General features: G+C 39.0%; 1 protein-coding gene across 1 annotated transcript; it reads right to left on the reverse strand.

The window, feature by feature from the left end:
* Nucleotides 1-19758: 19758 nt before the first annotated feature.
* Nucleotides 19759-45527, reverse strand: ITGB1 (integrin subunit beta 1; the record flags this gene model as incomplete). Its single annotated transcript, XM_079700866.1, has 15 exons — nucleotides 19759-19824; nucleotides 25969-26135; nucleotides 28203-28435; nucleotides 29103-29325; nucleotides 29548-29786; nucleotides 31715-31914; nucleotides 32087-32227; nucleotides 33885-33974; nucleotides 34280-34375; nucleotides 35151-35306; nucleotides 37417-37655; nucleotides 38191-38361; nucleotides 40118-40340; nucleotides 43216-43301; nucleotides 45461-45527. 15 exons carry the CDS (start codon nucleotides 45525-45527, stop codon nucleotides 19759-19761), a joined length of 2397 nt encoding a protein of 798 aa, XP_079556992.1.
* Between the last annotated feature and the right edge of the window lie 26562 nt (nucleotides 45528-72089).

Consider the following 72089-nt stretch of genomic DNA (forward strand, 5'->3'; position numbering starts at 1 on the left):
AGAGAAAGGACCTGAGAAAATATTTGAAGAGATAATAGCTGAAAACCTCCCTAATATAGGAAAGGAAGCAGTCACCCAAGTGCAGGAAGTGCAGAGTCCCGAGGAGGAACACGCCAAGACACACAGTAATCAAGTTGACAAAAATTAAAGACAAAGAAAAATATTAAAGGCAATAAGGGAAAAGCAACAAATAACATACAAGGAACTCCCATAAGGTTATCAGCTGATTTCTCAGCAGAAACTCCACAGGGCAAAAGGGAGTGGCACAATATATTTAAAGTAATTAAAGGGAAGAACCTACAACCAAGAATACTCTACCCAGCAGTTTCTCATTCAGATTCGAAGGAAAAATCAAAAAGCTCTACAGACAAGCAAAAGCTAAGAGAATTCAGCACCACCAGACCAGCTTTGCAACAAATGCTAAAGGAAATTCTCTAAGCAGAAAAGGCCACAACTAGAAACAAGAAAATTATGATTGGAAAAGCTCACAGCTAAAGGCAAATATATAGTAAAGGTAGGAAATCAGCTGCACACAAATATGATATCAAAACCAGCGATTGTGAGGAGAGCACAAATGCAGGATATTGAAAATGCATCTAAAATTAAAAGACCAGCAACTTAAAACAGTCTTGATTATATATAGATGGCTATATCCAAACCTCATGGTAACTGCAAACCAAAAATCTACAATAGATAAACACACACACACAAAAGAAAAAGGAATCCAAACATAACACTAAAATTAGTCATCCAAATCACAAGAGAACGAAAGAGGAAGGGAAGAAAGACCTACAAGAACAAATCCAAAACAATTAACAAAATGGCAATAAGAACATACACATTGATAAATACCTTAAATGTAAATGGATTAAATGCTCTGAGCAAAAGACATAAACTGGCTGAATGGATACAAAAACAAGACCCATATACATTATGTCTACAAGACACCCACTTCTGATCTAGGGACACATACAGACTGAAAGTGACGGGATGGAAAAAGGTATTCCATGCAAATAGAAATCAAACGAAAGCTGGAGTAGCAATACTCCTATTAGACAAAATAGGCTTTAAAATAAAGACTTATAAGAGACAAAGAAGGACACTACATAATGATCAAGGCATCAATCCAAGAAGAAGATGTAACAATTGTAAATATATATGCACCAAACATAGGAGCACCTCAATATGTAAGGCAAATATTGAGTTGGCCAAAAAGGTCGTTCGCATTTTTCTGTAATATGGAAAAACCTGAACGAACTTTTTAGCCGACCCAATACTAACATCCATAAAGGGAGAAATTGACAGTAACACAATAACAGTGGGGGACTTTAACACCCCACTTTCATCAATGGACAGATCATCCAGACAGAAAATCAAAAAGGAAACACAGGCCTAGATGACACATTAGGCCAGATGGACTTAACTGATATTTATAGAGCATTCCATCCAAAAGCAGCAGAATATACATTCTTCTCATGTGCACATAGAACATTCTCCAGGAGTGATCACATGCCGGGCCACAAATCGAGTAAATTTAAGAAAATTTAAATCATACCAAGCATCTTTTCATATCACAATGCCATGAGATTAGAAGTCAACTACAAGAAAAAGAAAAAAACTGTAAAAAACACAGACACATGGAGGCTAAACAATGTGCTACTAAACAACCAATGGCTCACTGAAGAAATCAAAGAGGAAACCAAAAAATACCTAGAGACAATCAAAATGAAAGCATGACAATCCAAAACCTATGGGACACAGTAAAAAGTTCTAAGAGGGAAGTTTAAAGCAATATAATCTTACTTCCAGAAACAAGAAAAATCACAGAAAACCTAATGTCACACCTAAAGCAACTAGTGAAAGAACAAACAAAACCCAAAATTAGTAGAAGGAAAGAAATCATAAAGGTCAGAGCAGAAATAAATGAAACAGAAATGAAGAAAATATCAATGAAACTAAAAGCTGGTTCTTTGAAAAGATAAATGAAATTGATAAACCTTTAGCAAGACTCATCAAGAAAAAAAAAGGAGAGGGCCCCAATCAATAAAATTAGAAATGAAAAAGAAGTTACAGTGGACACCACAGAAATAGAAAGGATCATAAGAGGCTATTATAAGCAAGTATAAGCCAATCAAATGGACAACCTGGAAGAAATGGACAAGTTCTTAGAAAGGTACAGTCTCCCACGGCTGAACTAGAAGAAATAAAAAATATGAACAGACCAATCGCAAGTACTGAAATTGAAACTGTGATTTCAACAAACAAAAGTCCAGGATCAGATGGCTTCACAGTCAAATTCTATGAAACATTTAGAGAAGAGTTACACCTATCCTTCTGAAACTATTCCAAAAAATCAGAGGAAGGAATACTCCCAAACTCATTTTATGAGGCCACCATCACCCTAATACCAAAACAAGTTAAAGACATCATAAAAAAAGAAAGTTACAGGCCAGTTATCACTGATGAACACAGACGCAAAAATCCTCAACAAAATACTAGCAATCTGAATCCAACAATACATTAAAAGGATCATACACCATGATCAAGTGGGATTTATCCCAGGGATTCAAGGATTTTTCAATATCCACAAATCAATTGGTATGATACACCACATCAACAAATCAAAGAACCACATGACCATCTCAATATATACAGAGAAAGCTTCTGAAGAAGTTCAACACCCATTTATGATAAAAACTCTCCAGCAAGTGGGCATACAGGGAACATAGCTCAACATAATTAAGACCATGTATGACAAAACCTACAGCTAACATCATACTCAGCAGTGAAAAAGCTGAAAGCATTTCCTCTAAGATCAGGAACAAGACAAGGATGTCCTCTCTCACCACTTTTATTGAACACAGGTTTGGAAGTCCTAGTCAAGGAAATCAGAGAAGAAAAATAAAAGGAATCCAAATTGGAAAAGAAGAAGTAAAACTGTCACTGTTTGCAGATGACATGAAACTATACATAGAAAATCCTAAAGATGCTACCAGAAAACTACTAGAGCTCATCAATAAATTCAGTAAAGTTGCAGGATAAAAAATTAATAAGCAGAAATCTGTTGCACTAACAATGAAAGATCAAAACAAGAAGTTAAAGAAACAATCCCATTTACCATTTCATCAAAAAGAATAAAATATCTATGAATAACCTACCTAAGGAAACAAAAGACCTGTACTCTGAAAACTGTAAGAGCACTGATGAAAGAAATCGAAGATGGCACAAAAAGATGGAAAGATATACCATGTTCTTGGATTGGAGAAATCAATATTGTCAAAATGACTATACTACCTGAGGCAATCTACAGATTCAATGCAATCACTATCAAATTACCAGTGACATTTTTCACAGAACTAGAACAAAAAAATCTAAGACTTTGGAGACACAAAAGACACCGCATAGCCAAAGCAATTGTGAGAAAGAAAAACGGTGCTGGAACAACCAGCAGATTAGACTAACCAGATTAGTCTCCAAAGTTTACAAACAGCAGTGTCAAAAAAACAAACAACCCAATCAAAAAATGGGCAGACCTAAATAGACATTTCTGCAAAGAAGACTTACAGGTGGTCAAGAGGCACATGAAAAGATGCTCAACACCCCTAATTATTAGAGACATGCAAATCAAAACTACAATGAGATATCACCTCACACCAGTCAGAATGGCCATCATCAAAAAATCTACAAACAATAAATGCCAGAGAGGGTGTGGAGAAAAGGGAACTCTCCTGCACTGTTGGTGGGAATGTAAATTGATACAGCCACTATGGAGAACAGTATGGAGGTTCCTTAAAAAACTAAAAATAGAGCTACCATAGGATCCAGCAATCCCACTCCTGGGCATATATCTGGAGAAAAAACATAGTTCAAAAGGATAGATGCTCCCCAGTGTTCATTGCAGCACTGTTTACAATAGCCAGGAAATGGAAGCAACCTGAATGTCCATCGACAGCTGAATGGATAAAGATGATGTGGTACAAATTACTCAGACATTAAAAAGAATGAAATAATGCCATTTGCAGCAAGAGGGATGGACGTGGAGATTACCATACTAAGTGAAGTAAGTCAGACAGAGAAAGACAATAGCACTTACATGTGGAATCTTAAAAAAGAAAAAAAAGATACAAATGAACTTATTTACAAAACAGAAATAGACTCACAGACTTAGAGAACAAACTTATGGTTACCAGAGAGTGGAAGGGTGGAGGGGAGGGACAGATTGGGAGTTTGGGATTGACATGTACACGCTGCTATATTTCAAATAGATCACCAACAAGGACCTACGGTATAGCACAGGGAACTCTGCCCAGTATTCTGTAATAACCTAAATGGGAAAAGAATCTGAAAAAGAATAAATACATGTATATGTATAACTGAGTCACTTCGCTGTACACCTGAAATTAACACATTGTTAATCAACTATACTCCAATGTAAAATAAAAAATTTTAAATCTTAAAGTTAAAATAATCTATTTTAAATGAACTTAAATTCAACTGCAAACAAAAACTGTTTCATGTCTCCACTCTTCCAGTTATTGATGTCACAAGTTACATATTTTTATATTGTGTGCCCATAACATAGATTTGCTATAATACATTCATCTTTTGAACCCTATACCATAATTACAAGTGATTTATGTACCAACACTACAATAATACCACAGTGTCCTCTATTTGTCTACATACTCACCTTTACCAGAGAGCTTTATATTTTCATATGGTCCCATGCTGTTGTCAGGCATCCTTTCATTTCAACTCAAAGCACTTCCTTTAGCATTTCTTACAGGGAAAGTCCAGTGGTGAGGAAATCCTTCAGCTTTATGTCTATCTAGGAAAGCTCTGTTTTCTCCTTCCCATTTGAACAACAGCTTTGCAATATGATATAATATTCTTGGTGTTTTTTCATTCAATGCTTTGAAAATCTCATCACACTCCCTTCTGACCACTAAGGTTTCTGCTGAGAAATCTGCTGATCATCTTACAGCAGCTCCCTTTTGCAAGTCACTTTTCTCATGCTGTTTTCAAGATCCACTCTTTGTCTCTGAGTTTGATTATATGTCTCAATGTGACTCTCTTTGGTTTTGTCCTATTTGGAATTTGTTAAATTTCTTGCATTTCTATGTCCATTTCTTTCCTCAAATTGGTGATTTTTTCAGCCATAATTTCTTCAGATAGGCTTATCAGTCTGCTATTTCTGCCATAACAAAATACCAGAGTAGGTGTCTTAACAACAAATTTATTTTCTCACAGTTCTAGAGGCACTAAGTCCAAGATTAAGGTGTTGTCAAGGTTGATTTCTAGTGAACCCTCTCTTCTTGGCTTGTAGACAGCTGCTTTCGTACTGTGTCCTCACATGGCCTTTCCTCAGGGCTCATACAAAGAGAGAGGAAACTCTGTTTCTTCTTCTTATAAGAACAATCAGTTCTAAAAGATTAGTGCTCTATCCTCATGACCTCATTTAATCATAATTACCTTCTTAAAGGCCCCACCTTCAAATACAGTCACATTGGGGGTTAGGGCTTCAAACAGGAATTTGCGGAGGCCAGGGATAGGGGGCATAGTTCAGTCCATGACAGATCCTCTGCCTTCTTCTCTCTTATCATTTCAGGACTCCTACAAAGCATATGTCCACTTGATGGTGCCCCATAAATCCCTTCATTTTTCTTCATTCTTTTTCCTTTTTGTCCCCGAGTTGGTTACTTGAAATGGCCTATCTTCCAGTTCACTGATCCATTCGTTCTTCTTCCTGGTCCCAGTGTGCTGTTGAACCATCTAGTGAATTTTTAATTCAGTTAAAGTATTCTTCAGCTCCAGAATCTGTTTGATTCCTTTTTATAGTTTGTCTCTTTGTGATTGTCTCATTTTGTTTATACACTGATTACCTTATTGCATTTACTTTTCTATTTGAGCATCTATAAGACTTTTATTTTGAATTATACGTCACAGATCTGTTTCTGTTTTCTGGAGATTATTTCTTTTCCTTTGTACGTTTCCCTGTTAGTTTTTATGCCTTCTGTTGAAATGCAGGCATTTGAAAGAACATCCAGCTCTTCCAATCTTTGCAGACTAGCTACATACAAGGGGACACCTTCAACCTTAGTGTACTGTTGGTGGAAATGTAAATTGGTACATACACTATGGAAAACAGTATGGAGGTTCCTCAAAAAATTAAAAATATAATTACTATATGACCCAGCAATCCCACTTCTGGGTATATATCCAAAGGAAATAAAAACAGGATATCCAAGAGATAGAACAGTACCATGTTCATTGCAGCATTATTCACAATAAACAAAATACGGAAACAACCTAAGTCTCCATCAACAGATGAATGGATAAAGAAGATGTGGGGTGTGTATACACACACACACAAAATATTATTCAGCCATGAGAAAGAATGAAGTCCTGCTATTTGTGATAACACGGACAAACCGTAAGGGCATTATGCTAAGTAAGCCAAGTCAGACAGAGAAAGACAAATACCATATGATCTCACTTATATTTGGAACTTAAAAAGCCTAACTCATAGAAATAGAAAGTAAATGGTGTTTACCAGGGACTGAGGGTAGGGGAATTGGGGAGATGTTGTTTAAGGGTATAAACTTGCAACTAGTAGATGAATAAATTTTGGAGATCTAATGCACTATAGTGATTATACTCAATAATACTATATTATAAAGTTCTAAGTTGCTAAGAGACCAGATCTTAATTGTCCTCACTTCAAAAAGAAATGATAATTATGTGGTGTGACAGTGGTGTTAGCTAACACTGCAGTGGTAATCATATTGCAATATATAAATCAACACATTGTATACCTTAAACTTATACAATGTATGTCAATTATATTTCACTTTTTAAAGGAGATATCACAAGGAAAATTAGAAAATATCTAGAGACAAATGAAAACACAACATTGCAAAAATTATGGAATGCAGTTAAAATAGTGTTAAGAGGGAAATTTACAGCTGCAAATTCTTACGTTGAAGATTACAAAATCAACAACCTAACTTTATATATTAAGAAACTAGTAAAAGAAGAACAAATTAACCCAAAGCTAGCAGAAGGAAAAAAATAATATAGATTAGGGCAGAGATACACAGAGAATAGTAAAACAGTAGAGAAAATCAATAAAATGAAGATTGGTTGTTGGAGATCAACAAAATTGACAAAACTTTATTAGCTAGATAGGCTAAGAAGAAAACAGAGAAGACCCAAATTACTAAAATTAAACATGAAGAGGGGACACTACAACTGATGCCACAGAAATAAAAAGGAATGTGAGAGAATACTATGAACAATTATATGGCAACAAATTGGGTAATCTAGAAAATGGAAAAAGTCCTAGAAACATACAACCTGTCCACATTGAATCTGGAAAAAAATTTAAAAATCTAAACAAAACTGTAACTAATAAGGGAATTGAAGCAGTAATCAAAAACTTCCCAACAAAGAAAACTCCAGGACCAGACAGCTTCACTGGTGAATTCTACCAAACATTTAATGAAGAATTAACACAAATCCTCCTCAAATTCTTCAAAAAAAGTAAAGAGGTAATGCATCTTAATTAATTATATGACTAAAAAGACCAGTATCCCTGATGAATACTGATGTAAAAGTACTCAACAAAATGCTAGCAAAATGAATTCAATAACATATTAAAACAATTATATATTAGGACCAATTAAAACTTATTCCTGGGATGCAAGGATGTTTCGGCACATGAACATCAATCAATGTAATATACCATATTAACAAAATGAAGGACAAAAACCACATGATCATCTCAATAGATGCAGAAAAAGCATCTGACAAAATTCAACATCCTTTCATGATAAAGATACTAAACAAACTGCATTTATAAGGAATATATCTTGACATTACTAAGGCCATATGTGACAAACCCACAGCTAACATATAGTCAGTGGTGAAAAGTTTAAAGCTTTATCTGAGATCAAGAAATTCAAGACAAGAATGTCCACTCTCACCACTCTTATTTAACACAGTACTAAAAGACCTAGCCAGAGGAATCAGGCAAGAAATTAAAATAGATGGCACGCAAATCAGAAAGGAAGAAGTAAAACTGTCTACTTAGAGATGACATGATCTTATATATAGAAAATCCTAAACTAGTAAGTTAGGATTCACCAAACTAGTAAGTGAATTCAGGAAAGTTACAGGATAAAAAATCAACATAAAAAAATCAGTGGCATTTCTATTCATTAACAACAAATTATCCAAAAATTAAATAAAGGAAACAAACTCATTTATAATAACATTGAAAATAATAAAATACTTTGGAATAAATTTAACCAAGGAGGTGAAAGGTCTGTACACTGCAAATGGTAATACGTTGGTGAAAGAAATTAAAAACAACACAAATAAATGAAAAGATATACTCTTTTCATGAACTGGAAGAATTAATATTGTTAAAATATCCAGACAACCCAAAGCAATCTACAGGTTCAATGCAGTCTCTATCAAGATTCCAATGGTATTTTCTACAGAAAAGAAAAAAAAAATCTCAAATTCTTATGGAACCACAGAAGACTCTGAATAGCCAAAGCAATCCTGAGAAAGAAGAATAAAGCTGGAAGCATCACACTTCCTGATTTCAAAGTACACTACAAATACTATAGTATTCCAAGTGGAATGGTACTGACATAAAAAGACCAATGGAGCAGAATCAAGAGCCCAGAAATAAGTCATCTCATATATTGTCAAGTAATATTTAACAAAAGCGCCAAGAATACTCAATGGAGAAAAGACAGTCTCTCCGATAAATGGTGGTGGAAATACTGGATATTCACAGGCAAAAGAATGAAACTGGACTCCTACCTTCCACCACTCAAAAATGAACTTGAAGTGGATTAACAACTTAAATGTAAGACCTTAAACCATAAAACTCCTAGAAGAAAACAAAGGGGAAAAGTTCCTTGACACTGGTCTTGGCAATAATTTTATGGATTATACTTTATGACAACTACAGTATAAGCAACAAAAGCAAAAAAATAATAAGTGGGACTACAACAAACCGTAAAGCTTCTGCACAGTGAAAGAAACAATCAACGATATGAAAAGGCAACCAACAGAATGGGAGAAAATATCTGCAAGCCACATATCTTATAAGCAGTTAATATCCAGAATACATAAAGAACTCATGTAACTCAATGGCAAAAAATGTATAGGTAAAAATAATCCATTTAAAAATGGGAAGACCTGAATAGACATTTATTCAAAAAGAGATTCAAATTGCCAAAGGTACATGAAATGTGGTCATCATCACTAATCATCAGGGAAATGCAAATCAAAGCCACAGTGAGATAGAGATCAAGATAGCAGAGCAGGACATCAAGCCTACCTCCCCTTCATAAACAAATCAAAAATAAAACTACATGTGGAGCAACTCTTGCTGAAAATGACCTGGAGACTGGCAGAACAGCTCTTCTACAACCAGGGACGTAAAGAAAGATCTACACAGAGTCTGGTTCCAGACTGGGGGGTGGGGGTGAGAAGTGATCTGGTCAGGACCCGTACCCTTGGCAGGGGACCCAGAAGAGGAGAGGGCTATCACCAGCACTGGGATCCTCCCTGGGGAGGGTTTTGAGCCACATATTAGGAACCCCAACCCTGGGGTACAGTTCTGGGAAGAGGAACCCCCTAAGCTGGTTTGAAAATCAGTGGCACTTACAAGGGTGTAAGAAACCGAGGCTCTGCTTTTGAAGAGTCCATGCACAGACCCACTTACTCTCAATCACAGCACAAAGGCAGCAGACTGAAGACTGCCTGGGGCCCTGGCCAGCTTGCAAGGACCCCTCCAGCATGGCCCCCAGCCTGTACCAGGCTCCTGTTCCAGCCCCTCTTTCCCCAGCGCTGCTCCCCACTAATGTGGAGGCTGCCATTGCCAACAAGAGTGTGCACACTTGAAGAGATGCCAGCCCTGCCTCTGAACAGGTTAGAGACGGCCACTGCCAGCCTGTGCTTTGGTGCATACACTCAGGAGGAAGTGAGGCTAACTCCAGGGCACCAGTCCCTATGCACACTTGGGAGGGGGTAGGGCCAGCTCAGAGGTGGGCACCAACCCAGCCTCTAACCAAGGCATGCATACTGGGTGAAAAAGTGAAACCAGCAAAGAAGTGAAGCCCCAAGCCCTCAGGCCCTGGCCACAACCCTAACCAAGGAGGAGACTGCCATCACACCAGGAGAAACCCAGCTCCGTGAGGGGTTCTGCTCCAGCCTCTTGGGCCCCCATCCCATAGGGCTGTAACAGCCACTGAGCAGAGAAGCCCGGCTTGCACCTGGCTCTAGCTCTAGCCCCTCCAACTCCAGCCCCACCTCCCACCAGGGTGGTGGCTGCCAGCACACCCCTAGGGAAGACGCAGCCCGTGTTCACTTTAGATCCAGTTCGCACCAAATCTGCTGGGTACATGCAGACTACATAGGGACATTCACAGAAGGACACACCTTCAAGACCAGGATAGGTAATGGTTTCACTTAATTTCATAGAGACAGAAAAATTAAACAAAATGAAAAGACAGAGGAATATGTTTCAAATAACGAAAAACAGCCCTTGAAAAAAAACCCTAATGAAACAGAGATAAATAATTTACCTGAAAGAGTTCAAAGCAATAGTAAAAGAATGCTAACTGAACTTGGGAAAAGAATAGATGAACACAGTGAGAATTTTAACAAAGAACTAGAAAATAAAAACCTATAAGAGCTGAAGAGTATACTAGTAGGAATTAACAGCAGATTAGGTGATACAGAAGAATGCATAAGCAATCTGGAACATAGACTAATGGAAATCACCCAATCAGAAAAGCAAAAAGAAAAACAAAAAAAAATAAGGATAGTTTAAGGGGCCTCTGAGACAGCTTCAAGTGTACTAACATTCACATTATAGAGGTCCCAGAAGGAAAAGAGAGAAAGGGGTTGAAAATGTATTGGATATTATAAGCTGAAAACTTCCCAAACCTGAAGGAGGAAACAGATTTCCAAGTACAGGAAGCACAGAGAATCTCAAACAAGGTGAACCCAAAGAGACCCACACCAAGACATATCATAATTAAAATGGCAAATGTTAGAGATAATTTTAAAGGCAGCAAGAAAAGGGAATGACATAAAACTATCACATTTTTCTGCAGAAACGTTTCAAGTGCTGAAAGAGAAAAACCACAACCTAGGATACTCTACCCATCAAGGTTATCATTCAGAATTGAAGGAGATAAAGAGCTTCTCAGACAAGCAAAAACTAAGAGAGTTCATCAATACTAAACTTATCTGACAAGAAGTATTAAAGGGTCTTCTTTAAGTGAAAAAGAAAAGGCTACAAGACAAGAAATTATAGGAAAGGAAAAATTCCAATAGAGGCAAATATACAGTAAAGGCTGTGGATCAATCACTTAAATAAACTAGTATAAAGGTTAAAAGACAAATTATAAAACAAACATAACTACAATAAACAGTAGACATGAAGATGTAAAGTATGATGTCAAAAACAAAAAGTGGGGAGGGGAGTAAAAAACATATCTTTTAGAATGTGTTTGAACTTAAGTTATTGGTTTAAAACAAGTATAGTTATAGGTCAACATATATGAACCCCATGTTAACCACAAATCAAAAACGTACAACAGGGACTTCCCTGGTGGCACAGTGGTTAAGAATCTGCCTGCCAATGCAGGGAACACGGGTTTGAGCCCTCGTCTAGGAAGACCCCACATGCCGCAGAGCAACTAAGCCCATGTGCCACAGCTACTGAGCCCGAGTGTCACAACTACCGAAGCCCACATGCCTAGAGCCCATGCTCTGCAACAAGAGAAGCCACCGCAATGAGAAGCCCACACCCAAGGAACGGTAGCCCCCGCTCGCCCCAACTAGAGAAAGACCACCTGCAGCAACGAAGACCCAACGCAGCTAAAAATAAAAAAAAATTTTTAAAAGCCTACAACGCATTTACAAAAACTAGAGAAAGAAACACAAACATGATACTAAAGAAAATTGTCTAACCATAAAGGACGAGAATAAAAGAACGAAGAACTACAAAAACAACCAGAAAACACGTAACGAAGTAGCAATTAGTGCATACTTATCAATAATCACTTCAAATGTTAATGGACTAAATGCTCCATTAAAAGACATAGGATGGCTGATTGGATAAAAAAACAAGACCCACCCATATGCTGCGTATAAGAGATTCACTTCAGAGCTAAAGACACACAGAGACTGAAAGTGAGGGCATGGAAAAAGATATTTCATGCAAATGGAAACAATACACATTCAGACATAATGGACTTCCAAACAAAGTTTATAACTAAAAACAAAGAAGGGTACTATATAATGATAAAGGGGTCAATCCAAGAAGAGGATATAACATTCTTAAACATATATACACCTAATACAGGACTACCTAAATATATAAAGCAAATATTAACAGACATAAAGGTAGAAACTGACAACAATACAGTTATAGTAGGGAACTTTAACACCCCAATTACATCAATGGACAGGTCATCCAGACAAAAAATCAATAAGGAAACGGGCCTTTAATGACACATCAGACCATTGGAATAGGTATCTCCAAAAATAGGGGGGAAAAAAGTGAAAAAATAGAAAAAGAATGTGTACATTCTTTTCAAATGTACATGGAATGTTCCCCAGGATAGATCACATGCTAAGCCACAAAATAGGTCCAGGTCCATCTGTGTTGCTAGGCAGAAATAGAGGGTATTATGTTTAGTGAAGTCAGTCTGATAGAGAAAGACAAATACTGTATGGTTTCACTTACATGTGGAATCTAAAAAGTAAAACAAATGGAAGAATATAACAAAACAAACAGGCTCACAGATACAGTGAACAAACCAGTGGTTACCACTGGGGAAAGGGGTCCGGGGAGTGGCAACATAGGGGAAGGGGATTAAGAGGTATAAACTACTATGTATAAAATAAGTAAACTACAGAATGTAATGTACAGCACAGGGAATATAGCCAACATTTTATAGTAACTTTAAATGAAGTATAATCTATAAAAATACTGAATCACTGTGCAGTACACCTAAAACTAACATAATATTATAAATCAACTACACTTCGATAAGAAGAGAAAAAACAAAAACCAAAACCAAAAATCACAATGAGGGACTTCCCTGGTGGTAGAGTGGTTAAGAATCCGTCTACCAGTACAGGGGACACAGGTTCGATCCCTGGTCCAGGAAGATCCCACATGCCACGGAGCAACTAAGCCCCTGCACCACAACTACTGAGCCTGCTCTCTAGAGCCCATGAGCCACAACTACTGAAGCCCACGCACCCTAGAGCCCGCGTGCCACAACAACTGAGCCCGTATGCCACACCTACTGAAGCCTGCACGCTCTAGGGCCTGCATGCTGCAACTACGGAAGCCCACACACCTACAGCCTGTGCTCGCAATGAGAGAAGCCACCACAATGAGAAGCCCACACACTGCAACGAAGGGTAGCCCCCGCTCGCCAAAACTAGAGGAAGCCTGAACACAGCAACAAAGACCCAACACAGCCAAAAATAAAATTAAATTTTTAAAAAGTCACAATACCTTTCACCTGTTAAGAATGACTATTATGAAAAAGGCAAAAGATAAGTGTCAGAAAGGATGTGCAGAAAAGGGAGTCCTTGCACACCGCTAGTGGCAATGTAAATTGGTTCAGCTACTATGGAAAACAGTATGGAGGTTCCTCAAAAAATTAATAGAACTATCATATGATTCAGCAATTTCACTTCTGGTTATGCATCCAAAGGATACTAAAATATTAATCTGAAAAGATACGTGCACCCCTATTTTCATTGCAGCATTATTTACCAATAGCTAAGACACTGAAATAACCTAAGCATCCACCAACAGATGAATGGATAAAGAAAATGTGGCATATATATATGAAGGGATATTATTCAGCCATGAAAAAAGAAATCTTGCCACAAAATAAATCAACTTGGAGGGCATTATACTAAGTTAAATAAGTCAAAGAAAGACAAATACTGTATGATCTCACTCATGTGGAATCTAAGAAAACTGAACCCATAGCAACAGAACAGACTGTGGTTGCCATAGGCTGGGGGTGGGGTAAATGGGTGAAGATGGTGAAAGGGCACAAACTTTACAGTTTTAAGATGAAGTTCTAGTGATGTACAGCCTGTTGACTGTGGTTAACAATACTGTATTGTATATTTCAAAGTTGCTAAGAGAGTAGGTTTAGAAGTTCTCATCAAATTACATAAGAAATTTTAACTATGTGAGGTGATGGATGTGTTAAATACCCTTATTCTGGCGGTCATTTTACAGCATATGAATGGATAAAATCATTGTTGTACACCTTAAACTTACACAATATCATATCAATTATATCTCAATAAAGTTAGGAAAAAAAGTTTTTAAAAAGTTAAAAAGAAAAAACTTACATTTGCAATGTTGTGCAACCATCACCACTATTTCCAAAATTTTTCATCACCCCAAATAGAAACTCTGTAACCATTAGCAATAGCTCCCCCTTTCCAATCCCTTCCAGCCCCAGGCAACTTCTCACCTATTTTGTCTGTATGAATTTTGCCTAGTCAGGATATTTCCTATAATTAGTCATACAGTATTTGTCCTTTTATGTCTGATTTATTTCACTTAACATAATGTTTTCAAGGTTCATCCCTGTCACAGCATGTATTAGAGCTTCCTTCCTTTCTATGGCTAAATAATATTCCATTGGTTGTATATGCCACATTTGGGGTACCCATTTATCTGTTGATGGACACTTGGGTTGTTTCTACCTTTTGGCTATTGTGAATAATGCTGCAGTAAGTATTGGTGTATAAGTATCTGTTCCACCAGCAATGTACAAGACTTCTAAATTTTCTACATTCTCACCAGCACTTCTTACTTTCCACTCTTTTTAAATTACTGCCATCCTAGTAGGTGTGAAGTGGTATTTCACTGTGGTTTTCATTTGCATTTCCCTGATGGCTAAATTATGTAGAGTATCTTTTCATGTGCTTGTTGGGCATTTGTGTATCTTCTTTGGAGAAATGTCTACGCAAGTCCTTTGCCCATTTATAATTTAGTTTGTCTTTTTGTTGTTGAGTTGTAGTTCTTTATATATTCTATATATTTTCTTGTCAGATATTTAATTTACAAATATTTGCTCCCATTCTGTACATTTTATCACTTTCTTAATAAAGTGTCCTTTAATGCACAAGTTTTAAATTTTGATGAAGCCCAATTCATACATTTTTTTCTTTTGTTGCTCATGCTTGCGGTATCACATTTAAGAATCTGTGGCCAAACCCAAGGTCATGAAGATTTACCATGTTTCCTTCTAAGAATCTTACGGTATTAGCTCTTGGGTCATCAATCCATTTTGAGCTAATTTTTGTATGTGGTGTGAGATGGGGTGGTCCAATTTCATTCTTCTGCATGTGAAAATCCAGTTAGCCAGAATCATCTGTTGAAGACACTTTTTTCTTCATTGAATAGGCTTGGCACCCTTGTTTAAAATCAACTGCCCATGCGTGTATGCATTAGACAACTCTTTTGAGATGTAAAACGGAATAGAGAACAGATGATAACTCGCATGTTTGTTAGTGATGGGAATGATCTAGAAGAGAGAGGAAAATCAATAATGCAGGAAAGGGGAAGCACACTGCTTGTTTTAATAGTCAAGAAGGGATGGTACTGAAGATATAAGTGGAAGGACTGACCTTGGAGTACAGAGTTTATAAGAACTGGCAGGAAGGCAGAGTGTATCACTGCAAATGCTGCTAGGTAGGCAGTAGCGGTAACTCAGGGAAATGAATCCCACCTATTCAACAAATACTTACGGTCACCTACTTACTTCATGACAGACGTTGTTCTAGGGGTTCAATGATGAATCAAAACACACAGGGTCCTATATTCTTGGAGCTATCAAATCTAGGGATAAGACAGAAACATCAACTACAAAGGACGTGTGGTAGGATTGAGGATGTGAAAGTGGAGATGGAAATGGGAGCATTGGGACAATATAATCAAATCCATGTTTTAAAATGGTTGCCGAGGGGCCAGTTACTTAGCTACTGAAGGAGACCTGAATGTTGGTCTATCACCCAGGACTAATTCTGATCAGTAAGCAACATTAACATGACATTGTTATCAATAAGTAACATCAACAACATATCACCTACTACACATTAAATTGAAGACAATGCTGTCTTCTAACAGTTCTATAAACTATTACAGTAATGAATAAAATTATGGGATTTAAATATTCAGAATAGTGTTTCCTCTCACAAAGTGATCCTTAATTAACTCTTGTTTAATACACCAGTCTCTTTTAGAATTAGTCCTGAGACCAAAAACCCAAAGTAGGTAGAATACAAGTAAAATTAAATGAAATACCACTAAATACCTTTCGTGGTCCTTGAAAAATTCATGTAAGATCTTAACATAGTTAAAATCCAGTGAAGACTTAAGACTGTAGAAGGAAATTAAATAAAAAGATAGTTACTACCTGTGGATTTAACTAATATTTGTCTTGTGATTCACCCTAGCATTTTGTACATTTTGATATGTATGACAACTTAACCACCCTCACAGTGGTGGAGGCTTAATGGGCTATCTAATCTAATCCAGCCTCAAAATCTGCTCCCATGGATCACTCACTCAGAAGCCACTTCCACATCTGCCTAAATTCTCAGGAGAATCCTGGGACATGAGAGCTGTCCAGAGAGCCAGTGAACTGTCTCTATAGGCTCCAGAAGAGTCCTGGAGATACTTGCTGTTTCTGAACTCCTATGAACTTATTAGGTCAGAAATAACTTAAGTTTTCAAGGACACAGGCAAAAAAACAAAGACAAATGGCCTCTATTCAATAAGGTTACCTCTCAAACTCTAGTAAGCAACAGAAGAGCAGGAAAAAGACAATTCCAAAATCAAAAGTTGACCACAGTGCTTTTTTTTTTTTTTTTTTTTTTTGAGGTACGCGGGCCTCTCACTGTTGTGGCCTCTCCTGTTGCAGAGCACAGGCTCCGGACCTGCAGGCTCAGTGGCCATGGCTCACGGGACCAGCCGCTCCGCGGCATGTGGGATCTTCCCAGACCAGGGCATGAACCCGTGTCCCCTGCATCGGCAGGCGGACTCTCAACCACTGCGCCACCAGGGAAGCCCGACCACAGTGCTTTTTAACTAGTATGATGAACTGTTCTTGTGGCTCAAGGTCTTATCTGGGTGTGTTTATCAAAGAATTTATAAAGTTATCCTCTGCAAAAGAGTAAGAAAACTTTGTAAAATGTCAGAGAATCACTGCAAAATATGCCACTGTTGACACTTAGGCATGATACCTAACATTTCATAAATTTTCAAAATAAAGAGTTTGAATGAAAAATGTTATTTTCTTTCAGGACTCATTAACTTTTGGAAAGCACTTCACTGGAGGTCAAAATGTACTATTTGCTAGGAAAATAAAAAATATTTTAGTGACAAAGTTCTATGTGGTTTCAAAGCTAATGATCAATCTCTTAGACTGTGTTTTGAAACTGCCAGTTTTAAGCCTAAAATTATTCAAATGCCAATGCTGTTATGGTCAGCATGAGAAATAAATTCTATACAATTCCTCCAGCTTCCAAATAAAAGGATTTCTATAGTCAGAAAATCTGTTCATAAATTATAATATAAAATTAAAAATTCACCATATTTCAGCATCAAAAACATATGCCAGGAAAAAGAATCACGTATTGAATATAACAGAAAATAGGCTCTGTACCTATTTATTAAAAAATCTCATTATAAAAGCAAACTTGTGGAGCAGGAATGTGGTATATTCAGTTCATCTGGTTATGCCTCGGGTGTAAGGAAATGCATTGAACCAAGCGGCAGTGTGGGTGGTGGGAACGGAAAATGAAACACGTGAAATGGATAGTTGATGAAAGAGGTAATTTTCCTCATAAGGATGTGTAATTCTCAACTGAAAGATGATTTAGTCTAAGCTAGGAAATACATTTAAGTGGAACAGGTAAAAAATATACCAATTTTTAAAAATGGGAGGGGCACTGCAAATGTGAGAGGCTGGTAAAGTTGAAACTTTTACCACAATCCTCTCCCCAAATCTCTGACACTTATTGTATTGCTCCAGGAAGGGATATATTTCTTTCAGTAAGCTTCACACAAGTATTTTTTATGGATACATATACTTTCTAACATAAACCAAAGCCAAATGAAAATAAAAACTCATCAGAAACGTAACAATTCCCTGTCTATATATTAAATAAAATGATATAATTTCCAGCTTCTAGTTAATAGCTCTAAGAGGATGTTCATAAAGAGTTAATTCTGCTTAATATAGGGATGAAACCTGTCTCCTAGGGAGGGAAGAGAAGGCGGGGGAGAGAAGGGGTTTACCCAGTATTATACAGAGAGCCCAGAGACAGTCTGAACTTTTATTTTACCACCTCTCTCCTCCCTCCTTCCCTTCCTTCTTTCCTTCTCTCTTTTAGCCTAAGTAAAATACCCAATGACCAGGAATTTTCTGTCAGTCTCTTTAAGCTATAAAAATTTCAGGCACACAAACTGACAAAATATATAAAACCCAAACATCCAATTTAAATATTTTAGGCATTTTTATTTAATAAATAACTTCAGTAAATAGCATTGTAAAAAGTGAACTGTTAAAATTAAAAGGCACTTAAAATAAGAATGTGACTAGTATGAAACCAAACAGGAAATTCAAACAGTGAGAAGTAAATATACAGTGGTCTGTTACAGCACTAATTGAAATTAAGAATTGCTTAACTGATGGCTGTTGCATAAGCCATAGTACAATTTCACATGGTCATTAAAAAGGCAAATGTACAGCTAAAACATCAATGAAAAAGTACTGATAAAAAAAGTTTTACCCAAAATTGCAAACAAATACATTAAATGATTAGAAGAGGTGATAAAAAGCACCAGGATTTAAACAAAATAAAATGAATAAAATAAAATAAATTCACCCAGAGGTCCCCAATTCAGCAAATACTATGTAAATTAAGGCCTTTATATAAATCAAGGACTTTCTTTTTTTTGCAGAAAATTCCCCAATACTTTTATCCAAGGCTTGAATTTAAAAAAAGAAGGCATAAAAGTTACCAAGATTAAGTAACTCTTAAAATGGCACACAGGTTTTAAAGCTATGTTTTCCCTTCCTAACTCTCTGGCTTTTCCCATGGCCTTTATAGATCAAATATTTCATTATTTTACACAAGTAACTCCCAACATACTCATCTTTCAGATATATCATGTCATCAGTCATGTCTAATAAGGAAAATAACAAAATAATAAATTTAAAACAATTCTAAACTAGCTAGAAGGACATTCACTTTGGATTCTGTATAACTGAAAAGTGACGTATCTGCAAAACGAGAAATCAGTTTTAATACTTGATCAACAGAAACTCTCATCATATTCATTACTTTAACTACTGCCCTTTCAATCACTCTAGAAATATCTCTTAATCCACTAAGAGCTGGATTTCAACAGTCCAGGAGGAAAAGGTCAAAAAGGCACAATGCAACCTTAGATAAGGATAACCATCCTGTCTCAAGTCTTCTGTCAGTCCCTGGCATTGATTATAACATTATTTTCAAAATAATAAAAAAATTTTCAAATTATACATATTGTACATTTTCAGAACCTGCCCATGAGAGAACCACAGGAACACTGCCCTGAAACTACCTTTACTGTGGCTGTGGAATCACTACTTTGCACTCAGTGTTATGGATACGCACTGGCAGCGCTCATTTTCCCTCATACTTCGGATTGACAACAGTTGTCACAGCACTCTTATAAATAGGATTTTCACCCTAAAAAAAAAAGAGAAAAGTTATCAGTCACTCTACTGAAGTCATGTAACATTATTTACAAGACAATATTAAAAGTAAAGATCGTTTTCAGAAGTCATTTCCATTTTATCTGTCCAGGTATCACACTGAATTTTTTAAAAGGCATTAAAAAGTTTACACAAAACTTGAAAATGAAAGCTTTGCCCTACAGGTCTAAAGGCACCCCTGTCATCTGGCATTATTTCCTTTCTGAGCCACTCCTCCACTGGAGGACGTACTGTTAACGGCTTCGCTCTTTTAAACTGGTTTTGAATGCCTGTCCTGAAACTAATTTTGAACTTAAGGAATTCTTCTGCCATCAACTGCCCGATTCTTAACCCTTACTGTGCACAAAGGTGCTTGATAATGAACAGACTCCTTGGCTTTCATCTCTGTGAGGGAGATATTCTTCTGAGGCTCTGCCACAAAAGTTGTGGAGAGTTCTGGGGTAAGACTGTCACAGTGTCACTGCGGGCACAGTACCTCCACCAAGGCATCACACTGCCGCATTTGCTTAGACAAAAATAATTTCCATTCTTCATGAAATAATTGCTATTCTTCAATATCGTACTGATGAAATGTTTTATTTTATTGTTAATACTGTATTTTACTAAAGAGTACTGAAATCAAGCCCAGTAAATGACTCCAAGCCATAAACACAAGAGATTTTTCAATATCCAAAACTTTACTGACACTGATGTTTTAAAACAGGAAAATAACATACATCCCCATGCTATCATTTTCTTTAAAAATTCTCTTATGCTAAGTGATACATTTAAATATCTGCTACAGCATTCTTTCTCCTGCTTGAAAGTCAAGTGAGAAATATGGCTAAATATTCCTATCTCGGAGGAAATATCATTGAGCACAAATGAAACAAATATTAAAGAAAAACTTAAAACATTTAAATTTTAGGAAAAAATTAAGATTTTGAAATGCTGTTTAGTTTTATATCTTACTATAGAACCATCTGAGGTGATTTCAAAAAATATAGAAGGCATCTAAACAGTAATTTTTGCTTTTAAATTTTATTCACACTTCACTGCAGGTTATGTTTGGATAGTTTTCATTGCCACAATTTCTGCCTCCTAGGAGGGTACAGTTTGGTGGATGACAAACATGAAGATAAATTAAGGCGCTCTGAAATAGTACAAAATAGAATTATGTACATAAAAAGGGAACAGTATAAGAAAAAAGGGATTGACTCTGAGAAGATCAGGGATATTGTCAAAATGAAACTGACTGTAGATAAAACACTGAAAGGTATACAGACACACATACACATGCAGTCAAGGTGTTGGGAAAAGAATGGCTCAGTTAGGTAGAAATATACATAGTTCAGAAGTTTTTAAGGGTGAATGTGTATGTTCTGAGGAGTGGGGAAGGGAAAGGAGACAAGAAAGAAGGCAGTGCCAGATCACGCAAGGTCCTGTGTGCCATGCTAAGAAGACTGAATTTATCTTGCAGACAGGAAATCACTGAGGGAAAATGAAACATATTAAGGGCTGGGTCTTGAGAGACACCAAATAAACCACTATGACTTCAGCTTAGCAGTGAGCCTGGATACCGACTGAAACGTGACAATGTGCCTTAGCCCCACCCCACAAAACACAATTTGACCAGTCATTTCTGAAACATGGAGGAACTCAGGATCCCTCAGAGACAAACATCATATAATCTGGATGATAAAAAATCATATAGGATATCAAACTCTGAGCTCTAATCCCAACTGGAGCTAAAATATGATTATACAGACATTGTAGCAGACATTTCATAATGAAGACCGGAGTCTGGATCCCGGCAACTACGTTGCTAATGAGTGATCAGTACAAGTAAGTTACATTCTTTATTTCCACCTTCCTATTATATGAAGCTAGGACTGCCCATTCTCTCAAATATGCTAGGAAAATAAATTACCATTTGTTTCTTTAAACTAATGCATTAGATAAATCTAATGTTTAATACTTAAAAATTATAAGGGAGGTAACAAAAACAAAAAAAAATGGAGAACAACAACAACAAAAAAACGAAAGAAAAAAACACCTATAAGTTATAGATGAATCCAAAGTATGATTTATATGGCAGAACTTACCTTTGGAGAAAAGTTTGCCTTTTCATATACACAAACATTTATACTTATTATTTCAAAGTCCATCCAAACAAAATTTTAACATGCAAGGTTAGAGGTAAAATTAAAGTATCTGCATTGGGCATCACCTTAAATGAAGGTAAGCTAAAATAATGCAGATTAGTTCCCATGTTCAGAGTGCAACCCCTCCCCATCCCAACAAAAAGCAAAGCCTATTTAAATCAAGAGAGCAGGGTTATGTTCAGCAGTGACGTCCTCTGATCTCAGTAAATGTCATCCTTGTGCTCCCTCTGGAAGGGTGGACATGGTGGTGACAGCATCATTTCTGTGGTGTGTTAGAAATGCAGTGCACAACCGTGGGGACTAGCAGCCCACATTTAATGTGCGTAGCAGCTTTAACAATCACAAAGCTGGTAATCTGATTTTTTTAATGTACCTACATGAGTAGTCTATGTGCTGAAATAATCAGAGTGCCTATTATCTGAAATATGTTAATGATATAATAACTGACTGGCAACCTTGGTCCCATATCGGAAAAGTACTTTATAAGCCATGATTTGTTTTAATTTCTTAATGCTCATTCATTAATTTCTATTGTTTATTTCTACTTTAATTTTTCTTGAGAAAACATCTCAAAATAACCTGTAGCCATTATTTTGCCTGGATTTCACTAACGAATAAAGAAATTTTTACAAAACTTTCGCATCTTGAGTTGCTCAAAATGCTTATTTTGGCTGAAGAAGTAATACTGTAGCCAAAAATTGACTTAACAATGAAAACATTAAGTTTCACTATTAATTATTGATAATTTCCTTCAAAGCACAATTTAACATACAGCAAAGGTGAAAATTTCACCTTTCAATAGGAGATATAGAAACTTTTCTCATATAAGAAGTAACCATATGAAAGTGTCAATATTTGATTGTTTTTGACAGGGAGGGAGGGAGGGAGGGAAAGGGATCCCAGCAAATCAGTTTCCTTCTAAAAATGACTTTCTGTAAAGCATTAAGTGAGAAAGAAAAGAATGTATCAAACCTCATACTAACAGGAAAACGTACCAAACTACCCATATATGAACCTGACAATAATTTTCTGCCATCAAATTTAACTTTGCCATTTCAAAAGTCTTAAAATCTGCTTAGAAATAAAAGAAAAACCTGACAAGTAATGGTTTCTAATGTTATCGGTACTGCCTGTATCTCTTAAAAATATTAAACATTCCTGTACTTTAAGATCTTGTTATTATTTTATAAGTATACTTCTCAGCAGAGTAAATAAGCAAATCTGCAGTGTTGGTTTCTAGGTAACAAAGGGATCTCCCAGTTACAATGTCTGCCCAACACAGCAGTGCTAGAGTAACACTAACACCATTAAGTTAATCAGAAATACCAAAAAGTGTCATTTTCTGTAAAGAGTGATCTCCCTCTTCCTAACCAGGTAACAGCGTCTCCTGAAGACACTGATTGCTACTAATATAAGGTAGTGGTTAAGAACCTGGACCCTGGAGCCCAGGGGCCTGGGTTTGAATCTCAGCTCTTCCATTATCTAGCCCTGCAAACTTAGCCAAGTTACTGAACCCTTCTGTGCCTCAGTTTTCCAATATGTGAAATAAGAATAAAAGTAGTTAGGAGGGCTTCCCTGGTGGCGCAGTGGTTGAGAGTCCGCCTGCCGATGTAGGGGACACGGGTTCGTGCCCCGGTCTGGGAAGATCCCACATGCCGCGGAGCGGCTGGGCCCGTGAGCCATGGCCGCTGAGCCTGCGCGTCCAGAGCCTGTGCTCCGCAACGGGGGAGGCCACAACAGTGAGAGGCCCGCGTACCGCAAAAAAAAAAAAAAAAAAAAAGTTCTGGATCACCAGTCAGGAGAATTGGTCCTAATCACAATCTTTTTATCAGAGAGTTTTAGGGGCTTACATAATTATATTAAAACATGCTAGTGGGAGGGAGGGAGACGCAAGAGGGAAGGGATATGGGAACAGATGTATATGTATAACTGATTCACTTTGTTATAAAGCAGAAACTAATAAAAAAAATAATAAAATAAAAAATAAAAAAAAATGCTAGAAGCACTTCATGAAAACTCAGTTACAAGGAAGAAGACTGTCCACTACTGCTAAAAGAGAAAATTATAAATTTGTCATCTAGGTAAAGCATATACTCACCAAAATAACTTACCCTAGCTTAGAGAATACACTAACCAAGCTTTATTACCACTATGAAATTTTCAACTAAGTTTTTATTTAAAACTATAATAGGATTTTTCTCTTTAAAGTCTTTGTTACCTTTCAAAAAAAGTTCAGTGTTAGCTTTGAGTATTAGAATTATTCAATAACTAAGAAGAAGAAATATATATAAATAAAGGGTTCTGATTTTTAAAGGAATTTTAAGTTACAGTCAAGAACTGAAGATTTTCAAAATACTTCTAGAATCAGTAACGATGACACTGTAGTTATATATTATACTAATGTTATACCAGGTTACATTTATTCTCCTATTTTGAACTTTAGTTTTCATGTTCACTTTTCATTGTTTCACCCTAAAACTTACATATAATAATTTGTTATATTATTATAAGGATAATAATACTATCTAAAGCAAAGGACTCTAGTAAGGATTATAACTGACAGGCTGCTATCATACACTACAGTCATTAGCCAAGAACAACCACACCAAACAATATCACTACTGACTCCATGTTAAAGCTCTGGGAAGTGACCCAATGCCACTCTACTTACTAAGTGGAAGAGCTGGGACTCAACCCAGGTCTCTCTGATCACAAAGCACATTCTCTTTTCACTACAACACAGCTGCTGCTTCTATACCATAAAGCTTAATCCAAAGCCCCTCTAAACACTAACTGTATACACACACAAAAAGAAAAGCCATAGTATAGCCATATAAATAAAGCCAGACTTAAAAAAAAAAAAAAAAAGGCAGCAATAGTGATAAAGGGCACACAGTGCAGTAGAAAGGATAAATTTCACATGCAGACAGAAAATGAAAGAAAATACGAACGGCAACTTAGAGACCAGCTTTACGTCCAAAGTTTGGATTCTTGAAATTATTAATAGGACTCTTGTAAATCGGATTTTCTTGCTGAAGTAAAAGAAATAGTTTCTAATGATTTCATCAGAAAAAAGCTGACATGTATAGTGTTTAAACACTATAAAAGAGAATTTTTTACTATTTTTACACTTCCAAAATTAATTTTTAAAAACCCAAGCAAATTGTAGTAAAATGCAAATGACTAAAATTCATTTACAATTTAACAATACTGAAGATTGTCACTGCTTTCTTGTATCAAAAGATGAATACACGAAGGCCAACGCTTGGCCACCGTGGCCTCCCACCCCATGCTTCAAAGCACTAAATGCTGGCATCAACTTTCATCACTTACAGCTTCTAAATTTTTATAAAGCCAGGTTTATTAAGTTGTAAAATTGCAGAGAATAAAAATACACTTTTTAAGTACATAGTTCCATGAATTCTTAAATGTATAAACACACCCACAATGAAGATCATCCCAAGATCCCTCGGGCCCCTTCCCCCAGCTCCAGCCCCTGCAAACCACTGGATCTCATTCCTGCCTCTAGGGTTTTACCTTTTCCAGACTGTCATATAAGTGGAATCATACAGTATGTAGCCTTTTGAGTCTGGCTGCTTTCTACTTAGGTTTCTTTGTTGGGGGAAAAGAAAAACAGAAAAAGCTTTCTACTGAATAGCTTGCTATTATTTAGGATTCTATTTTACATGAGAAAAAAAAAAAAGCAGAAGAACAGATTTAAGATTAAAATTATTAAGGAAATAAAAACATTGACCACAGTAACCAGAAGAAACATTCTTATAATTGTTTTGTTTTAATGGGATATACTTAAGATGTTTTCTATTTTTCACTAACTGCAAGTTTTCTGAAAAATAAATTTTGGGGGCAATAAAATATTTAAAGGACTTTAATAATCAGCTGTAGAGCTAATAAGTCTTAGAAGTGTTACATTTGCTTTATGAATCACCCTCCTTTTTAGATGATTTCCAACTTACCGTGTCCCATTTGGCATTCATTTTTTCCTTTTCAAATTTGGCAAATTCCCTTCTGTCATGAATGATCATTAAAAGCTTCCAAATCAGCAGCAATGCAAGGCCAATAAGAACAATTCCAGCAACCACACCTGCTACAATTGGAATAATATCTGGACCAGTGGGGCACTCTGTAAAGTAAGAAGTAAAGGATGAGCACATAAGGGATTAGAATGTGAAGGTACAGCCAAAATTATAAAGAGCTGGGCAGTCTCATAAAAAAACACACAGGAATTAAAATCCCAAGGTAAGTGAATGTACACTATCCCAAAGAATTTATAAAAAAGATACTAGAAGTAACAGATGGGTTTACAAGACCCCAGCATACATGATCAATAAAGAAAAGTCATGTAGTTTCTATGTATTATATAGAAATTGATTTCTACAATTTGGAAATTGAAATTTAGAAAATGGTATTTTGTACAATAGCACCAAAAATCATGATATACCTATGTATAAATCTAAGAAAATATGTGCAAGATTTACATGCTAAAAATTACTAAACACTGATGAAAAAAAGACCTGAATAAATGGAGAGAGATTCCATGTTCATGGATTAGAAGACTCAACATTGTTAAAATGTCAATTCTCCCCCAATTTTTTTTTATTAATTAATTTATTTTTATTTTTGGCTGCATTGGGTCTTTGTTGCTGTGCGTGGGCTTTCTCTAGTTGTGGCAAGCGGGGGCTACTCTTCGTTGCGGTGCACAGGCTTCTCACTGCACTGGCTTCTCTTGTTGCGGAGCATGGGCTCTAGACACGCAGGCTCAGTAGTTGTGGCACGTGGGCTCAGTAGTTGTGGCACAAGGGCTCTAGAGCGCAGGCTCAGTAGTTGTGGCGCACGGGCTTAGTCACTCTGCAGCATGTGGGATCTTCCTCGACCAGGGCTCGAACCCATGTCCCCTGCACTGGCAGGCGGATTCTTAACCACTGCACCACCAGGGAAGTCCCTCCCCCAGTCTGATCTATAAACTCAATGCTATCCCAATCAAAATCCTGGCAGGACGTGTAGATATCAAGCAAGTTTATTCTAAAATTTACAAAGAAGTAGGAGAACTAGGAAAGTGTTTCAAAAGCAGTTTCAGAAAAGAACAAAGTTGGACAACTTGTATTACCAGATTTCACAACTAGCTATGAAGCAACACTAACTGAAACAGTATGGTATTGGCTAAAGGACAGATGCCTGGATTAATGGAAAACAATCAAGAGTCAGAAACAGGCCCACATATATAAGGTCATCTCATTTTCAACCAAGGTGGAGAAAGGTTAACCTTTTCAACAAATGGTGCAAGAAGGACTGGAAATCTACATATAAAAAACTGGACCTCACTCCATATACTAAGATCAGCTCACAGTGGGTTACGGACCTAAATGGAAAACCAGGAACTATAAAACTTTTAGAAGAAAACACAGGAGAAAAGTCCTTATGAACCTGAATTAGGCAAAGAGTTCTAAGACATAATAGTAAAGAGCAAGATCTATAAAAGAAAAACTTGGTAAATCGTAGTTCATCAAAATTTAAGCTTCTGGTCTTCAAAAAAACACTTAAGAAAATGAAAAGACAAGGAGGCAGACTGTGAGACAACATTTGAAAAATACATATGCAAAACAATACAGAGACTTCAAAAAAACAGTTTGGCTGTTTCTTCTTAAGTTAAATATATGCCTCCAATATCCATTCCCAATATTTATCCAGGAGAAATTAAAACTTACATTCCCATAAAAAATCTGACCACAAATGTAGAAAATTCCAAAGTATATTAAAAGCACCCAGAAAAACCAAGATAAAAATGTTTAATCTTTTGAGAAGCTGAACAAATTCTTGCTGTATAATATCCTTTAACAAATTATCTTTCCCAGTGTCCAAGCCTAAAATCAAGCTCATACTTAAATATCATTAATAATGATGGTGCTCTTACCGAGAGCCTACTGCCAGGCGCCGTGCTGAGGGCTCTGTGGGAGCTACTGCATTTACTCCTCGGACTCTCCATTCAGAAAACTTAAAACCTGCTTCCTCTTTCCCTTATTTATTAATTAAATACTAGTTTAAGCTCTGAGAGATTAAAAGTGTCCCAACTTGGACATATAATAGTCCAGCTGGCAGTTGTTCCTAGATATTAGGGAAAGTGCCAATAGCCCTAAGCAGTAAAAAGACATAAAAGAAAATGCAAAGAATTTTGAAATGATCAGGTTTCTACCTGGAGTCTCTACAACATGAACAGTGGCCTCATTGTTCCCATTCACTGAATATGTGAAGTAGAACCAGCAATCGTCAACGTCCTTCTCCTTGCAATGGGACAGGGGATCCACCTGGCCTGGCTGGGGCAATTTGTCCCGATTTTCAACCTTGGTAATGTTGAAATGTGAACATTCCTGAGCACACGTGTCTTTCTTTTCTCCTTTGTTGAAGGCTCGGCACTGAACACATTCCCTGTTAAAATGCAAATGATTACATTTATTATTTAAAATAATATTTGCTTAAAGTTTATTTTGTGTGCTAGACTCAAAATTTAACCAAATTAAGCCAAGAGCAATAGAAAGATATAAATAAAGAAAGAAACATATGTCTAGATGGGAAAACTAAACATAAAGATGCTAGTTTCCTAAGTGATATTATAGATTTATTACAGCTCAAACTAAAATCCTCCAAAAGAAATAAGAGAGTAGGAAAATAAAACTAGCCCTATCAGATATTTAATACACAATTTAAAGCCAAAATAACTTTTGAAATGTGTTGCTGGTACAATAGTAGCTCTTTCTTCCAGGGACAAAACTTTCCATTTTATTTAGTTTAGTCAAAAGATAGTTAATTAAGCAATTGGTAATGCTAATTTAACAAAGGTTACCACATGGATTCACTTACAGAGCAAACTCGTACTGAAATAATTGTACCATCACTCTCGTACGACACATTTCAATATCATGTGACAAACACCAGCTACTGAGAAAGAACTTATAAGATTTAAAAACTGGGCTTCAGTGTGACAGTTTATTTACAGCGTAACCTGATGTTAGCGCTGTTCTCTGTATTGTGTGCTGATACAGAGGCCAACAGACAGCGAGTTATCACCCATTTCAAGCAATTCGGAAATACTCACTTGTGCTCGGCACAGACTCCAAGGCACGTCTGGCACATCTCACAGGTCGGCCCTTGGAACTTGGGATCTGTACACTTACAGGCGCCACACTCACACACGCCCCGGCCATTGCAGATCTGCCCGTTCACAGCCATGCAGGAGGTAGTGTCCAGAGAACAGTCACAGGCACTGCCGGTGTAGTTAGGGTTGCATTCACACACGCGACACTTGCAGACACCATTTCCTGCAATAGAAAATATCATTTCTCATAACAATGGTAAAAATGTAAAATCAGAGCATCGACCAAAAAGTGAGAACAAGCAATAACATGTAAGAAAGGCTGTCTGTGGGATGCAGGGACCCTCCGTGCTGCCCTTTTTCTATTTATTCACTAAGCAAACTCTCAGGATTTTTTATTGTATTAGATAGGACCACATTTTATAACCATTTTCAGACCCCTTCTCACCTCCACAGATTAAGCCATTGGATCTATCGCAGTTGAAATTATCACACTCGCAGAATTTGCCAGAATAAATCTCGTTTGTATTATCCCTCTTCCGACACACACACTGCCCACAGACGCACTCCCCGTTGTTGCTGCATATCTCTGAACTGTTCTCTTTCCTGCAGTAAGCGTCCATGTCCTCACTGTTCACCTCATCGCTGCTGCATTCACAGTGTCTCCCGACACGGCCCTCGTTGCACCTAAACAGAGTCCAAAATTCCAATCACGTAAAATAAAAATAAGTGAAAGCAACGAATCATGCTGTGAGAAAGACTGGGAGAGGAAGTAAGACTACGAACATTATCTTCAAACTACACTTTTATTACATGTCATGCCACACGTCACAGACGTGCACAAAAGTGTACATATGCACACACACAGAGCCATTCAAATCCATGTGGAATCTACACAGGGGCCTAGGAAAAAAATCCCTCTTCAGGAAAGTAACCATTTTGATCAAGATGAAAATACAATCTGGCAATGAACAGGTGAACAAAACATTTAGAAGCACAGGATAAACTTATTTTTAAAAGTGTGCTATGTTTTCAAATGATACGCTATTTATTACATTTGCTATTATAGGTGAAGCAACCGTCCAATTGTTAATCTAAAAAAATACAATAAACACACCCCAAAAGGTGCATGGAAGTTGAAGAAAAACATACTGAGCCTATCATTTGAAAATATAACATACTGATTAAAAATAAATTTATCCTATGGATCCAGACTTTTCACCCACACTGCATATTTTTAGAACACCTAGTGTTCAGACACTGAAGACACTAGTTCTGTATCTGGTAAATACACAAAAAGAAGGAAGGCAAAACATTTTCAAGATGATCTTTCAGTTAAGTAATATTCTACTAAAAATGGATCTACACAATTCAGTCAGGATATGTACGACATGGAAAATTTAAAAACGTTAACTTTTTTTTTTTTTTTTCCGGTACGCGGGCCTCTCACTGTTGTGGCCTCTCCCGTTGCGGAGCGCTCCGAGCACGCAGGCTCAACAGCCATGGCTCACGGGCCCAGCTGCTCCGCAGCATGTGGGATCTTCCCGGACTGGGGCACGAACCCGTGTCCCCTGAATCGGCAGGCGGACTCTCAACCACTGCGCCACCAGGGAAGCCCAAAAACGTTAACATTTTAATTGCTATTTAGAATAGAAAGCTAATAACTGATGGCAAAATACAGCCATCTGTTTTTCTCGTGATTAAAAACCCTTCAAAGCATTGCCATTTGGGGCTGACATCTGCATCAAAATATTCTTCCCTCCTCCTATTCTTTTAAGGAGAAAGATTATTCAGAGTACATTCAATTTTAATTTTTAATTAAAAAGTAATCACAGTATGAAAATAAAATTTAAAATAATCTGACTGGGGCTTCCCTGGTGGCGCAGTGGTTGAGAGTCCGCCTGCCCATGCAGGGGACACGGGTTCGAGCCCTGGTCTGGGAAGATCCCACATGCCGCGGAGCGGTTAGGCCCGTGAGCCATGGCCGCTGAGTCTGCGCGTCCGGAGCCTGTGCTCCGCAACGGGAGAGGCCACAACAGTGAGAGGTCCACGTACCGCAAAAAAAAAAAAAAAAAAATTATAAAATAATCTGACTATAGTTTTGTTAGTAGAATATTCTGTGTTCTGAAAATACTGTTTTCATTTTGATTTTACAAAGTATATTGGTTTTTTAAAAGTTATTCCAACGATTCAGAAGTACATGTAATACATGGTGAACATCCTTTATTGCTTCCTAGTTCCATTTCCCGGATACAATCACTATTATTTTATATAAGCTTATTTATCTCTAGAGAATTCAGGCTGCTATAATGAGAGAAAAACCCAAATGCTATCTTAACCATTTGTTAAATATACATCTTGGGTGGCTATAAAAGCTTTTATTTTACAGTAAAGGACAGTCTGCCTAAGAAAAAAAAAAGCCAGGGAAGAGCGTTCCATAAACAGCACACACAAGATCATCAAATTGATCTTGTGGTGAGCAACAGTGGCTGGGAACAATCATTTATTTGCTCCAATAGACAGAATCTCTCTGAACGCCCAAACACAGCCTGCCCCTGCAGCTGTCCCAGGCACAGTCCCCACGCACCCCGTCACTCTCCACAGCCCCAGCTCACCTGCAGGCTCCACACTCAAAGGTCCCATTGCCATCATGGCACTTGGGACTGCCAGGGATGCCTTCACTCTGGCATTCACATTCACAGATGAACTGAAGAATAATCTCTACTTCTTCAGTGAAGCCCAGAGGCTTAATTTTAATGGTTTCAGAATTCTTATTTGGACATTTATTTGAAGTTACGCTGATTTCAAATTGAACCTTAAGGGAAAACAAGAAGATAAGTTAACAACTACGCAATTTAAATCTACTAAAAAAAATTGCAAATAGCCACTCCAAATTATATTTCTTTAACTGTTTCTCAAATTATAAACTACATTGCTTGTAAACAAGCCGTTTTTTCTTTTCTTCGGAAAATGTTTATATAACATACCTCATCCCCAATGGAAATATTAGAGCATTTTCTCCCATTTTCCCCTGTTCCATTCACCCCATTCTTGCAGTAAGACTTGTAATTTATTGTTACTCCTTCTGGTAATTTGCTGTTTTCCAAAATGACTTCTGAAGACAGGGACTAAAAGAAAGACTATTAAACAGAGGAAAGGCAAACAAATGCTACTATAAAATAAGTTGAACGCATAAATCCAATGGGTAAAATGAACTGTTAAGAAACAGTACCATTTAAATAAAATATCTGAAGCCAAATCTTGAGTGACCAGAAAACACAAAACCCAGAGAAATTGGCTCTAATTAATAAGGATCAATTACTTCAAAATAATGTACATGACTGAAAAAAGTATTTATGGTTTAATTACTGAGTTAAAAGGGCTGATATTAATTATGAGGAGTCCTAAGAACTCAGAACACTTTCCTCCCCCAGTGGCAACACAGCCCTCCTCTGGCCCTACCAACTTCCAGCTCACTAGGGACTAAAGTAAATGATCTACTACACAGTCTGGGAACAAATTTGCTCAGGCGCAGCTGCAGCCCTGCGCCCTCACCCCCCAAAAAAAGAAAACCCCAAGTGGGAGGATTCAAGCCACCGCGTTTTTAGAACAGCAGATTGCTCAGGACCAACGGAGAAGACTGCAGCAGCAAGCTCTCTCCTGGTCACATTCCTGCATGGATGGAGCTGGGAAAGCATTAAGATATGATGTAAAGACAGAGAACAAAACAACTATGGGAGAGACAGGGAACAAGCAGAATCTAAAAAATCTTTGTAAAAACCTCTCTCTCTTCGAGTAGGGTCTTTCCAAAGAATTCTGGGAGCCCCTGGCATGAGGTAGAAAATATCTAAAATTCAACCCATCAAAAGGCTGGGGTGGGCTTCCCTGGTGGCGCAGTGGTTGAGAGTCCGCCTGCCGATGCAGGGGACACGGGTTCGTGCCCTGGTCCGGGAGGATCCCACGTGCCGCGGAGCGGCTGGGCCCGTGAGCCATGGCCGCTGGGCCTGCGCGTCCGGAGCCTGTGCTCCGCAACGGGAGAGGCCACAACAGTGAGAGGCCCGCGTACCGCAAAAAAAAAAAAAAAAAGGCTGCGGTGGTGTACACAGTACAGGATGGTTACTGTTCTATTACAAAGGCCTCCAGACGACTTACAACAGTTTGACCAATGGTGAATGAGTATCACTAAAGTACTCTGAACTAAAGCTCAAGACGGAGAAAATTCCTCTTTAATTTCAACTTCCTTCCAATCTGGGGGGAAAAAAAATCTTATAAATCTTATTAAAATGGTAAGTCAAATATATGTAAATACATTCATATATACTTTATGGTACATGCATATATGGCTGTGTGTACCTCTTGAAAACAGAGAACTATATACCCTGAATATATGTCGAGAAGAATTGGCAAAAAAAAAAAAAAAAAAGCTTTTCTGACACAGTTCATCAAAATAGATGAATCTATAAAAAGAAGGTGTGGAAAAAGAAGACTGAGGTCATCCTATAAATCTAAGTTGTTTCACACTTGCTTTCCAACAAGGAGACCTATTACTTAACAACATTAAAACAGAATTTAGAAATTTTCCCCACATGCCGTTGTTACATTTTGCTCTGCAGATAATTATGTATTTGTAAGAGAATATGAGTTTTTCCTCCAGATGCAGAATTTAAGTTTTATGTTGTCTTCTGGGGCTTGCTAAATTGTGTATGAAAGGAGTTTTACTTTTTTTGAGAAAAGTATTCTCCATAGGGTATTGCCCAAAACAGATCTTATTTAAAATGCACTCACATTGTATGCATCGATGATCAACTGAATTACATTGCTGGAATTTGCAGATAACGTTCCTACTGCTGACTTAGGGATCAAATTTTTCAGTTCCTACAATTAAAAGATAAAACATAAAATACAAGTACTACTCATTCAACTAATTAGCATCTACTGAGTACTTACTATTTATTTTTAAATAACAGTTCTTGATACATTTCCTAAATAAACATAAGGAGTCAGACCTAAAAACAACTAGCTTTACAATGTAACTAAAATTAATATACACCACTTTTGTAAAATCCAGTCTGTCTAGCTGGTGACATTTTCCCGCATGTCAATTCAGACATATCATTTTGCCTCTAATGACTAAACAAAAAGGGTCTAGAAATGTGTTCCTCTTTTGATCTCACATTTACCTTGTAAACGGGCTGAAATTCTTCAGTAACTGCAAAAATCGTCTGAATGTTATTTTCACTTAGTTTTTGGACAAGGTGAGCAATAGAAGGATAATCCTAAGAAATTAAGTAATAAAATTTAGTATGTAATTATATCCAATCTACTCCAGGTTTTCAATACTTGCTGAAAATAATGATTTGCAGATATCAACTGGATTACTTAAAAAAGACTGCTTGAAACAACACAAATTATTGAAGTGGGTGCTGTCTAGTGGGTTTCTAATCCTTTTCTATCTTTATACGTAAATTTTAAATTTCCATGATAAAGACTTTAAAGAGTAAGATTATCTGTGTATATTAAATGTCAGAACAATGAAAGTAAAGAACTGCCAGTAATTAAAGGTTATTATTATCTACGTATCACTTAAGAAAAAGACCAAGATTCAGCAAGGTTTAGATTTCTTCCAGACCTTGAATAATTTGCCAATCTTTATTTTCAGTAGAGGCAGGGTGCCTGCTTTCTTAAATCATGTATAAATAAGACAAGGAGTGTTAAGACTATACAAATGATTTGTTTAGACATAATATCAAGCTTGCTACCCCTTGACGTACGTGAGTGAGAGGAGACAGAGCTTTGGGCTGAGGTGCAGAGTCGGAGTCAGCAGCTCCCTTCACCCCCAGGCCCTCATCTACATGGAAGGAAGCAAGCACAAAGCCAGAGCCTCAAAACAGCAACACGAGCTTTCCTGCACATTAGGTCAGGGCCCAACTTACCAAAATAACAAAACCCCAAACCCTGAAAACCCCACAAGCCAGTCACCCACAATACTCTTAGTATTAGACACTAAACTCAATCTGAATCCATTCAATATGTAAGGAGCTAAGCACTTACATAATAATGGCTCATTGTGTACACATCATTTTCCAGGTGACACTGTCCATCATTTGGTAAAACAATGCCACCAAGTTTCCCATCTCCAGCAAAGTGAAACCCAGCATCCGTGGAAAACACCAGCAGCCGTGTCACATTCCTCCAGCCAATCAATGACTCGAAAAGAAAAGGATTTCAATTTTAAAATACAACCCACAATTCAGCATAAATCTTTTCATCTTTATGTAGGCTACCACCGCACTCTCAACCTAATTCCGTATCTTCTCTTTTCACAATGCCAATATCCTTGCTGATGAAGGCACAGAGACCACTGAATAAAACTCCTCCACCCCACTGTAAAACTCCCCCTTGCCTGGCTGTCCATCTCTCTCAGCTCTTTTTTAAAAACTGTATCTTTTAAAGTCCATGTCTCTCTCCCCATTAGAAAGTACGCTCGCTCTGTGCAGGGCAGGGACCACATTGGGTTTTGTCCTTCATCTTATCTTCAGCAGTCAGCACAGTGCTTGGCACATAGTAGGTGCTTAATGCGTAAATGCAAATGTCTCAGCCCATACCCATCTTGGCCCAAATATCACTGTCTCATTCCCATCCATCCTTGCTCCACCTCCTGTAGCGTATACTTCCTTTATCAGCCACCACATTGACTTCCTTTTTTAATTACAGAAAAAGTACCTTCTCCAAAGACTTGCCCTGCTTAATTCCACCCATTCTAACCCATCAGTACTGCTTATTTGTTCATTTATTTTATTTTCCACCTTATTCAGCAAAGAATTTAAAGTAGCAGTAAAATCCTCTTCTATGGTAATTTTATAATCACATCTGTCTAAATACTCAATTACATCTGTATATACCCTCATAAGACTATAAAATCCTTGAAGGCAGGAATTAAGTTTATTAATGCCGGCAGTCCAAGTAGAATGTCTGTCTCTTTTTCATGCAGAGAAGTGGAACAGTTCCTCTTAGTCAGCATGAGGAAAACCGAGAGTAGCGGCCACAGATGCTATGGCTTGTTTTAATCCCAAGGCTAAGGCACAGGTAGAGGCAGCCCAGAGAACGCTCTCTCCACAGTGAGCTGCTAACAGGATCACAAATGAATGGCTGGAAAGAAAACAGGCATCAGCCTGGGCACTACCTCGAATGTCACTCTCTTCCCCTTTAAAAGCAGAGACTATCCTTAAATTGCAACTACCCCAGTGAGAAGTCAAGAGTAACGATAATCTAGTAGTTAATATTTGCTGGGTGCTTAGTGGCACTGTATATGGATTACCGTATTTAAACTTCATAACAACCCTACGAGGTTTATCTGTTATTATCCCTTCTTAAGGAGAAGGAAACAGCCCTCTAGAATGGCAAGGAAATTGCCTAGTGGATGAGCAGTGATGGGAACATCTGAAGCCATTTCCTAACAGTCTAAGGACTGTTGTCTTAAACACTATACCATATTATCATCTTGGGTATCAAGTTACACATTAAAAATTGGTTGGAAAATAACCATTAAGAAGCATCTGGAATCAAGGAAGGTCTTCTAGAGCATACAGGTACTCTAAGGAAAAAGGGGCGGGGGGGAATGAGACAGTCAGGTACTTAAACTTTATCTACCTCACAATGTTTTCTATTTTCAGCTTCAGCTGAATCATTAAAAGGTCACCTCAAAATCATCACCTGGTAAATGGGTCATAAAATTCTAACCACTAGTCCAATGGAGATCAGCTTACTAGTACTGAAAATCTTGCAATTAAAATTACAATTATATGACTTCTCAAAGTACCTGTTCTCATATAGCTTTCAAACTAAGACTTAAAAAGGTCTTTCTTTTTGAATGACTAAGATATGGGGAAGATACCGCTCAAAGATGATAAGCAGAAGAAAACTGATCAGAGGAAAATGGTGTCTGAGACACAGTCCATTTGAGCACTTTTAATGCTCCTGGAGACGTCCTGGATAACCCCAATTCCATCTCAGGCACAAAGCCAGAAAGCTAGGGTTCCTGGGCCTCTTCTAAAAACCTAGAGCACCAGCTAAAGCTAAACTGCCCCACTGTTTCAAATGGTGAGCATTCTGGCTTTTAAAACGCTGTGTAAATGAACTAACTGCCTCATTTAAATAGGGGCAAAATGATTATGCTTTTATAAAGCATTTGTAGTTGGAGGGAACTTAAGGGATTAGTCAAGTATGCTACAGTAATTAAGGTAACTTCTTCTGACAGCAAAATCACACTCAAAATTCACACAAATAATATCCTTTTGTAGAAAATGAATGCACTCACTCCACAAACTGCAACTTGCATGATTGCATCAAAGCCACCTTCTGGAGAATCCAAATTTCCAGATATGCGCTGTTTACCAACAAGTTCATTAAATACCTCCCCTTTATCAGTAAGGCTGAGCACATTTTTATAGCTAAATGGGCTGGTGCAGTTCTGTTCACTTGTGCAAGGGTTCCTGAGTTTAGCTGGTGTTGTGCTAATGTAAGGCATCACGGTTTTCTCCACAAACGAGCCAAACCCTGTGAAGGAAAATGCACACACAGTGATGACAGATGGAGGGTAGATGGATGGACGGATACATAAACTGCATGAAAAATATCAAGTACATTACCACCTGTAAGTCAATCTTTTTCTTTAATAAGAAATAATAAGGGTTTTAATAATTAGGTTTGGAAAGGAGATCACTGTATGAAAAATCCAGGTCTGACGTGAGATTAAGGCTGTATAGGCAGGTGTGGTCATACTAACTAGTAATGGAAAAAAACTGTAATCAACATGTTTATAAAATATATCAACAAATCAATGCATAAATTCCTGTGAAAACATGCAAGCATTTCATTACCTATGTGGTGTAAGGTGTGTCAAATAACATGATCGCCTACAGTAACAGAGGAACAAGGAGGCGGAAAAATTATTAGATGTGTGACAGGAATATCAGTTCTCTCAAAAAGAAAAGACTAAAACCTGGCCTGTTTATCTCACATGCATGTGGTGAAGAACAAAACTGCCAGTATTTATACAAATGAAAACTATTAATTTTCTCAAACTTCCTACCAATTCGGAAGTCTGAAGTAATCCTCCTCATTTCATTCATCAAATCAGTTCCAAGGCTCTTCACATTCTCCAAGTCGTCTTTCATAGAGTAGGAGAGGTCCATAAGGTAGTAGAGGTCAATGGGATAGTCTTCAGCTCGCTTGAATTTTAATGTCAATGTCTGTGGCTCTCCTAATTAAACAGAGATTAGAAAAGAAAATTAGCTTGCCAACAACCCAAAAGCGAATGAGAAAAACCAAGTAAATTCGATCGATAAGGTATACACTATAAACTGTATTATAGACATAGTTTTTACAAAAACCTGGGCATTCCACAGGTAACTGAATCAATGGATGTGTACTCATTTCAATCACAAATACTTAAAATGCCAGGCCCTGGGGATGGTGAAAAAGACAGCATTCCCCATCCACAGCAGGCAAGACAGGCAAACAGTGGGTTGGTAACTATGACAGAAGAAAACAGACAGCCAGAACAACATAAACTAGACTGAGTGGGTGAGGCAGATACACTACAGGGTACACCAGACTTTTTAGAGACTAACGTTATAAAGTGAAGACTCTTCTTTAATGGGATGCACTATATGCAGTGAATAACATAACCTGATTTTCACTGTAGAAAACCTGAAGAATAGTTTTAAAGATGATTATAGAGACACAGAAACTTGTTAAGAAACTATAGCAGGGCTTCCCGGGTGGCGCAGTGGTTGAGAGTCCGCCTGCCGATGCAGGGGACATGGGTTCGTGCCCCGGTCTGGGAGGATCCCACATGCCGTGGAGCGGCTGGGCCCGTGAGCCATGGCCGCTGGGCCTGTGCGTCCGGAGCCTGTAAGTCCAGAGCCTGTGCTCCGCAACGGGAGAGGCCACAACAGTGAGAGGCCCGCGTAACGCAAAAAAAAAAAAGAAACTATAGCAAAAATCTAAGAAAAAGATGATAAGGATCTGAAACAATGAGGAAGGAGAAGAGATGTACCAGAGGTGTGAGCTATAATCTACTCAGAAAATACACGAGAAGGAAGAGGTCTGGGTGAAAAGTCATTAAATTTTTAACTTGCAAATTTTCTCTATATAGACTTCTAGGTGACAGTTGGATAACTGGGTTTGGAGCTTAAAAAGTCTGTGTTACAGCCCACAAACGGCTTTAAAGCCATGAGAGGAAAACCAACAATTAAGTGGACTACAAAGAGGAAGGAAGAAAAAAGACACAGAAAGGAGACTGCAAAGCACTGTTAATAGATAAGAAGCAAAGCAGGAATGTTATCGCAGACGCCGCAAGGAGAGCATTTCAAGAAGCTCAGAGGCATCGCTTGGACAGGAAGGTTAATAATAAAAAAAGGCCTGACGAGGGTCCACCAGGCCTGGTGGTTCCAGGTGCCAGCAGAGCTTTGCCAGAGCAGCTCTAGAAGTGCAAGGCTGCCAGCACCAGGCTGAAGAGAGAGCAGGAGGCGAAGGGGCGGCGGGGAGGCAGGCACGGGACAGTCCTCTGAGAGGAAGGGGCGGGAAACTAGAGAGGAGAAAGGGGGCTTGTTTCTTCTTCCTTTTTCCCAGATGCAGGACTGCTCCAGATTCTTATGAAAACCTTAATATTTTATCAATACGGAACAAAAACAAAGGAAAAAATAGATTAAAATGTTGTCTTTATATTATGTAATTATACCAGAAGATGGATATTTTTATCTTTAAAAACCCATTAAATCTAATACTTTCTGAATCTTTAACAGAATTTACATCAGACACAGGTAACATTTACTTCAGGTACATGTGTCTTACAAATTGTTATACCTGCAAAAAATTTCTAAAAGTTAATGTATTCAACATTTCTATTTGAGTGTCAGTCCACATATGAAAATGAACCCTCAACAGAAACTTACATCAAGTTGTCAAAAAGCTCAAGTAGACACAAAGGCATTCATAGAATCAGATTTCTGTACCTGATCGTAATTGCAAAACCACCTGCTGTGGTTGGATCTGAGTAATATCTTCCGGCTGCAGCTTCTCTGCTGTTCCTTTGCTACGGTTGGTGACATTTTTATTTTTCTTTATATCTTTGGAGCCTCTGGGATTTTCGATGTCATCTGGATGACAGCCCTTCTTTTTTAAGGCTTCTAAATCATCACATCGAGCAGAAGTAGGCATTCCTTCTTGTAAAAATGTCTAAGTGACGTGTAAAATATAGGTATAAATAAAAAGTATAGTGGTCAAACCTTTTACGTAATCGTAACTGCAAATAACTAATTAAACTGCAAAAATCAGGTAACACATCTAATGTATTTCATTTCTGGTTTTTAAACAAAATGCTCCCTTCATCCAAACCATAATAAACAAAACAGATAAAAACAAAAATTTTTCCTTGAAAGTAATACCATTATTGCTAATATATTACTAGTACCGTATTACTTTAGTAATACTTAGAGGACTGACCTAAGTGTACCTTTTAACAGTTTCATGTTCAAATTCAGAGTATCTACTCAAAGAAATTTCTTTTGTGAAATTACTTATTTAGCATGGTTAAGAGCCACTAATAATATATATAACCAAATATCAGACAAATATTTTTTCCAAAATTTCCCTTAGAAAAATTCTTAGAGTCTCTCATATTATGTAGCAGCATCCTTCATGATATTTTGAACAACTCAATGTATAGGGAAAACATGTCACCCTAAAACCTTTCTTAAAAAGGAGAACAAGGGGCTTCCCTGGTGGCGCAGTGGTTGAGAGTCCGCCTGCCGATGCAGATGCAGGGGACACGGGTTCGTGCCCTGGTCCGGGAGGATCCCACATGCCACGGAGTGGCTGGGCCCGTGAGCCATGGCCACTGAGCCTGCGCATCTGGAGCCTGTGCTCCGCAACGGGAGAGGCCGCAACAGTGAGAGGCCCTCGTACCGCAAAAAAAAAAAAAAAAAAAAAAAAAAAAAAAGGAGAACAAGAAATTTACCACTAATTTAGTAAGTACTCTTGGAGGTTTACAAATATTTTAGGTATTGGCTATTATTGTAAAAAAGGCTTTTAGAACTTTTTTTTTTTTTAAATGTAGTAAGTGATTATATGACAGGGTCAAAAACATATATAGGGTGAATTTTTTTAAAATAAAAAAAGTTGTAATGGTATGTGAATGGTACTTGTGGCATGGGGTAAAATTTCCACTAGTGACATGATTTTAAAATGTGCTGTTTTTATCAGATGACTGACTAAGTGAAAGCAAAAACACTGCTGTTAAGATGCATGTAAACGTTCTAAATACATTTTTCATAAATGTGAGGAAGGGGAACAATGACGGTCTACTCATGTATACGTGTGTGTATCATTTTAAAAGGTGCACTCCTAACAGACATTTAACTTTTTCACATATACCCCTAAAAATTTGTATTTAATTGGCCAAAAATCTTTTTTAAAATCTTGACATTGGGAAAATGAGGAAATGCCTTTCATTTGGGGTCACTTTATGTTTTGTATGGTTGTTTATTATCTACCAATTTCATGGTGCTGAATAAAGTGAGGATATTTATATACAAAGATTACAAAATGGTTTTGATCAGTTATTTTTTAAAGGAAACATAGTACTAAATGAGAGCCTTTCTGTACTTAGAAAAACTGGAAGGCAGAACCATGGGCCCAACGGTTCAAAGCTGCACAACTTTTATGTGTGGTCAAACCTAAAATGCTGCCAGAGCACAGGGGCCCAGTGCAGGATCCACTTCCAAATATTAGCCAGTCCAGGAAACTAAGATCACAACACTCAAGTAAAATTTCACTAAAGATATCCCAAAATAGCTTTAATAATTTAAGAATTATGCTACAAAGATGGCTAAATTATTGAAAGAATAGTTTGGCTAGGATAACCCTAAACCCCAGATAAACTGTAACCCTCATAAAATGGATGCTGTTGTTGAGAACAGCACGTACCACTATTATAATCTTCTAAGTGAAACTGCTTTAAGTTCATTTGATTCTTGTAAGAACAGAGATAAAGGAGGCAGATCATGCTCATTTTCCAGGTAAGAAAACCAAGAGTTTCAGTTAAGTAAGCCTAGTCCGAGACAAACTCAAGGCACTCCCTATTTCCTTCACTGTCTCCAACTTAATTCCAGAATACCATTTTTAGGAGAACAGAAGGTACCAGTAGAAGATTTTTAAAATAACAAAACGAAAACTTCTCATTTTGTCTTTCATAGGTCAAATCATATGAAATATCTGACATTTGACCACTATCGCCCACAAAACAGGCACTTGACTGTGGGGTCAACTGCCTGAGTAAAAACAAACAATAAGCCTTTGACCTTCTGATATTATTCACTCTGTAAATAAATTATATACCCTCAAAATGACTTCCCGTTACCTCCAGTACCAACTTAGCATTCATCTGTTTATTCATTCATTCAATATTTAGTAAGCTTTGTGGAAGGTACCATGTTAAGCAATGTACAGAGATGACAAGAGTGAATAAAATTTAAAGCCTAACCTCAATGGGCTTTGATTAGGATGCAAATCAAGTGTATATTAGTTTAATTAAAACACAATTAGGCAGGTTAATGTATACCTCTCCCATCATAAAAAAAGGAAAAAATCTAAAACAGTCCAATGAAATGGCTAGAGGTTTTTGGGAAGCTGTCCAATAGAAACAATGCACACTACAAAGGTGAGCTACGTATGTATTTTTAAATTGTCTAGTAGCCACGCTGAGAGGAAGAAAAAAAAGAAACAGGAGATTAATAATATATACAAAATGTCAGTGATTTCAAAAATCATTAATGTTGAAATGCTAAGTCTTCAATCTCTGGTATGTATTTAAGGCTGACGGAATTCTCAATTTGGACCACCCATATCTCAGGTGCTCAACATCACCACACATGCCTAGCACGCCCTGTGCTGGGCAGCACAGCTCCAGAGCATCTCACAGAATTACACAGAGCTGACGCTTATTCAGTCAACAACGAGGAAGTGAAAAGTCACATCGAGCACTTCACAAGGATACAGTTTTGGGCAACGCTAAATGACTAGAGAATAGATGGAAAGACTTGAACAATCTTACTGAATTTGTGCACCATCCACAATTTGGCCCTGCTTGTATACACTCTCCACATGATTTGGCATTTGCTTTTAAACATCTGTTTTCATCTGTCAGGAGAAACAAAGAATAGACCACTTTACTTGAAGTTTCGAGAGAGAACAGTGAAGAATCTGGATCACAATGACAAATAATACAACATATATGAACGTTAAATATAAACACTATGAACCTCGTTACTAAGCTGATTCGGACCTACCCCCCAGAGAGAGGTGATTTTGGATCACCTTGGCACAGAGAATCATAAAAAGACACAGTTATCTCTCTTGTCTTCTATAGCAAAGACTAGGTACCCTTAATCTATACATTTGTCCTTTTTTTTCAAAGGCATGATTTCAGGCTCTCTCATGTTGGATGGTCATTAATTCTCAGGATTGTTCTTACAACTGGGTAAAAGTATTATTTCTCTTCATTTAACTCATCCCACCACACCCATACCCCACCCCCTCAAGCAGGCACTTTCATTTTCGTTTATTAAATACTTGAAAAGTCCATATTCACCCAATCCACAACCCCTTGATTTTTCAGGTCTGTGTTCAAAGTACGCCATATAGTTCTTCAAATCCGTGTAAGGATCAGCATGTCTGCCGTGTGGTAAGTACTAATATGGACTGTCTCCAATGTATGTTTTCTGATTATAAACCTAACACACGTTCATTATAAAAAATTTGGAAAATATGTAAAAGTATAAAGAACAAACTAAAAATCACTCAAAACCTGCTCACTAAGAGATAACTACTGTTAACATTTTTTGTATATTTCTTCCCAGTCTTTTTTCTAAGCAGATAAATAAAACAATAGCAAGGAAGCAGGCATATACAGACATTAGTTAAATGAAATCAAGGATATACATTTTATATACTACTTTCTATACTTAATCCAAATGTTTCATTCCAAATTCTTCAAAAACATGGCTTTAATGATTACATATTCCATTATATTAATGTATCCTATTCAATAATGGATAAATTTAGATTGTTTTTAATTGCATAGTTCACACATGCCACACGAACCCTCCACATATATACACATACATGCATATATATATATATATATATATATATATATGCACCCACTCTGATGACCATTCTTATATTGTAAAACTGATTATTTCCTTATCACAAATTAAAAAAAAAATACTGAGGCGAAGAGTATTAACTTTTAAAGATTCTCAATACAAACTAACTTCTCTCCAGCAGTAACGTTCAAATGCACACTCCCACAAGCAGTGTACACACACCATTTCACCATACCCTCAACAAGAAACACTTTTTTAATGCAAAGATTTTTTAAAATTCATTTAACAGGTATAAATAAGAACATCAATTTAATTGTCAGTTACTGAAGGTTTCATTTTTTTTGTATTTTTACTGGCCATTTCTTTTATAAATTTTGTTACATCTTTTGCAAATTTTCTATTATCATGTTCATCTGTTTTTATTAGAACTCTACATTTGTAAGTGAAATTAAATCCTTATTTAGTTTCTCATTTTGTCGATGGTGTTTTGACACATAGATACTTTGGTTTTTTATGTTATTGCTGGTTTTATGTAATTTAAATTTATCAATAACTTCCCTTACGGTTTCTTTCTTCATTCTTCCGTGTGGTAAGTCCTTCCACCGTAATATCAAACAATTGTTCTATGCAGTGTATTTTTTGAGATTTGGAGAACAGAATTGGATATCTGTTATTCCAGATGTGGATGCACCATGGTTTATAAGAGGATTAAATATATTTTCAGGTTTATTTTTCATTCCTCTCCTATATGACACCAACATTTTGCAAGACTTTTGATCAAAGAGCAAGAACATCTTCTGGAAAGCCAACTGTTCCTGCTCTCATTCTTTTAGATAGTAGTGGATAGTTCATAATCCACTGTTCTACACATTTACTTCATTTCCTTCTAACGATGTTAACACGCCTTTGCTTTCTCTATGCTCACTTACACACTCTATGATATTCCCCAAAGAGCTCTGTGCAGTGCATCCTATTCCCGTTGTCACTCTGGGTGACTGGGGGAGAGCCTGAGAAAGGGCCTTGCAGGCACTGGAAAGGCCCCGCCCTCAACTCTGAGGGAGGTGAGGCCACGGCAAGGCTTTCAGAAGGAGCAAGACGACCGAATGTAGGTTTTTCCAGGAATCTAAAGTGCTCAAAAAGTGACACAAGGTACTGAAGTGAAAAGACAACTATGAAACGTCTTTTTTTTACCTGCTTGGCCAAACACATAGCAAACTGAACTGATCAATCCAATCCAGAAAATCAGTTGTAAATTCATCTGAAATATAAAATGTACCATGTTATATTAAGGAAAAAAAAACATATAAAGCCTAATCATTGCCACTCACCTGACCGTCCGCTAATTTCTAAGTGTAAAGGCACCTTCCTCCCCAGCCCTTCTCCATGCTTAACATCCACCTCTCCCCCCAGTACCTCACCTTCCACTCCAGATCCCCAGAATCCACTCTTACTTTTCTCCAAATCAATTATACATTAATATTTAATTAACAGTGCTCAAAACAGAAAGTGTCAAGTATTCCTACACCTAAAAGCTATTAAGTCTTTGTCCCATGGAATCTCTATTACCTCCTGTGACTCCTAGGGGCCAAACAGGCATATCCATATGCCTCAGTTACCTCAACACTGAGTGTTAGTTTGAGTGAACCTGTCAAAATCCTGATCATGTCATCCCCTTGCTTACAACTTTTCAATAGTTTTTATTTCTTCTAAGGCTAAGACCAACATCCTGTACAAGGCCCCAGCTCAATTTTTGAGTTTGATGTCCTGTAACTATTTCTTAAGAAAATCAACTTCTGTGCATGGAATTAGTAAAATATTCAGTTCAATTTCCTACAATTTCTAGATCTACAAACTACACAAAAGTGGGGGAGAGGGACATCAGAAGACCTGAAAGAGGCTTAAGTGTCTTTTAGAATCTCTAAAGAAAAATTAAGTAAGAGTCTGTATATTAAGCAGGATACCTCAAACGCCAACCATTAGGTATGTAACTGTTTTCTGTGAATCAAAGTTTTCACAACATTAATCTATACCTTACCAGAGTTGGTCAAAGACGGCTACAGCCACAGGTCGCTGACCCTATCCCTTAACTACTTTTACTGCTCTGGGACTAGCAGCCAGTCTAATAATTATGCATGAACACCTGCTCCTTCCACAAGAATGCAAAAAAACCAAAAGCAAATATAACACCCCCCACCAAGCAAAGCTTAACTTTACTACTTAGCAAAGAAATATAAATTAAAGCAATGTAAGGTAAACCAGCAAGCAGGAAAAAAAAAAGTGTTTTAACCCAACGAAACAACAGAACAAAGACTTACTGCAGATGGCTAAGAGAGACCAGAGATGGCTGCAAACTGGTATAACTTGGGGGAAAATAATTTAACAATCTATATCAAAAAGCATTAAAACTGTTTCTACTCTCTGACTTAGTAAACGAGCTACTAGGAATTCATCCTAATAATTTAAAATATAAAAAGTGATACACATGCACATACACTTTCAGTATAGACTCTAGCGTGTTTGTAACAGACAAAAGTGCCAACGTCCTCTAGAATGATGGGGAAAGGGCTAACTATCAACTTGATGGACTGCTAGAGTCAAAAGAATAAACTGTAGTAACATCAAAAGGTTTACAGAATAACTTTTGGATGCAAAGAACACATTAAGATGACAGGCATGTAAAAATAACAGTATATAAACGTATAAAGTAACCAAAGAATCCTGGAGATGACAGTTATAAGCATAATATAAAGACAATGGGTTCATTTGTTTTTAAATTGTTCTAGTGTTTTCTTCTTTTCACTTTCTTAGTAAAAACAATTACGGCAGGGTACTGTGTGGAATTTTTTTCTTTCTTGGTGAATTTCCTTTAATAAGAAAAAAAAATTTCTTTCAAAACCCCTCATTTTCAAGGGCTTATGTTCTTGATACAATCCCACAGCTCCAAGAAAATGCTTTAAAGTTATGTTCTGAGCACCCCTGGGATACTGGGTTTCCTCTGTCAAATGCTGCTCACATTTTCTGGTTTCCCAAAGAAAAGCAGTATGAATAACTTGCACAGTCATCCACTTTGCAACCGTGCTCGGAGCAGCCAGTTCTGTTATGCCACAGTTTTGCTTACGTTATTACTTGTGACTGCATCCAAAAGCCCAACAAAAGCTGCGGGTCACTGAAGTGTGAAATGCCCGACAGTTTACCTTTTAAGGCCTGACTAAAAGGTTCGATGTGTAAAATATCCACGCAGACTATAATTCTAAACAATTCAAATAATGTTATCAATTCCAAAGCTATGATTAAAAGGACCTGGAACAGCAAGACGCCCGAAGAAATGCATGACTCTGATGAATGGAACATCTGGGCAGTTTCTACACAAAGAGAACAGAACAAATATTTGGTCCATATATGGACTCTGATACGTGTGTCTTCAGGATACAACTCAGGTCACCTTAAGGACCACTAGAATACCTTGGGAAACCTTTAAAATGTTACACAACTCAGAGAAGCACCACTAAGGTAAAGTTATTTGGTAGCAGGAAAAGTTTCCTAACATTCTTAGGTCCCATAGCTATAAAATACTACTTTAATGCCATTTTTCTTTTCCTTCTATAAACGTTGATGCGCCAAAGATCAGCCTCCTGAGGAAGCAGGCAGCGCCAGGGCTGTAGAGCCACCGAAGGAACCAGGGTGGAGGGCAGCCGGAGGCCAGCAGCAGCCCCGCCAGGGCGGCGGCCAGGCCTGCAAAGGGAAGCAGAGAAGCCCTGGGAGACGGAAGACGGCGGCAGTTAGGGATAAAGGAAAGCCACGAGGACGGCCGGGCAGAGACAAGAGCGGCGAGGAGAGCAGCGAGGAGGGCCCCGAGGAGAGCAGGCAGCAGAGAGGCGGTGGGGTGAGGGGGCAGGGAGGAAGGATGGCGCCCCAAGAGCTCCGGAGACTTCCAGACGCCCTGAGGCAGCACCGGTCAGTGTGTGGTCCAGGGAGAACCCCAGGCCTGATAACCCCTACCCTGGGAGGTGGGGCCCACACCCCAGGTGACTCTCAGGCTGAGAAAGGTGCCCCGCAGAGTCTCCCCGCAAGAGCACTCCACACAGAACAGTTCCTGAGGAGAGGCCACCAGGGAGAGACGCCTTCAGGTCCTGTCCTCATCCTAACTTTCACTGTCTTCACGATCAAAGGTCTAGAAATACTTTGTCTACCTGGGTCTCCGTCTCCCTCCTCCACCTGTGTAACTGGGTGTCCGCTTCCCACCGTGCATGTGAAACTGCTCTTGAAAAAGAAAACTTCCCAGGCCTATCCTCCTCTCTGCATCCATCCATTCATTCATTCATTCAAAACTTTAGTGCCTGCCTACAAAACGTACCTGGGGACATACATCAGTTTACCACCCAAAGAATTTACACAGCAACACTGACTACAGCTCACTGTTCTTTCTTAACGTGCTCTGTTCTCATGAACTTTACTGGCTTCTCCCTTACCTTCTGGATGTTCTTCCTCTGCCAACTCTGTCAGGCTCTGTGCCCTACTGGAGATACAAAGATCGCTGTCTCAAGGAATTTTCAGTTCAAAGACAAAAAATACAAATAATTACAACGTGATATGGTGGTTTCTATAATGAAGCTAAGGACAAAGTGCGCTGAGGATGCCAAAATCTGCCGGGGCAAGTTCAGAAGCTTCATGGAGGCTCAAACCGCAGCCTCATAGGAAACGAGCAGGCACTGGAGAGAAACACCCCAGGCAAAAGCTCTGCACGTGCAAGGCCATGGAGTCCTGAGAAGAACTGTAATAACTTCTTTCCAATCTTATTACTAAACATACACGTTTGGGTGACTTCTCTCTCTTCCCCCAAACTGGAATTGATTTGCTCTAGCTTTACAGAAAAAAGACTAGAAAAAATGTATTTATATGTTATTTGTAGTTAAATCTGGTCAGTGGGATGAGTGATTATTTTATCCCTGTAATTTTCTACAGTAAGTATAAATTATGTTAAAATCTTAAAATATCATAAAGGCCAAAAAGAATCTTAAAGTACTTAGGTATTTCTGAGACTTAAATTATAAGCTGGAAATAACAGAAACCGAGACCAGCAAGGCAGGAGGTTACAGTCAGGTTACGGAGAGCCTTAAATGCCATTCACGCTAAGAGTTTAGATTCTATTCTACATGTAGCAAGGAAGCTGGAAAAAAATGGCACAGGGTAGTAACATGACAACATGTAAGTGGCAGAAAATCAGTGGGGTAGAGGATGAATGGCAAGACAGGAGCTACTGGACAGGTACAAAACTTACTGCTGAGGTTTCAGAGTAACAATGGACAAGAAGACAAATCAGTGATTAGCAGGGACCTGAGGGCTGCTTAGATAAGGAAGACGGTTGCTTAGATAAGGCAGGGTGAGAGAAGAAGGGATCATCACTTTCAAATGAAGAAGACAGGGCTTCCCTGGTGGCGCAGTGGTTGAGAGTTCGCCTGCCAATGCAGGGAACACGGGTTCGTGCCCCGGTCTGGGAAGATCCCACATGCCGCGGAGCAGCTGGGCCCGTGCGCCAGGGCCGCTGTCCGGAGCCTGTGCTCCGCAACGGGAGAGGCCACAACAGTGAGAGGCCCGAGTACCGCAAAAACAAACAAACAAACAAACAAAAAAAAATCAAATGAAGAAGACAGAAGGAGAATGGAGTTAGGGGAGAAAATACTGACTTTGATTTAGAAATGTGGAATGTGAAAGGCCTGTGTGAAATCTAGGAAAGATACAAACTGGGAAATTAAGACCTATGGGCCTGGCTTTCAGGAATTCAGGGTTAGAGATACATACCAAGAGTTGTGGATGGCAATGAAATTATGAAGATGGTTGAGATTGTGAAGAAAAGAAGACTAAGGAAGAGAGGAGAGCTGCAGGCGGACACGAAAAGAGTGATGGAGCCAGGCCCCCCTGGAGCAAACAGGCGTGCATCACAAGGGGCATACTCCCCTGAATAGAGGCGCAGCATCTTTCTCTAAGTCAGGGCAGGGGGTAAAAAGCTGAGCGAGTTCACGCATGACAGCTCACGTTTCTTCCTGAAATAGGAAGCAAGGACAAGCGCTGGGAGAAAAGGGGAGGGGGGAGTTGGGAGACTGAAGAAAATCAAGAGGATGCAACAGGATTACAGAGCAATGCTGAGGGCCCAGCAGGTACCGGACACCCTAATTATAAAGACACATTTCTAACACTCATCTCACCTGAAACTACCCGTTAAGCGTCTGCCCTGACAGGTTCTAAGCACCAAGAACACAGGACCTAGAAGCACCTGGCATAAAATCAGTGCTCATAAACTTTTGCTGAAATACGTTAAACTGTATGACATTTTTCTTGGACATTATTTAGAAGCCCAGGAAAGAAGAGCTTCTCAGAATTAGTTACTATGCAGACCCTCTTTAAATAGCAAACAGTTACTGTAGACACCCTAGGGATAACAATTTTCAATTCACTTAGGTATATGCAAGCCAACTTACAGCTAGATAGAAAATGCCTCATGCTCCAGGCTCCTGTACATTATGAACCAAAATTCACTTACACATACAAACACAAACATAGGCACTGAAATAACATATATATATATATATACACACACACTCAGTTATAAGGTGGTCAACCAGATAATCCACATACTGCTTGTTTATTATTATAATTATTTGCACAAAAGCCCAAAATTTTTAGAAATTCCTGTAGAAACACTCAAAAATCGCTGAGACTACCTCCCATGGGTCCTTAAACTCCAATTTGAAACTGCTGAATTAATTCCATTGTTTACAGAGCAAGTGCAGGAGGAGGAAGGGGTCAGAGCAGTGGCAGTGCTGACAGAACATCAACAAAGAGAAGAGGACAAAGTCAAAGGCCCAGAGATCAGGGTGCAGGTGAGAGAAAGGGGCTAAGGAGCCGGGTGTAACATTTCAGGGTCAGGCAGTGTTGGGTAAAAGGTCCAGGTGAGGAGACAGCTACGGGAACGGGTTTAGCTGGGATCTGTTACCAAAGCGGAGCCTGAGATAAAAGCATGTGTGCTAGCAGCTCACTCAGAAGGTGGCCTGGGAACGAGAGAGGTGCTGAAGAGAGCAAACCAAGAAGAGGAAAGGCCAGGGCGCTTTAGCTACTGCAGTGGGTGCCTGGGGGCTTGGTCTTACTGAGAAGTTCTGAGAAGTGTATACAGTTCACCCCCTGGATCCATAGGTTCCACTGGTGGATTCAACCAATGACAGATGGGAAAAAAAAATTTTTTTTAATTCCAGAGAGTTCCAAAAAGCAAAACTTGAATGTGCCCTGCACAGGCAACTATTTACATAGTATTTACATTTTATTAGGTATTATAAGTCATCTAGAGGTGATTTAAAGTATACGTGAGGAAGTGCATAGGTTACATGCAAATACTACACCATCCTGTAAGAGAGACCTGAGCCTCTGCGGATTTGGTTGGGGGTGGGGCAGACAGGACGTGTCCTGGAAACAGTCCCCCTAGAATACCAGGGACAACTGTAGAAAGTGTGTCCAGAGGAGGATCACCGTGAAGACATGTCTGTCAGTTCGAGTCCCCCACAGGTAGAAGTCTGCCCCAAGGGCATGAGCTGCCCGACACTTCCAAGAACCACAGTGCAGCAGCCCAGAAGGCTGCTGCCAGCTTCTCATCCTATGGACAGACAGGGCTTGTCGGAGAAGCCCCAGGGGTTGAAAAGACAGAAGCACTTGAGGCAAGATGCAGTCAGCCGGAGTGAGTCACAGAGCTGCTCTGCGCTGCAGCAGCAGGACCCAGAGGAGGCCAAGAGGAAGTGAGGGGGACAGAAGAGGTTTCGAGTCCAGCGCTCAAAGCCACGGGAGATGAAAGAGCCAGAAAAGTGTTAGACCAGAATGTGCGAAGTGTCACCTGCATTGACTCCTGAGAGCCTCAAGGATGGCAAGAACCAGGGAGGGGACTTCAGCTGGGTGACTCACGTACAGACATGTACATGTATTAAGACAAACACAAACAACCTCTGTTTAAAAGACTGAGTATTTAAGATGTATGTAGCTCTTACCCATCTACTACAGATGTGTAGTAAGGCTGACCTGCCTTATGAATTGTCATCTTCTAGAAGTCAAGTCTCCATGTCCTCTGTACCTAGCACGGTGCCTTAATATTTAATAAATAAAGAATCTAAAGATAACTGCAGATACTCTGAGGTATCCAAAAAAAAAAAAAAAAGTAAGCTTAACAAGGGCAAGAAGAGTGTGTGCTGTGCCCACCACTGTTTGCTAAGGCGTAGCAGAGTTCAGAGTGTGGACTGTGGAGCCAGATGCTTGGGCTGAAACCTCTGATCAACCCCTAATTAGGTAGGTGATACTGGAGAGTTATTTAATCTATGCCTCGGTTTCTTCATCTTTAAAATGGGCAAGGTAGTTCCTACCTTATAGAGGTTATGTGAAGTTTAAATGAGTTGTAAATATAAAGCATTTAAAACAGCATCAGGCACATTGTAAGCACTACCTAGATGGTGCTTGTTATCATTATTACCACACATTACAGCTGGAGCTCGACAACTTGGTTCAATAAAGAAGTAACTGTTTTTAAAAGGAACAAAATTGGGTCATTTGTAGAGACATGGATGCACCTAGAGTCTGTCATAACGAATGAAGTAAGTCAGAAAGAGAAAAACAAATATCGTATATTAATGCACCTATGTGGGATCTAGAAAAACGGTGCAGATGAACCTGTCTGCGAGGCAGAAACAGACACGAAGACATAGAGAACAAATGTATGGACACCAAGGGGGGGAAGGGGGGTGGGACGGATTGGGAGATTGGGATTGACATATATACACTAATATGTATAACACAGGTAACTAACAAGAACCTGCTGTACAGCAAGGGAACCCCACGTCGCTGTACAGTAGAAACTAACACAACACTAAAACAACTATACCCCAATTAAAAAAAAAGTTTTTTTAAGTAACCATGTTTGAATGTTTTGCTTTTTTTCAATCATAATTATAACCAAAAACTCTGAATTGACCCATGTTAGGTGAAACACAAGATATGGAAGAAAGGATAAAGTGTAAGGGTTAGAAAGAACACAACTGCGAGCAATAGATTAAGACTGATTTTTAGAGCCACTCAAATATTATTTTTTTTTTTTTTTTTTTTTTTTTTTTTGTGGTACACGGGCCTCTCGCTGTTGTGGCCTCTCCCGTTGCGGAGCACAGGCTCTGGACGCACAGGCCCAGCGGCCATGTGGACGCACAGGCCCAGCGGCCATGGCTCACTGGCCCAGCTGTTCTGCGGCATGTGGGATCTTCCCAGACCGGGGCACGAACCCATGTCCCCTGCATCGGCAGGCGGACTCTCAACCACTGCGCCACCAGGGAAGCCCTCAAATATTATTTTGATATGACATCAAAACCTTATACTGTATATAATAAGGTTTAATCAGATGCTAATTATTATATTAATTAGATACTAATTATGTTAAGTATAATTAGATAATAATATTTTAGGTTCCACATTTAAGTAGGATTATTCTACTTTCTAACAATTATATTTAGAACAAATTGTATGTAAAACAATAAAAGCAGCAAAACCTCAGTGCTTTTGATTACATTAGATAAAGCACGGATGTTTCTGAATGTTAGTATCACAAATCACCTTAAAAAAAGATCAGGGTGGGGCTTCCCTGGTGGCGCAGTGGTTGAGAGTCCACCTGCCGACGCAGGGGATACGGGTTCGTGCCCCGGTCCAGGAGGATCCCATATGCCGCGGAGCGGCTGGGCCCGTGAGCCATGGCCGCTGAGCCTGCGCATCCGGAGCACCGCAACGGGAGAGGCCACAACAGTGAGAGGCCCGCGTACCGCAAAAAAAAAAAAAAAAAAAAAAAAAAGATCAGGGTGGAGGATAACCTACGGATAACCTACCTAATACAAATAGAAATAAGCAAGAATGACTTGAGGCTTCTTCTGTCATGGGGAAGCAAATCTAGGAGAGGCAAAAAGAAAGAAGGAAACTGCCCTGAAAAGATACAGGAGAAACTTGGATCAGAAGCTTGGAACAGTCTGGTTCACTCAGGGACTGCTGCCCACTGAGGACTACTTCAACAGGAGACCTGCTCATTCAGAAGAGGCCGGACGAGGCGCACCAGGCGCAGACAAGAGTAATACAGTAACTGAGGTTTTGATGATTTCAGGTAATTTGTAACAGAGAGTTATCTTACTTTTATTCCGACACCTTCAAATGACTATAATGATGACAATAATAATGAAAATAATAACAGCTAACTATCTTCTCTAAGTAATTCTACAAGGTTGGGAATGATATTACCTTTGTTTCATATATGAGGAAACCAAACCACAGAGAGGTTAAATAACTTCTCCAAAGTTGCACAGGTAGACCTGAAACCAGACCACCTGAATTCTGAAGCTATGACCTGACTCTGGGCTCCATTTAACGACAATTTTTTTTGAAGGCCTACTCAGTCACTATTTTAAAGGTAAAAGAACATCCTTCTACTGTTAGAAGTGACTCAGAGCACAGAAATGGAAAGGACTTAAAATGTTCTGTGAGTTTATTTCTCAGTCCTTCAAAGTGATTGGAGGCCAACAAGTTAAGTATTTTAATTGTCAAATTTCATGAGTATACCCACAAGTTATGGTCTCATTCCTACAAAAGCATTTCATCCTAATATCATTTCTTACTAAGCTAAATTTTATCTAAAGGGTCATAACTCATCCCGTGAACAGTAAATAATGTTAAACACCTCCCCCAAACAATCTGCTTTTAGTGGTTAACAACCTCAAATATGTGCAATTGTTCCCCTTGTCAAAAACTGTACATAATTACTTTTATCTCCACTGTAAACTCATCTTTATTCATCAAGGTTAAATGTGGTTTTATGAGCTGTTCAAACTTTTAAATACACACTTGTTACCTATTAATGTTTTTAACAATGTGACAAATCACTCATTTGGCATTTCTTTTTACATTTACAGATAAAGTCTTCAGAAATTTTATAAGTACTTAATTTGTAGAAATTAAACAATTACACTTGAGAGAAAAATTACTTTTAAAAAAATGTGGTGAGTTACATTTACTTCAAGTTTTAAAATTAGGTGCCCAGAAGCCAACTATGCCCAAAAGGTCATAGTACAAAAGGAAGTCATCCACAAAAGATTTATTCCTACAAAATCTTTGCACAAGAGCACATTTTTATTCAATACAACTAATTAAATTCAAGTCAACAAATACCTATTGCGTATCTACCATGTACCAGACACACAGATGACAAAGCTGGGAACCCAGGAGTATTCGAAAGCCCAAGCTTTCAATATATGTAGGTTTATAATAAGAAAGGTTAAGGTTCTCACCAGTCCAATACTCTCTTCCAGAGAACAGAATGTGCTTCCTTTTTTATACCCTAACATTTTAAATCTTTTCACCTTACTGGTGAAAAAGATTCAGATACCTATACTGAGATATATTAAAAGCCTCTCCTAAAAAAAGGTTGGATTCATCTCAAGTCTGTAACACCAACACTATTTTCTGTATCTACTTTTAAAAGGAAAAAAATAAACAGTCCAATAATAGATTAATATCTACAAATCAACACAGTCCAGAAAAGGAACACGGAGCCGAGCTGAAAGCCTCGGGGAATTACCGTGCAGTTCATCCAGCTTCTCCCCACACAGAGCAAGCAGATGGGAGGATGTAAACGGAAGGAACTCTGAGAGGCTGCTCTTCTCTATGCCATCAAATTTGAGAGTGACAGCTTGGGGATGAATTCCTCCGGGGCAAGAGCACCTTTCCCCCTTGCAGGAAGAACAATTAAAACTAAACATTTTTCCCCTCTCTCTGGCAAGAAGAGGTGCGTGGCAGTGACCATGGAGGTGCTTATGGCCCAAGTAATAAGCTAGAATTAATGATTAACAAAACTTAGCAGATAAGATGAAAGGGGGAAAAGAGAGGGAACAGGAAAGAGAGGAGGTTGAGTACTCCAAGGCAAAGACACAACACCCCCTTTGAAGTCCTTTTCCACCCACTGTGGTCGATAAATAGTAGTCTGAAGTAGAAAACTTTCTAAAATTCACTACTCCCACCCAGAAGAAAAAAAAAGCTTTTTTTGAGCACTGACCCCTTCTTGACCAAAGGTAGTAACAACCTGAGTTGAGTTCCAACGACAAAGGTTCAACTGCTCCAAAGCTACAGGCTTACAAAAAAATTTGAAACCTGAGAACGGGGCTAATACTTTAATTACAGAGTAACAGACAGAACAAAATTCATCAATAGTGACTATTCTACCCACCTTCTCCAGGAAAATGAGAACATGGAAGATCAATCATCACCACCCACCGCCACACACTGCAACGGAAAGATAAAGAATGGAAATACTTCTAGTGGGCAAATAAAAAGCCTCAAAGATAAAGAAGCTGGAAGTGGGGAGAAGTAAGGGCACGGAACTGAACATCTAAGAAAAATTTCTACAGCGAAAAAGTGGAAAGAAAATGAAGAATCTTCTCTGAAAAAAAAAAGGAGAATGAACTCATTATGCTCTTCAAGGAATTTAGAAAATCTCAAATAGATTTTATAGCAATCAGAAACAGTAAAACCACAAAACTAGAGGAAAAGTATAGAGATAAGGAAGGAAATTTAAGTTGAAATCCTCTATAGAACTCAGACACATGAGGAACAGAATCAACATGACAGGAAGAGCAGGCTTGACCACAGGGAATTCAAAGTAAGTCAAGGCAATTAGAAACATTATGATACAGCCAATAGTGATCCAATAAGTAGATAACTGGTATACCACCACCACCACCTCCCCTATCAAAAGGTTATAGCCTTTACCTGAGGACAAAAGAAAAATGAATTAAGCATTAAATTCCAAAAACTGGTGAAGGGACACAAAATATACTCAAAGACTGCAAAAGGACTTAAAATACAAGCAAAAAATAAACACTTTAAACAAAGCTATTAAGGCATAATATTAAGGGCTGATCCAAAATGAGCATGAAAAGTTGCCTGAACTTAATTCTTCGGAGATCCTCCTTCCACTCAACAGATATTACCCAGCAGTTGATATATTTCAAACCAGACTAGTGAGCTGTTCCTTCTTTATACTTGGCCTTTATACTTGGCTATGTCTACAGATTTTGCCTTTCCCTGTGAAGGGAAAAGAAGCGTAAGTTAGCAACTGCTTTGGTTGAGAAATTTTACTTTGGGGCAAGTTTACAAAGATAACTATGAATGGAGCTAGCAAAAAAAAGTTTACCACCTTAATTAATGGTATCAAAAAGCAAGATTTGTTCCACATAATTTCAATTAAGGAGAATTGTAAGTTATGTTCCCTTGTGTAATTTTATCTACTTTTCAGGTAGATCACTCCAAAATTCTTACTTGATCAAAACTTTAATAAATTTTGACCATATCTTTTGTCACATCTCTTCTCTGCCCTGTACTGGATTGAAACAAACATAGTGCTGAATATATTTTAAATATATATATATATATATATACACATATATATAGAGAGAGAGAGGATAAATGTTTTAAAGCCTAACTAAATATAGGTAGAAATCAATTTCTCACTTTACTCAGCACTAAGTTGGGAATAATGTCTACCTTAGAACTACTGGAAGGATAAAATATTACCATGAATGTAAAACAAATACCTTTACAGTGACCTACAGATCACAGTTTACTTGATTACTGCTTCAACTCATTCACTGACTTCTAAACATAAGAACCTGAGTGACTACTTAATTAATGGTTCGAGGTCTTTTTAAACCACGCTTCTTTAGTGAGTGCAAATCCACTCCCTGTTGTGTTTCTGCTGTGCTTTCCTAAAATAACATAATACTAAATGCAACTTTTAAAACTACAATCTCTTCCTCCAACAATCAAATATGACCCACCATCACGCCTTCTGAGAAGCAAAGAAATTACTATCTGAAATAAATAATGAACTATAAAATACTGGAGGTAATTATTCCTAATTTCACAAAGACTATGAAAGCTTAAGTTATTTACAGATTCATTCAATAAACATTTATACATGGAAATGTGACCTCCACACATCAAATGGTACACAATTAATTTTTCATGTAAATGCTTCCCTCATCACTCCACTGAAACTACATTCCCTACAACAAAATTAAATATTAATTTTTCTTCGACCTTTCTGAAATTTTTTTGGCCTTCATTGGCTCTTAATCTCTTTACCAACCACCATAAGCGAATTAACTACTCCTTTTTTTTGTCCCAAAAGATATTCTTGAGAGTGTCTAGCACAGTAAATGACAAACCTTCAGTGATGCTCAATAACACAGTGTTGTTTTAATTCAAATTTCTATTATAACTGATTGTAATCATGTCCGTGAACCACACCAGACTAGAGCTGGAGGGCAAGAATCCAGGCCTTCATTTTATACAGCCTTCATTTTATTTATATATATTTATACTATAAATGCATACATACTTATATATGTATGATTATATATCAAAGTAGTCAAGCAATATTTATTTGCTAAATTAGACTGTATTCTCCCTTCTAACTATACTGTCCTTTGACCATGTCACATCTGTCACCCGTCTCTTTGGTCACACCATTCCAAGCTCCTCTACACAGCCTTCCAAAACCACTTAAGCCAATGCTGATCTTTTCCTCAAAATCTATTAGAGAGGGGCTTCCCTGGTGGCGCAGTGGTTGAGAGTCCGCCTGCCGATTCAGGGGACACGGGTTCGTGCCCCGGTCCGGGAAGATCCCACATGCCGCGGAGCGGCTGGGCCCGTGAGCCACGGCCGATAGGCCTGCGCGTCCGGAGCCTGTGCTCCGCAACGGGAGAGGCCACAACAGTGAGAGGCCCGCGTACCACACAAAAAAAAAAAAAAAAAAAAAATCTATTAGAGAATATTACCTGGTACAGTACCTTGTGTAAAACATTCTGTGGTATTTGCTATGGTTCCCTAGATTGAACACAACTTGTCCCAACTAGATAGTATCCTCAACAGCAAGGTGCAGGTCAACTTCTTGATCTATACCCACTCAGCACTGCACTGCTCAGGGAAGTGGCACTCAGTATACTGATGGATTAAAATGTCATGGACGGGACTTCCCTGATGGCACAGTGGTTAAGAATCCATCTGCCAATGCAGGGGACACGGGTTCGAGCCCTGGTCCGGGAACATCCCACATGCCACGGAGCAACTAAGCCCGTGCACCACAACTACTGAGCCTGTACTCTAGAGCCCACGAGCCACAACTACTGAGCCCGCATGCCACAACTACTGAGCCCACGTGCCTAGAGCCCGTGCTCCGCAACAAGAGAAGCCACCACAGTGAGAAGCCCGCACACTGCAACGAAGAGTAGCCCCCGCTCGCTGCAACTAGAGAAAGCCCGCACGCAGCAACAAAGACCCAACGCAGCCAAAAATAAATAAATAAATTTATTTTTGAAAAAAGGCATGGACAACAGAGCTCCACCCAGACAGAGAGCTAACAGTAACCCACTTGGCTCGCCAGCACTGGCAGCCTTCTCAAAGCCACGACTTGGCACAGCACCTATCCTCTGGGGTGAGGGCAGGAGAAGATGGCTGCTCAAGGGAGAGGGAAGACCTGCACTCTGCAGGGCCAGGGCATGCAACAGCTGGCCTTCAGCTCTTCGGTGACACAGAGAGAGAAACCAAGAGACCACTTTATGGTGCAGATGCAGAAACCAAAGCCCTTTCCAGGTGAGGTGTTCCAAGAATCGTCCCAGAGAAGTTCAGGCCCAGCTTGCCCAAAACCCAAGTTCCCCAATCAAGAAGGCTTTGCTGCATCCAACCGCTTACCTAATGATGCTTCCCTCTTCACCTCAAACATGCCCATCACAGGAAATCCCTGAAAATACCCAGGTCACTCACTTAGCTGTCATAGGAAAGAATCAGAAATTCAAACAAATTGGGGAAGGAAAATGCTTTTCTAGATTCCTTTTCCTCCACCGGGCCCTTGACTGTGAAAGTGTTCCCAGGGCCTCCCCGCGGCCCCTTTTCACTCTACACGCTCTCCAGTATTTTCATCTGCAGCCTAGAGCGTCAACTAGTACTGACAGACGAGGGATTCCCCAATCTCAGTCTCCCAGCCCGACTGCTGGTTTTGAGCTCGCAATGGGCATGTTCCACTACACCCCAGCTGTCTCAGCAGGATGAGTTCAGCACTCCCCTCCCTCCAGGCGACCAGCACCACCCCCTTGTGGTCGCGCTGCCTGCCTCGGCCAAGCGCACCTCTTAAGCAGAGACCCGGGCCACTTCAGTTCCTTTCTCCTCTCTTACCTCAGACACCAGGTCTGACCCGTCCTCCCTCCGAAAAACTAGTCCTCGTAGCCCCACCCAAGGCATCCCCACACCAAGGATCTCCAAAGCTTTTTAATACTCACCTTTATTATTAAAAAAAAAAACTTGAGCATACACGTACTCCAAAATATGTACTTATGTACAAATTAAAATACATGTACTTCTACAGCAATACAGTAAGATATTATAAACCATAATAAAAATTTAAACTTTAAAATATGAGATTAAAAATATATATATATATAATTAAGTCTAATATTTTCTTCCTACACTCCAGTGAGTTATTTTATACATCCCTGGGGTCCAGGAAGCTGTACTTTGGAGACTGTTTACTGAAATTAGTCCTATAATTGTGTGTTTATACATGTATGTACTATGTATATTTGAAGCAGTTTTTCACTCACATACACACATTTCAGGATGAGATGATATACACACGCTTTAGCAAACTGCTAAATATAGCTAACCTTAACCTTATCTTCCAAAGCCACAAACCAAAAATAAAGCTTAGAGGCTTTTTTAAAAAATTATTTTATAAATAAAACTTAACTCTGTAAAAGTCTCATAATTAGCCCTCTTTAAAAAGTTGAGAAATTTACAAAGTATAGTTTAGCTCTTTTTGCATACAGCTCCTGAACAAGAGATACCACATTTTTTTCACCCATCTACTGACATATTCGAAGGCTGCTAATGTTCTGGGGGTTTCATGGACTGCACCTCCTGTAACCTAGATACATACAATTTTTTCAGTTTTCTACAGCTATAGATACTGCTATCATTTCAGCGTTCTGAAGACTAATGTACTCTCCCCTACTCATACTCCTGTAAGCCCACCCTCCAGACCCCGACTCCCACCTCTGCAATAGCAATATAAAAGGACCAAAATCCCACAACATATAACCAGTCAGAACAGACCTGCTAACACAACAAAAGATATTTACATATTTGCACAATATGATCTTCTAGAATTCTACTGACAACCTGACAGATCCTAACTCTCCATGCAGAGTGGGGAAATCAGTCCACATGAATTCCCTCAGATACTAATTCAGCTTGTTACACGTTCAGAAATGTCAATTCTCAGAACTCCAAAGTTCTGAAACTTTTACCAGTTAGATGTTTCATCTCATCACTCCAGCGGAGTACTTAAGGACAAACCAGTGCACTTACAAAATGATTTTAAAAATATATATTTTCTTCAGATAGAATATTACCCCCGGCGCTGTAAGCCACAATTTGGCAAGAAGCCAAGCAATGAAGCTATTAAGCGGCAAGCATTCCATGAAAACTAGCACCACCTGAAACTGTTAATTTTCACTATTTTATAAAGTGACCAGATGTCCCCAGAGTTTCTCCAGGAGTTAGGAATTTATCGACCCCAATATAGAACTACATGGTCATCAGTGATGCTAATTTGGGGCAGCTTTTAATTATACTGACCAGAAAGTTGAGGAGAAAGCCACCTAAATCCAGTGATTTTCAATACTGCTGATTCTATACTTTGCACACACAGAATATTGGGAAAATAATCTGAATAGAGAACTTAACATTCTTTTAAAAAGAATCGACATTACAAAAACTTAAAATTTTACGTCTGTGAAGTCAACATACATGACTTAATTTGGAGTTTGTTTGCTTTCTATTCACAGGAGTAAAGTATTAACCACATCCCCTGTCTTCTTAACTAGGGAATGAATTTTAGGGTGAGTAAAATGGCTTTCTCCTCAAACGCCTGTAACCAAAATATTGATTCGTTTCATGTGTTTTCTATTTATCAGTTAATCATCTTCAGTCCCTCATTTATTATCAATCAATGAACTAAAATTATTTTCAAATAGAACATTTTAGTGGGACTCTTAAGTAAGCCCTGACCCCGTGGGCCTAGATGTCCACAAATCTAGAAGAGGTAATTTGCAACTAAAATCCCTTAATCATTTCTAAAGTGGTCTATTACACAACCTATTGTAAAGGCAGGCATTTTTGTACAATCAAAACAACAATAAAAAATAATCCAGTAATTCTACCCACCTATTTCTGTGGAACGCAGATCCAAAGAAACCTTACTAATATTACCAATCACATGCTGAGACTTTTTAAGAACTCTTTTTAATACAACAAGAAGGAAAGAAAAGAAATTAATATTTATTGAGCATCTACTCTAGGTGTCTTCCATTTTACATTTGCTTTTCACTACACTGTACTTTTGCAAAGTTACTTGTGGTTCAAACATGGGTTGCTAGACGCCATGGATTGTCTTCATACAGCTGGATGACCACCTATGCTCCCTGTGCCTCAGTTTCTTCACTTGTAAAATAGGGATAAAAACGGCACCTACCTCGTTGGACCGGCTCCGGGATTAAATGAGAAAATAAAGGTAAAGTGCGTAGAGCTAAACTTGGCCCTTACTGTCGTTATTATAACAATTACTAGTTTTATTATTAGTGTAGGTATTTTTCCCATTTTACAGATGGGGAATTGGAACCTTAAAGAGCGTAATTTACTAGAGCTAGGTTTTGACTCAAAAGCACAAATTTGATGAAACAAAAATTGCTCCGGCATTAAATACTAGCATTCTTAAAAATACAACTTGTTCTGAAGCATAAGGAACGGCACGCATCAGGCACAGGTCGGGCATGAGCCCTGGACACCGCCGGGGCGTCTACACCCAGCATTAGGGGAAAGGGCCCACAGGACGCGCCGACCCCGCGCCCCGTTTCCCGGCGGCTCAGCGACGCCCCAGGAGCAGAACTGGAGCCGGGGGTGAGTGGCCCCAGCGTGGAGGCCCGGCAGCCGGCGGCTCGGGGCAGCCGGGGTCGAGGCCGCTCCGCGGACGCCGGCCCGCGGAGGCCCGTCCGCGCCTAGCCCGCGGGGTCGCGCCCACGGCCGGCGTCCTAGCGGGGGGTCCCGGCCCCGGGCCTCCGCGACCGCGGCTCGGGGCGGGCAGAGCCCGGGCAGGCCAGCGCCCTCCGACGACCCCCGGCTGGGAAGGTCCGGGAGCGGGCGCGGCCCGACTTCCTCCCCGCCCGACGACTGGAATCCGCCCCGAGGCCGCGGCCCCCACGCCTGCCCCGCGGCCCTGGCCCGGCCGCGCACCGAGCACGCCGCCCGCCCGCGCCCACCTTCTCCCGCGGCGTCCGGCCCGCGCGGTCAGCTCGGCCTGTGCTCCGCGGCTCCCGCTCGGCCTGTCCCCAGGGCTGGCTTGGCTGGCGCCGGGCTCGGGCGCGGCGGCGGCGGCTCCGCCTCCTCCTCTCGGGCGGGAGGAGGAGACTCAGCGGCGTGGGGCCGCCTCCCGGCAGGAAACGACCCCCGCGGCACCGCCTCCCAGCCGCGGCGATCCCGCTCCTCAGGCCGTCGCCGCCGCCCTCTCCCTCCGGAAGCGCATTCCTCCTGGGCCGCGTCAGCCGCGCCCGCTGGGGGAGGGGGAGGAACGGGCAGGGGCGGTGCGGGACCGGGGGAGGGGAGGGGAGAGGAGGGGAGAGGAGGGCGCCCCGGGGACAAAGGAGCGGCAGGATCGGGCGACAGACCCCGCCGCGGCCTTCGCGGTGCCTCAGTTTCCTCTGCTGCCGGGAGAGGGAGGGTTTGCGCGGCCCTGCGCACCTTAATATCCTCCCGTGAGGGAATTCTGGAGCCTCCTTCTCGGCCTGTCTTAGGTGCTGCTTCCCCAAAGCCGCACGTCTGTCCGGCCCGCGGTCCGTCCGGCTGGCCCGGTTTTGAACCCTGGAAGCCCTGCCTCCCGGGAGCCGCCTCAGTCCCCGACAAATCGAGACACTTAGTCACTCACCTTGCAGGGCTTCGTGGGACCAAAAACGTTTCCCTTTTGGAAGGGAAGTGGCTAAAGCCGGTATTATTTTTCTGACGTGAGGATTTGCTTGACTTATGTCTTTGAGAAAGGGGAAGACTCAGGGAGGAAATGGGTGCCAGGAAAGATGGAGATGAGTAAAGTTTTAGAGAAAAACTGGTGAGTTGGGGAGCAGCTTTTGTTAGGTTAATCTGAAGGTCCATTTATGGGGAACAGGGATGAGAAGGAAAAGTTTCATCCTTGATAGAGTTTAGTTCATCCTCACTTTTTTGAGTAGGTGGACAGGGGGCTGGAGAAGGGACATTTAAGAGAAGTGAAACATTTCATTATGAGCATGGCTGGGCGCATTTTGATAAGAGGATTGAAACCTGTGCCAACCGGCAGCATACTGAAACCCGGTAACTCAGAATATGCTGCTGGCAGGCTGCCATTCTGTTAGCAGAAAATGTGTGTTGCCACGTGGTGAGCTGTAGCACCCTGTTGGGCACAGAACTCGAATTACTAGATTTGTGAAACTGGTGTTTCATTTGGGGGAGATTAGAAGCCGCGATGCCCATTTGGCTGCCAATCTTAAATAAGAGAAAACAAAACAATCCCATCTACGGAAATTTTGCCCGTTGCTCGCCAGCAAAATCGAATCTGTTGGTTAGATAATCTCTGGAAACCTCTAAAGAAATTAGAATGATTTTTCCCACTTAATGGATGACCAAACCTAAGAGACTAAATGATGTTTCCTTATTTGTGGAATCTAAAAAAGGATACAGATGAACTTACTTACAAAACAGAAACAGACTCACAGACATAGAAAACAATCCCATGGTTACCAAAGGGGAAGGGGGGTAGGATGAATTAGGAGTTTGGGATGAAAGTATACACATTACTATATATAAAACAGATAAACGACAAGGACCTACTGTATAGCACAGGGAACTATATTCCACAACTTATAAGAACGTATAATGGAAAATCTGAAAATATGTATATAATATATATCATAAATATATATAGAACCGAATCACTTTTCTGGACACCTGAAACTAACACAACATTGTAAATCAACTATACTTTTTAAAAAAAAATAAATAATGTTTCTATATTAATAACCCAGTGGTGCGGCTGCCATCAGACCTCAACATTCTTGAATTTAAAGATACTGGTTATACCACTTCAAAATTGATGAGAACTGGCCTGGTCTCAGCACAGATTACAGTTCTAAAGGTAAAGCGTAATTTATCCATGCTTGATTTGCACTACATTTCCCAGAACTTTCATCCCTATGTGATTTGCCACAAGAACATTATGAGGCTCACATTTGCACAACACTAAACTAAATTAGTTCAAAGGCAGTGTAATCATCTTTTTAATCCCAGTGTCAAACACTGTTCCAGGTCACACAATAGGGGCTCAGCTAATATTTGATAAATGAATAAATGTGTCCTTTTGCTCCCCTGGGACCACATCAGAACATTTGGCTAAACTCAAGTGTGAGAAGCAATTTATGTACAGAAGTCATGAGCTTTGAGGAAACAAGAAATTAAAGAAACATGTCAGGAATATGACTCCACTTGTTTTTAATCACATGATTATGGAATACAGAATTGGGAGTGGGGGTGAGTCAATGTTGACTCAGGAGTGGACTGCTGTCGTCTCTTATAGTTTGAACACTTTTGGGACTCAGCCTGTCAAATATTATCCTGTCCAGTAAGCCACAAATCATCCCATGATAACTTGAAGCCTTTTCAATCTTTTGAAAATGGAAAAGCCTCTGAACAGTATAACATTTTACAGGCAAATATTTTAGTACACATTCATGTATAAATGATTTTCCAATTGCAATAATCATATCGCTTGGGCAAGACTCCATGGGGTTAGAGCAAAGGGTGAATACCTGCGTTGTGAGAATAGGAGTATACCCAAACAAAAATGTTTTGGTCTTGACCATTGGCTGGCACATTATGGCTCAACCCATATCAGATCAGTTTTAAATAAACAGTGTGGGGACTTCCCTGGTGGTGCAGTGGTTAAGAATCCACCTGCCAATGCAGGGGTCCAGCCCTGGTCCAGGAAGATCCCACATGCCACGGAGCAACTAAGCCCATGCACCACAACTACTGAGCCCCCATGCTGTAACTACTGAAGCCTGCGCGCCTAAAGCCTGTGCTCCGCAACAAGAGAAGCCACCACGATGAGAAGCCTGCGCACCGCAACGAAGAGCGGCCCCCACTGGCCGCGACTAGAGAAAGCCCGTGTGCTGCAACGAAGACCCAACGCAGCCAAAAATAATAAATAAATAAATAAATAAATTTTAAAAAATAAATAAGCAGTGTGGCTTTGTGTCCCAGTATGTCCAGATAACCCCAGTTTGTGTGTTGTCCAAGCATAATTATTAATAGCACCCCTTTTCATTCTCAAAAGTACATCCTGATACAGATGATAGATTGTACCATCACCCTATAAATAAGAGTGTCCAGACAACGAGGGAAAAAAAAAGTAATTTTAGCAATTCAAAGGGGATGCATAGGGACACATTGCAAATCAGATCCCAGATTTATAGGTGAAAACCAATTCCAACAATGATCATCAGGAAAAAAATTGTGTGGGGATAAGTGAAATGAATTAGGCAGTTCCTATGTGATATAGATGCCCTACCGGAAGATTTAATGAAAGAAAACCCTAGAAAGTAGCTTGGCTGATCAACAGACTTGGGTTTTAAATACCACTGTAAAAGTGTGCGATGGCTTCCCGAGCAGATTGATTGCCAGTGGCTAGGTAAGTCTTCAGCTGCTTTTCTAAGAAATGTTTCTACAGAGTGATCTGAATATATTTTTCTCATCTGCCACCTTCTTTAAACATAAAAAAAGAAAAAGATGAGCGGATGATGTTAGAAGGAATAGAAGTCTCTGATAATTCCCTATAATACGTATGTGGATGTGCTTCTGAATCATAAATAACTTCATTCCTTTACCTAAGACACTAAACTCTCTCTATGACAATGTGAATCTGTGTGCCCTGGCTTAAAAGAAAAAATAGCCCTGGGAATTATTAACATTTTGAAAACCAAGGAATGTTGAGATGGTCCTCCAGTTCCCTCCTTTTTCTGTCTCCAAATATATAAATAACATACAGATAATCAAATATTGCAAAGAAACTGGAAGTTCACTTATTTTGCAACTTCTTATTTTTGTCCTTGGAGCTTTGACTGAGTGAACGCTGCTCAATACCCTGTTATAACTGCCAGAGGAACCATGAGTTTGCCACAAGGTCATCAGCAACTGTGTATGTACGGTATGTGGCAGTATACTGGGCTAGCCCATCCTGAGGCTTTAGTTAGTGCTTTATTCCTTTGTTTATTTAAAAGTAAGCTGGAAAAGTGTCAGAACAGTCTGCCCTTCTAGCTTAGGGCTAGCCACTGAGTCTTTTCCTTTTCTAGACAGTTCACAGTTGCTGGGTTATGGATCTGAATATGGGCCACGTATGAGTAAGGCTGCCTCAACTGTTCAGCTTCCTGTTTTCCATATATAGCGTGCTCATTTTTTTCTTGTTCAGTCCATGGAGTATTGCCTCTGCTGGATGTGAGCACTCCCTGCCAGCTTTCAGAGGCTGAACATTTTTAAGAGCCCAGAGGGAACAGTGTTTTTAGGCAGCTCTTTTCAGACACTGAGTTTCTTCAGCTGGAGAAGGGAATGTGCCTTCCCAAATAAGAATGAAGAATATGCCAAATGTAAGCAGTTGAATAGTGCTGGAGGTATTTTTAGGAACTGGGGTCACTCAGTACAGGAAATGATGGTGCTACCAGCAACTTATGGCTAGAGACTCTAAAACAACATTATTTCTCTCCTCATTTAAATACTTTTGAGTATCTTGAGAAAATTTGGCAATTGGAATTAGGAGCAGCTGGATTTGGGGCCAGATTCATCAGGGAGTGGGACAAGTAGGTTAGCTGAAAGGTGTGTTTGTTTGCTAAGTGATACAGCCCTCCTCCCCCAACTTAATCCCCATAACATTTTAGAGAGAGTTCTTGCCGTGTGCCTATGTATGGGAAACAATGAATCCATGGCCCCCCAAAACTATAGACACAATTTCACTTAAACATCTAGATCTGCATTTTTGCAGATAATTCTGGTTTTCATGGGATCTTAATCCCAAAACATTAAAAATCACTATTTTAAACACAGTCCCTTTTATAGACCAGGAGCCTAAACACATTTCTTTGTTGTTGTGGGCTTGGAATCTTGACTTGTGTACTAATTAATCTTATCTAAAACATTTTTTTTAAACATCAGATACACCTCCAAATATTCTGCAATAATAAGATTTTCTCTGCAGTCTTATTTAACCTGTAGGAGGTAGAACAGAGAAAGTACAATCTTCTGTGATCAAACCACATGACTAAAGAGTGTGTTGTTTGTGTTTACTTTTCAAGGTAAAATAAATTTCAAAGAAAAACCAGAACATTTTATTTCAAATTTCCAACTTTACATACTAGGACTTAAATGCCTTCAAATTATATCTAAAAATCACCCTGATTGAAAACTGTTGTAAATTTTTAATTAGATTGAGAACAATTCTAAATTAATTTTAATTATACTTCCCAAGAATATTTTCCATTTAGTATTAAGAATAACAAGCCCTGTGGCTCTTCTCTTTTAGGATTTCTGCATTGTTGTTGGCTGATGTCATAGGCTTTTCAGTCTATGATCACAAGAATTCCCTATTTATAACTGCTTATGGCTGCCACATGCCTAAAATGTCAGCTACACTGTTTTTCTCTTACAGTCAGAACATTGGCTGTAGAAATGAAACTCATCAATGAAAATTTCACCGGTAGGGAGAAAGTATTTGCAAAAGACATAGCTGATAAAGGACTGTTACCCAAAGTATACAGAGAACTCTTAAAACTTAATAATAAGAAAACAAATAACCTGATTAAAAAATGGGCCAAAGACCTTAACAGACACTTCACCAAAGAAGATATACAGAAGACAAGTAAGCACAGGAAGAGATGCTCTACATCATAAGTCATTAGGGAATTTCAAACTAAAACAACAGTGAAATACCACTACACATACTGGAATGGCCAAAATCTGCAACACTGATACTACAAATGGTGGTGAGGATGTGGAGCAATAGAAACTCTCATTCATTGCTGGTGGGAATGCAGAATGGTGCAGCCACTTTGGAAGACAGTCTGGCAGTTTCTTACAAAATTAAACCTACTCCTACCATATGATCTAGCAATCACCCTCCTTGGTATCTACCCAAAGGAGTTGAAAAACTGTCCACACAAAAACCTGCACACAAATGTTTATACTGACCTATTCATAACTGCCAAAACCTGGAAGCAACCAAGATGACCTTCAGTAAGTGAATGGGTAAATAAACCACGGTACCTCCAGACAATGGGACATTATTCAGTGCTAAAAAGAAACGAGCTGTCAAGCCATGAAAAGACACGGAGGAAACTTAAATGTATGTTACTAAGTGAAAGAAGCCAGTTTTTGAAAAGCCTGTGTCCTGTACAATTCCAACTGTGTGACATTCAGGAAATGGCAAAATTGATTAAATAAATTCTAATACGTCCACGGGATGAAATAATCAACAGCTTTAAAAAAGAATGAGTTAGACCGGAATGCATTGATTATAGAAAGATATTTGATAAATATTAGGTGTGCATAACGAACAAGATGAAGAACACATTGTGTGTAATTCTTTTTATGAAGCGGTGATAGTATTATCCACATTTATAGGCAAAGGAACTGAGACAAGAGAGGCTACTTTGAAAAACGAATAAGTAACAGAACAAGATTGGTACGCAGGCAGTCTGGCTCTAGGGTCCAGACATTTATTCACTGCACTTTACTGTCTCTGATCTCTTTTGTGATTTTACACAAGAGACATTGTCTGCCCTGTTCCACCTACACTGCGACTAGTCAGGTAAGTCTGTAATTCTGAAGGTCAGGAGTAAAACGTCAATCTCTTTGCACATATAACCCATGTTCTCCAACACCAGCATTTCCAATAATAATAAGGGGACATTTTCATCTCCATCTATGTTACTCCTTGTCTACCTCTTAATTGAAATATATATATAATACATACACATATATCGGTATTATATTTTTTTCTCAAGAAGGAAAGGATGACACAAGATTGTCATTGTTATATATCATGCAAACAAGCATACAATCTCAGCATAGCTGAGATTGTTGAATCAAATTATTCCAATGTTGGTCACGTAGGTATTTTTCATTAGATGTCATATAAGATTCTATCTTTCTTAAGGGCAGTGACTGTATCTGATGTGTTTATATGTCTAACATAGTGCTTTACATATACGATTATATTGCTTCTCTTTCATTGAAAATAATATCACCACCTGTCTTCTTTGACCTCATCTTAAACCATCTCCCCTTTGCCCACTATAGTTTAGCCATATTTCCATGACTTCACCAAGCATGTTCCTATCTTGGAGTTTTTGTGCTTGTCATTCCCTCTACCTGAAATGCTCTTCACATGTCTACTTCCTTCTTGTCAATAAGATTTCAGCTTAACTATCACATCTTTAGAAGGTCTTTCTAACCCCCAACCTAAAGTAGCCTCCCAGGCCCTCTCCATCACATTGCCATAGTTTAAGTCTCTGCATGGCACCAGTCACTAGCTGATATTTTTCTATTTATTTTTTCTTTGATAATTTTCTATCTTCTTCCACTAAAGTGCAAACTCCAGAAGAGCAGCTAATTTGTCTGCCTAGCCCAGCTCCCAGAAGTGCCTGGAACAAGTAGAGAGCAAAGACATAGTCATTGAATGAATGAATAAGCACTTGTTCATTTTTTTTTTTTTTTTTTTGGCCATGCTGCACAGCATGCGGGATCGTAGTTCCCAGACCAGGGATCAAACCCGTGCCCCCTACAGTGGAAGCAGGGAGTCTTAACCACTGGACCACCAGGGAAGTCCCAGTATCATTCATTATTTATTTAGCAACTAGTATGATGATTATTTCAATGCCATGGAATATTACAAAGTAATATTAAAATAACATTTTTGAAAGCAATTTCTTACTGCAGCTTTCATTCTAAATCTTGCTATTAAAAATATTCCATTTAATTCAATGTAAAAACACTCAACAAACTAGGCATAGAAGGAAACTACCTCGAGATAATAAAGACCGTATGTGAAAATCCCACAGTTAACATCATTCTCAATTGTGAAAGGCTGAGAGTTTTTTTTCCTCTAAGATCATAAGATATCACAAGATATGGATGCTCATTTTCACCACTTCTATTCAACATAGTACTGGAAATCCTAGACAGAGCAATTAAGCAAGAAAAAGAAACAAAAGGCATCCAAATTGGAAAGGAAAACTAAAATTATGTCTGTTTTTAGAGGACACAATCTAATTTGTAGACAACCCTAAAGATTATACACACACACACACACACACACACATACACACACACACAACTGTTAGTTCTTTTCAGCAAAGTTGTAGGATATAAAATCAATACACAAAAATTTGTTGTGCTTGTATACACTAATAATGGACAATTCAAAAAGGAAATTAAGAAATCAATTCAATTTACAGTAGCATCAAAAAGAATAAAATACTTAGGAGTCACCTTAACCATGAAGGTACTTTGAAAACTATAAAACGTTGCTGAAAGAAATTAAGAAGAAACAAATAAATGGAGAAACATCTCATGTTCATGGATTGGAAGACGT

Source organism: Hyperoodon ampullatus (assembly GCF_949752795.1).
Source record: "Hyperoodon ampullatus genome assembly, chromosome: 3".
NCBI lineage: Eukaryota > Metazoa > Chordata > Mammalia > Artiodactyla > Ziphiidae > Hyperoodon > Hyperoodon ampullatus.